The sequence below is a fragment of the Oncorhynchus nerka genome, linkage group LG6 (genome assembly GCF_034236695.1).
Source record: "Oncorhynchus nerka isolate Pitt River linkage group LG6, Oner_Uvic_2.0, whole genome shotgun sequence".
Classification (NCBI taxonomy): Eukaryota; Metazoa; Chordata; class Actinopteri; order Salmoniformes; family Salmonidae; genus Oncorhynchus; species Oncorhynchus nerka.
In genome coordinates this window covers 50442764-50514852 of record NC_088401.1, presented here as the reverse complement: position 1 = coordinate 50514852, position 72089 = coordinate 50442764, and the positions used below count along the sequence as shown (strand labels likewise).

At 43.1% G+C, this 72089-nt stretch overlaps 3 protein-coding genes and 1 long non-coding RNA gene across 4 annotated transcripts; 3 read left to right on the top strand and 1 right to left on the bottom strand.

Annotated features, from left to right (window-relative positions):
- The first annotated feature begins 11544 nt into the window (after positions 1-11544).
- LOC115131148 (histamine H2 receptor-like) lies at positions 11545-20342 on the top strand. Its single transcript, XM_029662741.2, has 4 exons — positions 11545-12551; positions 15713-15881; positions 15991-16108; positions 16294-20342. The coding sequence occupies exons 1-3, from the start codon at positions 11567-11569 to the stop codon at positions 15998-16000; spliced, it is 1164 nt and encodes a 387-aa protein (XP_029518601.1). The 5' UTR covers positions 11545-11566; the 3' UTR covers positions 16001-16108; positions 16294-20342.
- A 12238-nt stretch (positions 20343-32580) lies between these two features.
- Positions 32581-36863, top strand: LOC115130560 (T-cell leukemia homeobox protein 3-like). The gene is made up of 3 exons (XM_029661826.2): positions 32581-33190; positions 34444-34678; positions 35971-36863. Exons 1-3 carry the CDS (start codon positions 32773-32775, stop codon positions 36152-36154), a joined length of 837 nt encoding a protein of 278 aa, XP_029517686.1. The 5' UTR covers positions 32581-32772; the 3' UTR covers positions 36155-36863.
- Positions 36792-69375, bottom strand: LOC115130561 (Kv channel-interacting protein 1-like). The gene is made up of 7 exons (XM_029661827.2): positions 68920-69375; positions 44951-45075; positions 44749-44818; positions 44557-44627; positions 44307-44414; positions 42560-42727; positions 36792-39115 (listed from the first exon to the last, which is right to left on the bottom strand). Exons 1-7 carry the CDS (start codon positions 68981-68983, stop codon positions 39068-39070), a joined length of 654 nt encoding a protein of 217 aa, XP_029517687.1. The 5' UTR covers positions 68984-69375; the 3' UTR covers positions 36792-39067.
- LOC115130562 (uncharacterized) lies at positions 46598-47675 on the top strand. The gene is made up of 3 exons (XR_003863812.2): positions 46598-46737; positions 47122-47200; positions 47460-47675. It is a non-coding gene; the product is annotated as an uncharacterized LOC115130562 (long non-coding RNA).
- Positions 69376-72089: the final 2714 nt, after the last annotated feature.

Genomic DNA, 72089 nt, shown 5'->3' with positions numbered 1-72089 from the left:
TCAGCTGTCAGAGCAGCTCACAGATCACTACACCTGTGCATAGCCCATCCAACTACCTCATCCCCCATACTGTATTTATTGATTTATCTTTCTCCTTTGCACCCCAGTAACTCTACTTTTTCTACTGTATTATTGACTATGTTTTGTTTATTCCATGTGTAACTCTGTGTTGTTGTATGTGTCGAACTGCTTTGCTTTATCTTGGCCAGGTCGCAGTTGCAAATGAGAACTTGTTCTCAACTAGCCTACCTGGTTAAATAAAGGTGAAATAAAATAAATAAATAAAAACACTTCAAAAAAGTTTCCACTTTTTAGCTGAGTGAGCAGCTGATTTATCATGTGGTTTATCTGGGGCACAGGAAGTGGCTGTGTTGACTAATGAAAAATCTTCAAATGTTCTTTGACAAAGAGAAGTTGGAGGCTGACATTTTTTTGCTAAAAAAGTTTATGTGGAAAGCCAGGTTTATTTCTAGGGGGTTTAGGGTTAATGTTAGAATTTGTGTTAGGGTTAGAATTGTGTTAAGCATTAGGGCTAGGAGCTCAGGTTAGTTTTAGCGTTAGGATTAGGAGCTAGGGTTAGGTTTAGGGTTAGGGTTAGGAGCTAGGGCTAGGTTTAGGGTTAGGCTTAAGGTTAGGTTTTAGATTAAGGTTTGGGTTAGGGTTAGGGTTAGGTAAAAGTTGAGGGATTAGGAAAAATAGGATTTTGAAAGGGACTGAATTGTGTGTCCACACAAGGTTAGCTGTACAAGACTGTGTGTGTGTGTGTGTGTGTGTGTGTGTCTGTGTGCACTGTGATACGTTATCACCTTGACCTGATAACAGGAGGGAGGTAGACACCTTGCGACTCACAAGGAGAAAACAGGGTGGAGCTGACAGGTGTGTGGGGTCTGGTGGGGCTGGAGAGAGGTCGTCAGGGACAGAGATTAAGGGACAGAGATGTGTGTTTGTAGGTGAACCCTTATGTAAGCAGGAGAAATGAGGCATCGACACTCGGATAGAAAATAAGTTGTGGGGGAGAGAGAGCAACAGCCACAGACAGATAGAGCAAACGAGAGGAGGGGAAAAAGGTCAATAAACGATTGATAGGGAATGCAAGACAGAGAAAAAGAGACCCACATGAAAAGATTTAACACCATATCAGCAAAAAGTGATTCCAGAGAGAACAACTCTGCCAAATCTGAAATCGGCGTGTTCTCGACTAAAAATACCATTCTAATACCAGTAAAAAACACACAACAGCTGTCTGAGACTCCTTAAAATGACCCATTAAAGAACATTCCAGTCCTCTCAAAAGTCCCGGGGGCAAATCTCAAATAAGGACACTCTATGATGAGCTCTTGTGAAAAGTAGTGTAATGCTGTATATGAGGAAGACAGAAAAGAGACGTAGAAGGAGAGCATGAGAGCTAGCATTGAATTCACTTGCTAAGCATGGGGGGGCGAGTTGTACAAAAGTCCGTGGCTAATTCAGATCTGTATGCTAACTGGCATCTTGTTTTGAAAGGTTTCCCTAATTGGAGGACAGCTTGTTTACCATGCATTGTGAACAGGTATGAAACTAAGTTAGAAATTGTATTTATTATGCAAGTGGAAGACTATTAAAGTTATTGTCAAAGTATATTTAACCACGGTAGAGAGAAAGAGAACAGGGGGGCAAGAGAAAATGAGTCATACACACATGCGCGCACCCGCATCACGAACGAGTCTTTGGTTCCCATACAGTCTTAACGGAGTCGAGTAACGTTAGAGCAGAGAGGAGGAAAGAAGAGAGAGATGACACAGTACAGGAGTTGGAGTACCACTGAGACTGCGGTGAGTTTTACACGTTCTCTTATTCCAATGTCAGTGACAAGTGAGTACATTTGTACCAGGTGACATCAGATCTATACTTAATGCCGGTAACAAAAACGCTAACCTATTAAACGGTCAAATTCTACCACATAACCTCCTCAGGAGATGAATACATAAATGCCTTTACTATCAAGACCTGTTTTTGACCAAGTTCAAAAACCCATTTAATAGGTGATCTGTTCTGAAGCTTATTAACAAGCTACCAAAAAGGACTTTTCAACTCACTCAGCCAGTCACATGCTCTGTTGTTACACAGTGTACACGTAACCTGCACGTAACTGGGAACACAATGGCAAACACAGAGGTCACCAATTCTCTGGACCTGAGAATGAGGGAGTGTGAGTGGATGATCTGTCTATGGAGTGAAACCCCACGGATCTGTTTGTGTCTCTATTCCAGTAGAAATAGAGGGGATTTGGCTGAAACAGAAACAGGAACAACTACATCTGGTTATCATTTTTTTATTTTTTTTATCCAGTTGGATAAACACTCCAAACAGCTTACCTGACCGCTCGGTTCTCAGGCAAATCTCTTGTTAAGACACAGGTGTTTGATCACATTAACAAAATTGTTCAATTGGTATTGAAAGCATCTCACCAATCATACTGTCTTGGCACTTTGGGGTGGCAGGTCACCTAGTGGTTAGAGCATTGGGCTAGTAACCAAAAGGTTGCTAGATCAAATCCCTGAGCTGACTAGGTACAAATCTGTTGTTCTGCCCCTGAACAAGGCAGTTAACCTGCTGTTCCTAGGCTGCCATTGTAAATAAAAACTTGTTCTTAACTGAATCGCCTAGATAAATAAAGGTCAAAAAATGAAAAAGTCTCATTAGTCATTCCAGGCCCAGCTCTAGAGAAAAAAACACAGCTGAAACTCTTTGGCTGGATTCCAACTATCTATGCAAGGATGGCTTCCTTTAGCAGGATGGTTAGGTAGATAAATTGTTCCTTTGCTTCCCTTAAAACTACTGATTCAAACCCATCCAGTCCTTTCACCTTTCAATGGTCCTGAAATAACACTAGTAGACTCAGGTCAAGAGAATTGGAATGTAGATCATCTAAAAGGTCATGTGAGGTCACTTCCACTTCCAGCATAAATCCTTGTCCTGTCACTGTGTCGTGACACAATGTATACAAATACCCCCCCCCCAAAAAAACAAATACTAAACACTAATTATACTGTCTCATTATACTGTCTAAGTCCCAAATGGCACCCTATTCCATATATAGTACACCACTTTTGACTAGGTCCCATAGGGTTCCTAAAGGGCTCTGGTCAAAAGTAGTGCACTGTGTAGGGAATAGGGTGTAATTTGGGACAATAACCAAGTCTATCTAACAATAACAGGTCAACTCATCTCTGTATGACACAACAACAATTGGTATTCGAACATAAAGTTGAAGTCGGAAGTTTACATTTATTGGAGTCATTAAAACTAGTTTTTCAACAACTCCACAAATTTCTTGTTAACAAACTATAGATTTGGCAAGTCGGTTAGGACATCTACTTTGTTCATGACACAAGTCATTTTTCCAACAATTGTTTACAGACAGATTATTTCACTTATAATCCACAGTATCACAATTCCAGTGGCTCAGAAGTTTACATACACTAAGTTGACTGTGCCTTTAAACAGCTTGGAAAATTCCAGAATGTGATGTCATGGCATTAGAAGCTTCTGATAGGCTAATTGACATAATTTGGGTCAATTGGAGGTGTAACTGTGGATGTATTTCAAGGTCTACCTTCAAACTCAGTACCTCTTTGCTTGACATCATGGGAAAATCAAAAGAAATCAGCCAAGACCTCAGAAAAAAATTGTAGACCTCCACAACTGGTTCATCTGTACAAACAATAATACACAAGTATAAACACCATGGAACCACACAGCCGTCATACCGCTCAGGAAGGAGACGCGTTCTGTCTCCTAGATGAATGTACTTTGGTGCGAAAAGTGCAAATCAATCCCAGAACAACAGCAAAGGACCTTGTGAAGATGCTGAAGGAAACCGGTACAAAAGTATCTATATCCACAGTTAAATGAGTCCTATATATCGACATAACCTGAAAGGCCGCTCAGCAAGGAAGAAGCCGCTGCTCCAAAACCGACATAAAAAAAGCCAGACAACAGTTTGCAACTGCACATGGGGACAAAGATCGTACTTTTTGGAGAAATGTCCTCTGGTCTGATAAAACAAAAATAGAACTGTTTGGCCATAATAACGATAGTTATGTTTGGAGGAAAAAGGGGGAGGCTAGCAAGCCGAAGAACACCATCCCAACCGTGAAGCATGGGGGTGGCAGCATCATGTTGTGGGGGTGCTTTGCTGCAGGAGGGACTGATGCACTTCGCAAAATAGATGGTATCATGAGGGAGTAAAATTATGTGGATTTATTGAAGCAACATCTCAAGACATCAGCTTGTGGAAGCCTACCTGAAACATTTGACCCAAGTTAAACAATTTAAAGGCAATGCTACCAAATACGAATTGATTGCATGTAAACTTCTGACCTACTGGAAATGTGATGAAGAAAATAAAAGCTGAAATAAATCATTCTCTCTACTATTATTACATTTCACATTCTTAAAAAATGATCCTAACTGACCTAAGACAGGCAATTTTTACTAGGATTGAATGTCAGGAATTGTGAAAAACTGAGTTTAAATGTATTTGGCTAAGGTGTATGTAAACTTCCGACTTCAATTGTAAATACAAGTCAGACATTCTCCTCAAAGTTGCAATCCGCCACAGACAGGATGTACACTAACGCAGGTGTGACTGATCCAATGTGTATCACAGAGAGTAGGCATTTTGTGTCTTACTACTATAGGTCTGACTAACAATATGTGTCAATGACGTCAGCCATTGTGGGTCAACTTACATGAGCGCAACCATTGTGTGTCCGACTGGCCGTATCACATTCTTTTTTTAAAATTGATTTCACCTTTATTTAACCAGGTAGGCCAGTTGAGAACAAGTTCTCATTTACAACTGCGACCTGGCCAAGCAGTGCAAAGCAGAGCGACACAAACAACAACACAGAGTTACACTTGGAATAAACAAACATACAGTCAATAACACAATAGAAAGGTCTATACACAGTGTGTTCAAATGAGGTAAGATAAGTGAGGTAAGGCAATAAATAGGCCATAGTGGCGAAATAATTACAATTTAGCAATTAAACACTGGAGTGATCGATGTGCAGAAGATGAACATGCAAGTAGAGATACTGGGGTGCAAAGGAGAATAAAAAAAATAACAGTATGGGGATGAGGTGGTTGGATGGGCTATTTACAGATGGGCTATGTACAGGTGCAGTGACCTGTGAGCTGCTCTGACAGCTGGTGCTTAAATTTAGAGAGGGAGATATGAGTCTCCAGCTTCAGTGATTTTTGCAATTCGTTCCAGTCATTGGCAGCAGATAACTGGAAGGAAAGGCGGCCAAAGGGGGAATTGGCTTTGGGGGTGACCAGTGAAATATACCTGCTGGAGCGCTTGCTATGGGTGGGTGCTGCTATGGTGACAAGTGAGCTGAGATAAGGCGGGGCTTTACCTAGCAAAGACCTATAGATGACCTGGAGCCAGTGGGTTTGGTGATGAGTATGAAGCGAGGGCCAGCCAACGAGAGCATACAGGTTGCAGTGGTGGGTAGTATATGGGGCTTTGGTGACAAAACGGATGGCACTGTGATAGACTGCATAGAATTTGCTGAGTAGAGTGTTGGAGGCTATTTTGTAAATGGATCAGTAGGATAGTCAGATTTACGAAGGTATGTTTGGCAGCATGAGTGAAGGATGCTTTGTTGCGAAATAGGAAGCCAATTCTAGATTTAATTTTGGATTGAAGATGCTTAATGTGAGTCTGGAAGGAGAGTTTCCAGTCTAACCAGACACCTAGGTATTTGAAATTGTCCACATATTCTAAGTCAGAACCGTCTAGAGTAGTGATGCTGGATGGGTGGGAAGGTGCGGGAAGCGATCGGTTGAAGAGCATGCATTTAGTTTTACTTGCATTGAAGAGCAGTTGGAGGACACGGAAGGAGAGTTGTATGGCATTGAAGCTCGTCTGGAGGTTAGTTAGCACAGTGCCCAAAGAAGGGCCAGAAGTATGCAGAATGGTGGCCTCTGCTTAGAGGTGGATCAGAGAATCACCAGCAGGCCCTCCAATTTGACACACTGAACTCTGTCTGAGAAATCGTTGGTGAACCAGGCGAGGAAGTAATTCGAGAAACCAAGGCTGTTGTGTCTGCCGATAAGAATGTGCTGATTGACAGAGTCAAAAGCCTTGGCCAGGTCGATGAATACAGCTGCACAGTATTGTCTCTTATGATATCATTTAGGACCTTGAGCGTGGCTGAGGTGCACCCATGACCAGCTCGAAAACCAGATTGCATAGCGGAGAAGGTACAGTGGGATTCGAAATGGTAGGTGATCTGTTTGTTAACTTGGCTTTCGAAGACCTTAGATAGGCAGGGTAGGATAGATATAGGTCTGTAACAGTTTGGGTCTAGAGTGTCTCCCCCTTTGAAGAGGGGGATGACCGCGGCAGCTTTTCAATCTTTGGGGATCTCAGACGATGCGAAAGAGAGGTTGAACAGGCTAGTAATAGGGGTTGCAACAATTGCAACGGATCAATTTAGAAAGAGAGGGTCCAGATTGTCTAGCCCGGCTGATTTGTAGGGGTCCAGATTTTGCAGCTCTTTCAGAACATCAGCTATCTGGATTTGGGTGAAGGAGAAATGGAAGAGGCTTGGGCAAGTTTCTGTGGGGGTTGCAGGGCTGTTGACCAGGGTAGGGGTAGCCAGGTGGAAAGCATGGCCAGCCGTAGAAAAATGCTTATTGAAATTCTCAATTATAGTGTATTTATCGGTGGTGACAGTGTTTCCTAGCCTCAGTGCAGTGGGCAGCTGGGAGGAGATGCTCATATTCTCCATGGACTTTACAGTGTCCCAGAACATTTTAGAGTTTGTGCTACAGGATGCAAATTTCTGTTTGAAAAAGCTAGCCTTTGCTTTCCTAACTGCCTGTGTATATTGGTTCCCAACTTCCCTGAAAAGTTGTATATCGCGGGGGCTATTCAACGCTAATGCAGTACGCCACAGGATGTTTTGTGCTGGTCAAGGGCAGTCAGGTCGGGAGTGAACCAAGGGCTATTTCTGTTCCTGGTTCTACATTGTATTGAGGTGTTGTGTTCATATTTTAGACAATCATATCATACACTTTCTCTCTCAAATTCCAACACACACCGATAAGATACCGAAGTCAAATCAATTCAGAAATACACATAGAGAAACGTGAACACAATAGTTCTTTGAACACACAGATGTACTGAATATGTATTTGTATTGATTTATTTTAATGACGCTTTATTTAACTAGGCAAGTCAGTTAAGAACAAATTCGTATTTACAATGACAGCCTACCAAATGGCAAAAGGCCTCCTGCGCGGACGGGGGCTGTGATTAAAAATAAAAATATAGAACTAAACACACATCACGACAAGAGAGACACCATAACACTACATTATGAGAGACCTAAGACAACAACATATAGTAAGGCAGAAACACATGACAACAACATGGTAGCAACACAACATGGCAGCAGCACAACATGGTAGCAGCACAAATCATGATACAAAAATGACTGGGCACAGACAACAGCACAAAGGCAAGAAGTTAGAGACAACAATATATCACGTGAAGCAGCCAAAACTGCCAGTAAGAATGTCCATTATTGAGTCTTTGAAGAAAAAGATGAAGATAAAACTGCCCAGTTTGAGTGTTTGTTGCAGCTCGTTCCAGTCGCTAGCTGCAGCGAACTGAAAAGAGGAGCGACAGAGACGTGTGTTCTTTGGGGACCTTCAACAGAATGTGACTGGCAGAACGAGGGTTGTACTGTATGTGGAGGATGAGGAATACAGTAGGTACAGTATCTCAGATATACAGTGACTACGGAAAGTATTCAGACCACTTGACTTTTTCCACATTTTCTGAGGTTACAGCCTTATTCTAAAATGCATGAAATGTTGTTTTTTTCATCAATCTACACACAATACACACAATACCCTATAATGACAAAGCAAAAACTGCTTTTTATTATTAATAATATGTTATTTTATTATGTATTGTTAATTTATTACAAGTAAAAAACTGAAATATCACTTTTACATAAGTATTCAGACCCTTACCCATACTTTGTTGAAGCACCTTTGGTAGCGATTACAGCCTCAAGTCTTCTTGCATATGATGCTACAAGCTTGGCACAGCTGTATTTGGGGTGTTTCTCCCATTCTTCTCTGCAGATCCTCTCAAGCTCTGTCAGGTTGGATGGGGAGATTTGCTGCACAGATATTTTCAGGCCTCTCCAGAGATGTTTGATCGTGTTCAAGTCCGGATTCTGGCTGGGCAACTCAAGGACATTCAAAGACTTGTCCCAAAGCCACTCCTGCATTGTCTTGGCTGTGTGCTTAGGGTTGTTGTCCTGTTGAAAGGTGAAACTTCACCCCAGTCTGAGGTCCTGAGTGCTCTGGAGCAGGTTTTCATTAACGATCTCTCTGTACTTTGCTCCATTCATCTTTGCCTCGATCCTGGCTAGTCTCCGAGTCCCTGCCGCTGAAAAACATCCCCACAGCATGATGCTGCCACCACCATGATTTCACGTAGCGATGGTGCCAGGTTTCCTCCAATCTTGGTTTCATCAGATCAGAGAATCTTGTTCTCATGGTCTGATAGTCTTTATGTGCCTTTTGGCAAACTCAAAGCGGGCTGTCATGTGCCTTTTACTGAGGAGTGGCTTCCATCCGGCCACTCTACAATAAAGGCCTGATTTGTGAAGTGCTGCAGAGATGGTTGTCCTTCTGGAAGGTTCTCCCATCTCCACAGAGGAACTCTAGAGCTCTGTGAGAGTGACCATCGGTTTCTTGGTCACCTCCCTGATCAAGGTCCTTCTCCTCAGATTGCTCAGTTTGGCCGGGCGGCCAGCTCTAGGAAGAGTCTTGGTGGTTCCAAACTTCTTCCATTTAAGAATGACGGAGACCACTGTGTTCTTGGGGACCTTCAATGCTGCAGAATTATTTTGGGCACCCTTCCCCAGATCTGTGCCTCAACACAATCCTGTCTTAGAGCTCTAATGACAATTAATTCTACCTCATGGCTTGGTGTTTGCTCTGACATGCACTGACAACTGTAGGACCTTATATAGACAAGTGTGTGCCATTCCAAATCAAGTCCAATCAATTGAATTTCCCCCAGGTGGGACTCCAATCAAGTTGTAGAAACATCTCAAGGATGATCAATGGAAACAGGATGCACCTGAGCTCAATTCTGAGTCTCATAGCAAAGGGTCTGAATACTTATGTAAATATGGTATTTCTGTTTTAAAGTTGTAATAAATTTGCAAAATTCTTAAAGAAAACTGCCTTCGCTTTGTCATTATGAAGTATTGTGTGTAGATTGCTGAGGATTTTTATTTATTTAATCCATTTCAGAATAAGGCTGTAACGTAACAAAATGTGGAAAAATCCAAGGAGTCTGAATACTTTCTGAAGGCACTGTATGCTTTCTCACAGACTGTGAGTCAAACAGACATACAGACACACCCCTTTGTGCCTTGTCGGTGGGAAGGCAGTCTGCCGTGGGGGTATGTCAGGACAGCAATAGACATTGGGGGCTGCCCAGATATGGACATACACTATGGGAAAGAAGCTTTGCCAAGAGTCCTCCAGTAAAACATAGAATCTGAGAGAGAGCGAGAGCGTGTGTGTGCGTGTGTGTGTGCGTGCGTGCGTGTGTGTGTGTGTGTGTGATTGGTAGAGGTATATGTTATGGTGAGAATGCGTGTGTGTGTGTGTGTGTGTGTGCGTGCGTGCGTGCGTGCGTGCGTGCGTGCGTGCGTGCGTGCGTGTGTGTGTGTGATTGGTAGAGGTATATGTTATGGTGAGAATGCGTGTGTGTGTGTGTGTGTGTGATTGGTAGAGGTATATGTTATGGTGAGAATGCGTGTGTGTGTGTGTGTGTGTGTGTGTGTGTGTGATTGGTAGAGGTATATGTTATGGTGAGAATGCGTGTGTGTGTGTGTGTGTGTGTGTGTGATTGGTAGAGGTATATGTTATGGTGAGAATGCGTGTGTGTGTGTGTGTGTGTGTGTGATTGGTAGAGGTATATGTTATGGTGAGAATGCGTGTGTGTGTGTGTGTGATTGGTAGAGGTATATGTTATGGTGAGAATGCGTGTGTGTGTGTGTGTGTGTGTGTGTGTGTGTGTGTGTGTGATTGGTAGAGGTATATGTTATGGTGAGAATGCGTGTGTGTGTGTGTGTGTGTGATTGGTAGAGGTATATGTTATGGTGAGAATGCGTGTGTGTGTGTGTGTGTGTGATTGGTAGAGGTACATGTTATGGTGAGAATGCGTGTGTGTGTGTGTGTGTGTGTGTGTGTGTGTGATTGGTAGAGGTATATGTTATGGTGAGAATGCGTGTGTGTCTGGGGGATCTGAGAAATAAGTCTGTCTGAAGAGATGAGTCTTCAATTTAGTGCCTTCCCATATGTGCTCAGAGTCAAGGCAAACATAATCTCTTCATATCTTTTTGTCTTTCTACCTATTTCTTCCTATTTTCTTATCTCTCCCCTTTCTCTCTCGCTCCATCCTCCTCTCCACCACCCTTGCCCCCTCCCCCCCCATTTCTATCCCTCCCCCATACCCTCTACCACTCTAGCCATGTGGTGGTAAATGATATACTGTTTGAGTGATTAGACTTCTACATTCCGAACCTGGAGCTTGTCCCAAATGTCCATTTAAGCAGAAGAGGGAGGGAGAGCAAACACCCCTTGCGACTTACTGACGCACATTCACAGACACACGCACACACACACACACACACACACAGGTTATCTTATCAGTCTCTCTTATTGAATATTCCACCACTAGACATGCGTAACTGCTGCCCTCATTTTCCATCTCACTAATCTTGATAGCTTAGTAAGTGAGCAATATTCGTCTGCTGCCATTTGCTTAAATTTGCTTCCTATTTTCTGATAGTGGAAGTACTTGCACTTGTAAGTAGCTCGGTAAAGTATCTCCTTGCAGTATAGCGGCCATGTTACTTTGTTTTTGGGGCTGTCTGACTTTCTGTTGCTCTGTGTTTTTAGATGAAGTTGTGACCTGAATGCGAAAGAAAGCTGAGCGATATGGATAACATGGAGCAGTGTGGACCAGTCACCAACAGAGGGCGGTGTTCTACAGCCCATCGTCACATACTGGACCAACCATCGGACTCCTCATCGCCCCTTCACTCAGAGGACCTGTGATACACTGACCTCTCCATCCAGAAACCAATGCAATTGGACATATACATATATATCAAATATACACAAACATACCAAGGAAAATAGCTCAAACACACAGATGAATCTCCATCCACGCACATCAGTATGGATACAGCCACACCCAGATGAAGCTTCTCTAAAGGATTTATCCACTAGTCCGGACTGAGTTGTTGTAGGGCAGGGGTTAGGGTTGGGACTGGGTGTAAGGGAGGGGTTAGGGTTGGGACTGGGTGTAAGGGAGGGGTTAGGGTTGGGACTGGGTGTAAGGGAGGGGTTAGGGTTGGGACTGGGTGTAAGGGAGGGGTTAGGGTTGGGACTGGGTGTAAGGGAGGGGTTAGGGTTGGGACTGGGTGTATAGGGAGGGGTTAGGGTTGGGACTGGGACTCCAGTGAGGATGCTGTCTATGGTGATACTCGGTGTTTTCCTGTCCCTGCTCATCCTGCTGACAGTGTGTGGTAACGTCCTGGTTTGTCTGGCCGTCTGCGCCACACGACGTCTCCGCTGCCTCACCAACTGTTTCATCGTCTCCCTCGCCATCACTGACCTGCTGCTTGGCATGCTTGTCCTGCCTTTCTCCGCCCTCCTCCAGCTCAGCGATTGGCCTCTGGGGCCGACCATCTGCAACATCTACATCTCATTGGATGTTATGTTGTGCACCGCCTCCATCCTCACGCTATTGGCCATTAGCCTGGACCGCTACCTGGCCGTGACTGCGCCCCTTAGATACTCCTCAATAGTGTTGCCGAGGCGAGTTGCCTTTGCTATGGCGTTGGTGTGGGCGGTGTCGCTAGCAGTGTCATTCCTGCCAATCCACCTGGGATGGAACACGGTGGACGGCAACGTGCAGAATCGCGGCCAGGGGGACAACATGACAGAGTGTAACTTTGAGCTGAACCCATCGTATGCTGTCGTGGACTCCTCCTTAACCTTCTACCTCCCCCTGCTGATCATGTGCTGGACCTACCACCGTATTCTTCGCATTGCTCGGGCGCAGGCCAGGCGCATCATCCACGCGCGCCCCAGACTTAACAACAACAACAGCTCCTCGTCAGCCCCTCGTCAACTCACCTCAGTAACAGCGGTGGCTCTACGGGAACACAAAGCCACAGTGACTCTAGCAGCAGTGATCGGGGTCTTCGTGGTGTGCTGGCTGCCCTACTTCACCCTGTTTACCATTATGGGTTTGAAGAAGCAGAACTACCCAGCAGCCTACCCAGTGGTGCAGTGGCTGGGGTACATCAACTCAGCTCTGAACCCTTTGCTCTACGCTGCCCTCAACAGAGACTTTAGGTCCGCCTACGCCCGCCTGCTGCGCTGTGGTTACTACGGCTACAGCAGGGGGAGGGGCCGGCCACCATGCCCCAACACATTCATGACAGGTAAAAGGAACAAGGGAAAAGACAACATACACTGGGAAGGAACATACACAATAACTCAGAACTCCAAAAGCCTTTTTTTTCTGGTGCCTAATCAAATCAAATCACATCAAACTTTATTTGTCACATGCGCCAAATACAAGTGCAGACCTTACCGTGAAATGCTTACTTACAAGCCCTTAACCAACAGTGCAGTTCAAGAAGAGTTAAGAAAATATTTACTAAATAAACTTAAGTAAAAAATAATAATAAAAAGTAACCCAATAAAATAACAATAACAAGGCTATATACAGTGGGTACCGGTACCGAGTCAGTGTGCAGAGGTACAAGTTAGTTGAGGTAATTTGTATATGTAGGTAGGGGTGAAGTAGATAATAAACACTGAATAGCAGCAGTGTACAAAACAAATGGGGGGGGTTCAGGTCAATGTAAATAGTCCGGTGGCCATTTGATTAATTGTTCAGTAGTCTTATGTCTTGGGTTTAGAAGCTGTTTGGTCCTAGACTTGGAACTCCAATTCCGCTTGCAGTGTGGTAGCAGAGAGAACAGTATATGACTTAGGAGACTGGAGTCTCTGACAATTTTATGGGCTTTCCTCTGACATCGCCTATTATATAGGTCCTGGATGGCAGGAAGCTTGCCCCAGTGATGTACTGGGCAGTACGCACTACCCTCTTTAGCACCTTATGGTCAGATGCCGAGCAGTTGCCAGACCAGGCGGTGAAACAACCGGTCAGAATGCTCTCGATGCAGCTGTAGAGGATCTGGGGACCCATACCAAATCTTTTCAGCGTCCTGAGGGGGAAACGGTTTTGTCGTGCCCTCTTCACGACTGTCTTGGTGTGTTTGGACCATGATAGTTCGTTGGTGATGTGGACACCAAGGAGTTCGAAACTCTCTACCCGCTCCACCACAGCCCCGTCGATGTTAATGGGGGCCTGTTCGGCCCACCTTTTCCTGTCATCCACGATCAGCTCCTTTGTCTTGCTCACATTTGGGAGAGGTTGTTGTCCTGGAACTATACTGCCAGTTCTCTGACCTCCTCCCTATAGGCTATCTCATCGTTGTCAGTGATCAGGCCTACCACTCTGTTGTCGTAAGCAAACTTAATGATGGTGTTGGAGTCTTGTTTGGCAATGCAGTTATGGGTGAACAGGGAGTACAGGAGGAGACTAATTACACACCCCTGAGGGACCCCAGTGTTGAGGATCAGCATGGCAGATGTGTTGTTGCCTACCCTTACCACCTGGGGGTGGTCCGCCAGGAAGTCCAGGATACAGTTGCAGAGGGGGTGTTTAGTCCCAGTTTAGTGATGAGCTTCGTGGGCACTATGGTGTTGAACGATGAGCTGTAGTCAATGAACAGCATTCTCACATAGGTGTACCTTTTGTCCAGTTGGGATAGGGCGGTGTGGAGTGTATTTCAGATTGCGTCATCTGTGGATCTGTTGGGGCGGTACATGAATTGGAGTGGGTCTAGGGTTTCCGGGATGATGGTGTTGATGTGAGCCATGACCAGCCTTTCAAATAAGTCCATGGCTACCGACGAGAGTGCTACAGTGGCTTGCAAAAGTATTCATCCCCTTGGCATTTTTCCTATTTTGTTGCCTTACAACCTGAAATTAAAATTAATTTGGGGGGGGGGGGTTTGTATCATTTGATTTATACAATATGCCTACCACTTTGAAGATGCAAAATATTTTTTATTGTGACATAAACAAGAACAGAAAACTTGAGCGTGCATAACTATTCACCCACCCAAAGTCAATACTTTGTAGAGACACCTTTTGCAGCAATTCCAGCTGCAAGTTTCTTGACGTGTGTCTCTATAAGCTTGGCACATCTAGCCACTGGGATTTTTGCCCATTCCTCAAGGCAAAACTTCTCCAGCTCCTTCCAGTTGGATGGGTTCCGCTGGTGTACAGCAATCTTTAAGTCATACCACAGATTTTCAATTGGATTGAGGTCTCAGCTTTGACTAGGCCATTACAAGACATTTAAATGTTTCCCCTTAAACCACTTGAGTGTTGCTTTAGCAGTATGCTTAGGGTCATTGTCCTGCTGGAAGGTGAACCTCCGTCCCAGTCTCAAATCTCTGGAAGACTGAAACAGGTTTCCCTCAAGAATTTCCCTGTATTTAGCACCATCCATCATTCCTTCAATTCTGACCAATTTCACAGTCCCTGCCGATGAAAAACATCCCCACAGCATGATGCTGCCACCACCAATCTTCACTGTGGGCATGGTGTTCTCGGGTTGATGAAACATGTTGGGTTTGCACCAGACATAGCGTTTTCCTTGATGGCCATAAAGCTCAATTTTAGTCTCATCTGACCAGAGTACCTTCTTCCATATGTTTGGGGAGTCTCCCACATGCCTTTTGGTGAACACCAAATGTGTTAGCTTATTATTTTCTTTAAGCAATGGCATTATTCTGGCCACTCTTCCGTAAAGCCCAGCTCTGTGGAGTGTATGGCTTAAAGTGGTCTTATGGACAGAGACTCCAATCTCCGCTGTGGAGGTTTGCAGCTCCATCAGGGTTATCTTTGGTCTCTTTCTTGCCTCTCTGATTAATGCCCTCCTTGCCTGGTTTGTGAGTTTTGGTGGGCAGCTGTCTCTTGGCAGGTTTGTTGTGGTGCCATGTTCTTTCCATTTTTTAATAATGGATTGAATTGTGCTCTGTGGGATGTTCAAAGTTTACAATATTTTTATATAACCCAATCCTGATCTGTACCTCTCCACAACTTTGTCCCTGACCTGTTTGGAGAGATCCTTGGTCTTCATGGTGCCACTTGCTTGTTGTTGACCCTTGCTTAGTGGTGTTGCAGACTCTGGGGCCTTTCAGAACAGGTGTATATATACTGAGATCATGTGACACTTAGATTGCACACAGGTGGACTTTATTTAACTAATTATGTGACTTCTGAAGGTAATTGGTTGCACCAGATCTTATTTAGGGGCTTCATAGCAAAGGGGATGAATACATATGCATGCACCACTTTTCCATTTTTATTTTTTTCACTTCACCAATTTGGACTATTTTGTGTATGTCCATTACATGAAATCCAAATAAAAATCAATTTAATTTATTACAGACTCGGTAAATGGTGAGACTGTGTGGACAGAATATACAATTCTTGTCTTCTGGTCTTATATCCCTCTCAGGTGGGGGGAAAGTATGTGGAGGGGAGGTGGATCTGCTGTGTGGACACACCTCCTCCTGCAGGGCGGGGCCAAGTGAGACAGGTATGATGCTACAGGAAGTCAGCAGAGGAACGGCCACGCTGTCTCCTCAGCACAGCAACGGGGCCGCTGTCGCCAACGGCAACGACAGGTAATGGGAGATCACTACTGAGCTAAAAAAAAAGCACAAAACTCTCTGTATAATAATTTGTATTATTAAACAGTTGATACCTTATACCATTCTGTGTCCTGTGTGTCAGATCCTGCTGACCCTGCATCTAACTGTGAGGAGGACTCAGTGTCCCACCAGTCATGTACGCTGAGCCCAGCCAGCCTGACCCACACACCTAGCCCAGGGGTCAATCACATCACTGACAAGTAAGACACACCCTGAAGTTATTCATGAGTTCGTAAGAAGGCCATGGATGGAAGCCAAAACTTAAATCTTGTAATAGTTACACAAATAACATACGTTTTTTTTTTACGGTGAGAAAACGTTGCGCCTTTTTCCTTTCCAATAAAATGTTCATAAAAGTGAACCACTACTCTATGTTCTCCTCCAGGACACAGGGACTATTTGGCCATCTCCAGAAAGGAGAGCAGGCTACGAATGTGAAGGAACTCATCCAAAATATCACAGGCAATCCAGAACAAGGATACAGAGGACTTCCAACCAAAAATGTTTTATCATAGTCTATTTCTATCCCTTCAACCAATGAGCAGTGACTGGGGAAAGCCACGAGTCACTTTGTTCTTGAACACTGATACCTGGAAAGAAATATCACGGGATGGACAGAGAGACAGAAAGACTAAAACTCTCTTCCCAGCTTGGTAGTGGACTCTAACCACTGCTGTTAGTCGTATGTAGCAGATACTTTGCCCCCAATCAATGGAATATGATACCACAACCTGACAAGGAGACTAGACGCTTAGCAATTATTTAATTTATATCAAAATAATCAGTCTTCTGAGAGAAAGAAAAATAAAAAAACATTCTTTGACAGTGTTTCATCTTTATGAGGAATTTTATGATTGTGCAGCTACTGTATATGTGTCCTCTATGATGTTGAAATACATGTATGTGTGTGTGTACATGTACTCGACTAAAACATGTCCCAGAAAGTCTTGGAATCCAATATTTGTCATTTCTAACCAGGATGCCATCTCTGTTCTTGTAAGGTTGTGAAGGTATGCCCCCTACATCCAGGGATGGTACTGAATGGCGGGGGTGGAGTGGTGCAATAAATTGTATTTACCACAGTAGTCAAGGATTCTAATAATAGTATAGCATTTATTTGCTTTGTGAGCTCTCTCATGGTAGCCTAATCAGAACCTTGTACAAAAAGGATGAAAAATAAAAGTAAAGTTCTTGAAAAAAAAGGAACATAACTTGTTTTTTAGGACAAATTAACAGAGGTTTTTAGTTTGTAAAGAAATGTGGCGTATTGCTGGTCTGCACACATCAACAGCCAGTCGCTTAGGCCCAACCTGCCGGTGTGCTGGTACTAATAGTTTCTCACAACTGATGGCTTATACGATTGTGGCTAGATGGAAGTGACTTGACGCAGCAGGTTATGAGAACTAACGCGGCAGGTTAGGAACATTAAAATAGCAGGTTAGGAGAATTTCAATAAGGTTAGGAAAAGCTCAAATGCTACAGTTGTCCCCGACGCGACAACTCGAGTTGTACTCCATCTACAGACAACCATAAAAGCCATCAGTTCCAACAAACCATCCGTGGCCTACCGCCACACCGGTCTGCACACCGACCTCCTGTCGCTTACAGAAGCAGCATTGAGCTGGCACTGAAATACCTTTGAGAAATACACTGTTTAAGAATTAGCAGGAATGCTAGTAGGCTAGTGCTAACCTCATAGCTAGGTCTACAGAGACAGCTATACAGTAAGGATACATTTACATAGCAAACATCTACCCAAAATAAAATAGACCATTCTTGATTAGAATAAACTAAGTTATATTGAAAATTCAACCCAGTCTGTAGAAATATACGATATTTGAAACTAAAATCAATGTCAGGCCTACAAAACTCAAGGACAGAAACTGGGCGCTCAATCAACCTTAATGACTGTCCCAAGGAGGAGACTTGTGAGTGAGATGTGTCTACAAACGTTCTGATGAGGCAGAAACGGTCTTGGAATCTGATATTTGTCATCTCATTTCTAACCACAGCAGGCTACAATCAGTGTTCTCCATTTCCACAATCCATCCGTCGAGTCGACAAAGCACATGAATCATGTCTAAAGAATGCCTACTGATATAGAGGTACGTGAGGGGAATGGGCAGATACGAGTGCCTGTTCTCAACTACAATATGGAGGTCAGTTTGTGTCTTAGGGCTTTATTCAATCAGATCCGCTTTAGCTAACATCCGCATAGCCGTTGTTTTGGTGTGTCAAAGGTGGAACTGCTTTTGAGCTGTCAAATCCACAAGTGGCTCCCGGCATTACACCTAAAGTGAACATTGCCAATGTTCATGGAGTTGCATTAACAGAAATCCCATGCAGCCTTGTTTACAAGTTTCAACACCGGAACTTGAGTTGTAAGGTACACCTCATTAGGATTTGAGTAAGAGATGGATTGAAGCCTGGATTCAAACCAGGGACCGCTGCGCCACTCAGAAGTCTTAAAGAGGAGGGTATAGTATTTTTACATCTAGTCCAGGGGAGGGTCATGTCATTTGTAATTGATGAAATGTTAATATGTCTCAGTGTTTTAGAAGGAGTTGCTGATAAAGCTATATATCGATGTGTGTTTCTTGCCCATGATGTAGGATTATTTATCAGTGTTATTGACCTCACAATAGAGTTTAACCGATTAATCGGAATTGCCGATTAATTAGGGCCGATTTCAAGTTTTCATAACAATCGGTAATCGGCATTTTTGGACACCGATCATGGCCGATTACATTGCACTCTACGAGGAAACTGCGTGGCAGGCTGACTACCTGTTATGCGAGTGCAGCAAGGAGCCAAGGTAAGGTGCTAGCTAGCATTAAACGTATCTTATAAAAAACAATCAATCTTAACATAATCACGAGTTAACTACACATGGTTGATGATATTACTAGTTCATCTAGCTGTCCTGCGTTGCATATAATCGATGCGGTGCCTGTTAATCATTGAATCACAGCCTACTTCGCCAAACGGGTGATTTAACAAGCGCATTCGCGAAACAAGCACTGTCGTTGCACCAATGTGCACCTAGCCATAAACATCAACGCCTTTCTTAAAATCAATACACAAGTATATATATTTTAAACCTGCATATTTAGTTAATATTGCCTGCTAACAGGAATTTCTTTTAACTAGGTAAATTGTGTCACTTCTCTTGCGTTCTGTGCAACAGAGTCAGGGTATATGCAGCAGTTTGGGCCGCCTGGTTCATTGCGAACTGTGAAGACTATTTCTTCCTAACAAAGACAGCCAACTTCGCCAAACGAGGGATGATTTAACAAAAGCGCATTTGCGAAAAAAGCATAATCGTTGCACGAATCAATGCCTTTCTTAAAATCAATACACAGAAGTATATATGTTTAAATCAGCATATTTAGTTAAAAGAAATTCATGTTAGCAGGAAATATTAAACTAGGGAAATTGTGTCACTTCTCTTGCGTTCATTGCACACAGAGTTAGGGTATATGCAACAGTTTGGGCTGCCTGGCTCGTTGCGAACTAATTTGCCAGAATTTTACGTAATTATGACATAACATTGAAGGTTGTGCAATGTAACAGGAATATTTAGACGTATGGATGCCACCCGTTAGATAAAATACGGAACGGTTCCGTATTTCACTCAAATAATAAATATTTTATTTTCGAAATGATAGTTTCCGGATTTGACCATATTAATGACCTAAGGCTCGTATTTCTGTGTGTTATTATGTTATAATTAAGTCTATGATTTGATATTTGATAGAGCAGTCTGACTGAGCGGTGGTAGGCACCAGCAGGCTCGTAAGCATTCATTCAAACAGCACTTTTGTGCGTTTTGCCAGCAGCTCTTCGCAATGCTTCAAGCATTGAGCTGTTTATGACTTCAAGCCTATCAACTCCCGAGATTAGGCTTGTGTAACCGATGTGAAATGGCTAGCTAGTTAGCGGGGTGCGCGCTAATAGCGTTACAAACGTCACTCGCTCTGAGACTTGGAGTAGTTGTTCCCCTTGCTCTGCATGGGTAATGCTGCTTCGAGGGTGGCTGTTGTCGATGTGTTCCTGGTTTGAGCCCAGGTAAGGGTGAGGGAAGGGACGGAAGCTATACTGTTACACTGGCAATACTAAAGTGCCTATAAGAACATCCAATAGTCAAAGGTATATGAAATACAAATGGTATAGAGAGAAATAGTCCTATAATTCCTATAACAACCTCAACCTAAAACTTCTTACCTGGGAATATTGAAGACTCATGTTAAAAGGAACCACCAGCTTTCATATGTTCTCATGTTCTGAGCGAGGAACTTAAACGTAAGCTTTTTTATATGGCACATATTGTACTTTTACTTTCTTCTCCAACACTTTGTTTTTGAATTATTTAAACCAAACCACATGTTTCATTATTTATTTGAGGCTAAATTGATTTGATTGATGTATTATATTATGTTAAAATAAAAGTGTTCATTCAGTATTGTTGTAATTGTCATTATTACAAATAAATAAATAGAAATAGGCCGGTTAATCGTATCGGTATCGGCGTTGAAAAATCATAATCGGTCGACCTCTACCTCACAAAAAGGCAGATTTGAGTAACTTACATTGTGGTGCTGAAACTTGAAGAAGCATTTGTGGTGCTGAGAAGGCATTTCAACCGTCTTTATTTTAGACTTCACAAACAACAGGAGGGCTTTGTGTTGGAGCCTATTTCTTCCTATTTAAGCACATAAGGTAGGCCTACCTGTTTGACAGACGAAATTAGGCTATAGGCTTCTACATCTATAGATTTTTGTCGGTCAATTCCTCTACCCACCATGCACTCTTTATATAGCCTACCTCCGTGAAGGTAAGTGAAAACCAAGACTGGAATTGTGGGAGTATGAGAGGGTATGCCATAGACCTGCACAGACCTAAATACTCCTTGTTAGCTTAAGCTTTTTAAGAAAATAAAATGGATCCGAAAATATAAAGTGATTCATAACAGCGCTTCGGTCCGCAATGCTTTATGCTAAAAACAAGCTGTTGTGACTCCAGTGCATATGAGAATATCACTGTTTCATTTCTTTGGCGTTCAGAGGCTGAGCTACAATGTTCTATAGCCGAGGAGACAAAAACATGACTTGGCTTGGGAAGTAATCTAATTCTCTCACTGTCAATAGATTAAGCTATTCACTTTCTGCACAATAGAAGATGTTTAAACCCAGACAGCTTTTAGGGAAACACTTGTGACCTCCTCTCGTTGGGTTAAGCCACAGAAGAAGAGTAGCCAGTAGTTAATTAAAGCGTACGTTTTTTCTGCGTTGGTAGGCTTACTCTGTCTGAGGTGGAAAGGTAGGCCTAACTTTTGAAATGACCATTGCTCAGATTCCTAATGATGTCTCAGATTTTGTTATTTGCAAACAGGGACCGTTTCGTTGCAAACAAGACACACCGATTTGACATTGGAGAAATAGGAATAGATGGGCACATAGGCCTATCGCTCTGTGATTTCAGTCATTTGTGTGGTATTAAAAAAGATTCCTCTACTCCGTAAAATGACATAGAATGTTAATGAAAAGCCATTTTTTTCTCGGACCTGCAAATACAATGATAGATTAATTTACTATGAAGGAGATATTTCCACCCCTCCTCTTGTCCACGGTGGTCTGCAAACCCACAGCCTTAAGGTCCGCAGCCACGTGTGCTATAAAAAATTCCTGAATTACCATGAAACGCTTACAGGACGAAGAACCGTTTCTAAAATGGCATATCTTAGGCCCTGGTCTGTCCAAGAAGTGAGGGTAAACAGTAGACATGTTCTCTGCTTTCCACTTTGTGTTTTAATGATTATTTTGGGTAACGGGAGGGTCATCCATTTTCATTTCAGAGAGGTCCGATATTCTCCATGTAACCCTTATAATACTGTAAATAACATTCACTCCCTATTCATTTCTATATAGCCTGCACTTCCTTGTTCTGATCTTCTAACGAGAGTGAGGCGGGTGTGGCTTCTGTGACAATGATCTCCAGAGGAGGGATGTCACTAGTTACCACAGCCACAAAGTCAAAATGGACTATAATCGTAAAAATGCATGGTTCCTTTTTTTTTTAAAGATTAGGGTTAAGCATAAGATTAGCAGTGTGGTTAACGTTAGGGTTAAGGTTAGGGATAGGTTTAAAATCAGATTTTAAAAGAGCGTCTGACCCTAAAAACCAACTAATCCCTTTAAAAACAGCCTATGTGGGTTAGGGTTAGGGTTAGCATCGATATGAGTCAGAAACATTTTTTAAATGCCAAAATTGACTACAAAGTGTAAATAGGATAATTTTTGGTCATTAAGTCAGTCTCGTCTAAAGTTTGGAGTAATGAGTAAATTAAGGTTGGGTTTGGATTACAATTATGTCAACAATTCATGCACCCTTTTGCCAACCTCCATGTGCAAATCGCACCTCGGCCCCTTTTGCTTCGCTTCATGATTGGGGCTCCTTTGTTTCATCTGCCCCCAAAGGATCACGGCCGCTTGAGACTGAAAATCTCTATAGGGCTTGACCACAGCCAACTCGGGTTTGCATGCCCTGCGAAAGGACCCTAGTACCCTGCCATGCGGACGGAATAGGTGGTTGGAATCCATTGGTCCCTAATGGTGGTGAGTATACTGGTAGCTAGACCATAGACTGCTGATTAAGTATCTGGTTTTGTACATTTTCATAATCATTATCACAATCATTGCTAGCATAGCTGATGTTACCTAACTAGCTGGCTAACTACCTAACTAGCTAGTTACCTAGCTGGGAATATCAATGAAATGGGAAAGGTGCACATTAGTTATATTAGCACAACACTGCTTCTATGGTATTATGTAAAGGGTTGTTTATCCCACATGGACCTGTTACTACATTTGAAAACTATCGAATCACGTAGCTTAGAATACCTACATAAATTCAGCAACTGCATTCTTCTCGTGTTACTCTGTAGGATACTGACCCGTTGAAAGCTTCCGCCAGCACATCACCATACATCTGCCTGTAGTTATTGAACTAGTTAGTTTTGATTGTTTGTTTTGATTGAGTGGGGGGAGGGGGGGGGGGGGGGGCAGCTGAGGGCAACGTTCTAACAGATGGGTGCCTCTTGGCTGTACCAACTCTAGTTTGGCTTCTGACATGGCCGTCAGCAATCCATGAGGAGAAACACTAAAGAAAAAAGGCAAAAATAGTGGGTGCAGTTCCCCTTTAAAAAGAGAAATTGTGGGAATAGGCGGGGTTTATGACTTTGCGGCTGTGGTAACTGGTGATGGCCCAAGAGCAACTGCTCACCGATTTGACGACTCCAGCGCAATTCCACCTCTGACACCGCCAAAAACATCCACAAAACGGGTGTCTGCTATCGCCGGTTTAATGCTTGATCTGATTGAATCTAGGCCTTAGAGGAAGAAGCAGATGAGACCAGGAGAAGAGTGGGAAGAGGGGAGGAGAGCAGGAGAAGAGTGGGACGAGAGGAGGAGAGCAGTAGAAGTGAAAGACAGTGAAAGAGGAAGGATACGGCGCCCCAGAGAGGCTGGAGTCATAACTCATCTTTTATTAAAAATAATGAAAAAAGTTAATGAGTTAATAAGATCTGGAGAGAGGAGGGGTGGAGAGCACGGGGGGAAGGAGGGAGAGAGAGAACGAAAGGAGACCAGACAAAAAGACAGATTGGGACATAGGCAGAGATCAGATAGTGGAGTTATGTAGCACAATTCACACTTGCCACCATCATTTGTTGAACATTTACAAACACCAAGATATCTTCCAAAACATTTAGGATGGATTCCCTTGAAAGATTAAGAAGGATGGATTGTTTGGTTGAACTCCAATCAACTTCAAGAAGCTATTTTTTTCTGATGAGCCAACTCCCACAGTCATAGCCGTGTAATTAAATGTAGTTAGTAAGCAATTAAGAGTGAAGCAGCTTCACATTGTCTCCTTCCACTAGGGTTCTGCATTAACACTGGATTAAGGGACAGATACTGTTTGGAGAAGAACTCTCTATGGTCCATATTTGCATATGGACAAATGATGGATTAATTACTATTAAAACATCAGCATCTTAATGAGTTAGAAAGCAATTAAGAGGTTGTTAGCAATAACACAGAACAGCGAGGAACACACATAGCTGTTTAGAGAGAACACAAAACACACATACCGGTATGTACAAGATGTACAAAGAAAGAAAGTTACAGACAGAATATTTTCTCCCCTCACTCTCCCACTCTGTGCTTCTCCATCTCAGTCTCTCTTCCTTTCTTTTTCCTCTCTTTTTTCCTAAATCAGCCTTTTTTTCTCTCTCTCCCCCTCTCTTTCCACTATCTATTATCTGTCTCTCTTTCCTTTTTCCCTGAAACATGCTTACAGGGTGCAGTCCTGTGAAGGAATTTAATATGCAACTTTATATGAGAAACCTATTGTATGTGTCTCTGCCCATTCGGACTGCAATCTATCGGTTAGCCGGGCTAATGCAATAGAGAGAGCCTGGGCTATTTATCACAGCAAAGCCAAGCCTATATCTTCCTCTCTCCCATTCTCTCTCTCTCACACTCTATCTCTCTACTTATCCATCTTTCTGTTGTTCTCTCTTCTTCCCTCCCTTTCTCCCTCTCTCACAACTATCTCTCTACACATTCCTCTCTCTCTCTCGTTTTCTCTCTCTCTTGTTCTCTCTCTCTCTCTCTCTTTCTCTTTCTCTCTATTCTACTCATACATTCCAGCATGTGATTAAATCACTGGAACGATGAGCTATCACTGTCCAGAGGGCTTCTCTGTGTTAGAGATTGGGATTCTGCATTATCCAACAACACTGGTCATTTCAACCATGTTTAAAGTCAAGACTTTAAAAAACAAAGAAAACAAGTTTAGTGTCTTTATGCTTGTTCTTTAATGTCCCCTTCCTCTCACACACGTAGGCTACACACACGCACACATACAAACAAACATAAACACACACACACACAGACTAGGCTTGGGTAGTACCCAGATTGTCATACTGACCTTGTGCCATCCCGGGATTTTCAGTAATACAGACCCTGAACACAAGGGGCACTATTTTCAAACCCCACTGAGCCTCTGTAATCCAAAGGTTAGCAATGCTAAAAAGTACATGTAAAATCCCATAGAGAATGCTAACTAAATGCTATCAAGTGCATTGTGAACATTTTATACTGTCTCTGACCTAAACTATTTGCAGGACAGACATCCCAGTTCATAATGTTATACAATTTACTCAAAAATGCTGCTAACAACAAAAAACAAATATTAGACAGCAAAGCTCTTAATCCAGGAGGGGATTCTCTGCTGATACCAAGCGAAGCTTGATTTTGGAAGAAGCTAAGCACTAGCTAGATAGCTAACTAGCTGCTAAATTAGCAGACCAAATGCACAACTGCAGAACATTTAGCACATTTTAAAAAGTTATAAAAGATTTAGCTGGCAAAAGATTTAGCTGTAAATTCCATACTGTAACTCAATCACCTGGCTCGTGCTGCACAACAGTGAGTGACTCACAAGACTCTGGTCTCTCGTCGTTGTGTGCTTGTAAACAAACACCACATGACTGGGGACAACTAGTAAGTTTCATAATTTAAAAATGATGTGACAGGTGAAATGAGGAATACAGCATTGCACAAGTTGACTGCAGGTATTTAATTAAAAAGTGGCTACAAATATTCACATTTATTTAAAAAATATATAAAAAATTGTTTCAGCGGTATTGACGTTATTGAAAAACCATCCCGTGCCTATTTCCAAATACCCCGGTATATGGTATATACAGTATACTGCCCAGGCCTAACGGACACACACACAGACACACAAACACACACACAAAGACAAAACTTTTGCATTAGCATACAGACTGATGAGCCACCTGCAGCGATTAAAAAATGCACATTGCTAAATTCATTACACAAATCAGCCGGATATATGGCCATTGTGTAATAGCTGATGGCAATTAATAAGAGATTAGTGGTAATCAGACTTATAATAACATCTCACCCAGAGGGCACTGCTGGAAATTAATAACCACACATTCATCTTCACAAACACACACACACACACACAAACACACAGGCACACACACAGGTGAGAGCACACACATCTCTGGTAAGTTATTCATGAAGAACCTGAATGGTCCAATACAATCTCTCTCTCTCTCTCTCTCTCTCTCTCTCTCTCTCTCTCTCTCTCTCTCTCTCTCTCTCTCTCTCTCTCTCGGTTTGTAGCACAATCTGCTGAACTGTGTCAGCCAACCTCCTTTTCACTGCAGTGGGAGATCCCCATTGAAGACTGTGTTTCAGTGTGTGTACAGTATCAATGGTTGAGGGTGTGTGGTGTGTGTGTGTGTGTGGGGGGGGGGGGGGTCACAGAGATGGGGAGGGGGCAGCTGGATACTCTCCCCACCCCTAGGGGTCCTCACACCAATCAGCAGAGTGCACTGAGAATCAATTAACACCAGTGGGAGGGGGCAGAGGGTACGGACACACACACACACACAGACTCCCCGTCCACACACACACTCTGTCCACACACATGGTCCTGTCCGAGAAAATATCCATCAGAACGCACACATGTGTTGTATGCCAAAAACCACACACACACAGAATTACACATGCTCATAAGCTTGTGTGTGTGTGTGTGTGTGTGTGTGTGTGTGTGTGTGTGTGTGTGTGTGTGTGTGTGTGTGTGTGTGTGTGTGTGTGTGTGTGTGTATATCTCACTCTCCTGGTGTGCCCCGGTCTCTGGTGGTGAGAGGTTGGGGAACAGATTGGGGGTCAGCAGGGGAGGCAGGCCTGGGTCACCCCCATCGTGTGTGTGTGTGTGTGTGTGTGTGTGTGTGTGTGTGTGTGTGTGTGTGTGTGTGTGTGTGTGTGTGTGTGTAGAGAGAGGGGGTACTATAATCACATGGGTGTAAAATGAATATGATAAATGATGTTCACTCCAAATTCACTTATACAGCCATCCTTTTGAATCCACAGGGAGGGAGAGGGAAAATCCCACCGGTCCAGGTGAGACTAGGAAACCTACTTACCTTTCCCTTTCTCTATCCCTCTTTCTCTCTCTCTATCCCTCTTTCTCTCTCTCTCTCCCTCTTTCTCTCTTTTTCTCTCCCTTTCTCTCTCCCTCTTTCTCTCTCTCTCTTTTTCCTTCTCTCTCTCTCTCCCTTTTTCTCTCTCTCTCTCTCCCTTTTTCTCTCTTTCTCTCTCTCTCTCTCTCCCTATCTCTCTCCCTTGTTCTCTCTCTCTCCCTTTTTCTCTCTCTTATCTCTCTCTTTTTCTCTATCTCTCCCTTTTTCTCTCTCCCTCTCTCTCTCTCTTTACATGGTTAAAAAGGCAGACGGCAAAGAACTAGAATGGAATGGGAAGTAAAAAGAGGAGAAAAGTGTGTGGGTTCAACAGGAAAATGATTCTCTCCACTGCTCCACTACCAACAGTATCCAGACCCATCTGTTAACCCATACCACATAGACACGAACGCACACACACACTCTCCTCCTCCCTGCCCTGAGGGAGGGTAAGCTGATAGCCCTGTGCTGGTGTGAGTGACTGGTATTAGTTTCTCCTTCTCTCTCTGATACACACTAATGACGCACCAGGGACTACCTCTGATAAATAATGGGAAATCAATAGAGAAATAGAGCTCCATGATCACTAACATACTATCTCTCTCATTAACATACTACCTCTCACTCACTTACATACTACCTCTCTCTCACTCACTAACATACTATCTCTCTCATTAACAAACTACCTCTCTCTCTCTCACTCACTAACATACTATCTCTCTCATTAACATACTACCTCTCTCTCACTCAGTCACACCTCAGACCAACACGTGTGTGCAGGGAAATATATGAAAGTTTGTGTGTTGTGCGTGTGTGTGTGTGTGTGTGTGTGTGTGTGTGTGTGTGTGTGTGTGTGTGTGTGTGTGTGTGTGTGTGTGTGTGTGTGTGTGTCAGACTGCAGCCTGGGGCAGGACAGGTGGGATTGGTGGCAGTGCAGGCCAGGCGAAGCAGGGGACTGGAGTATCTCCTCTATCAGGGAGGGGAGCACTACGTCTGGTGGCAGCTGGTCCCTCTCCCCCCCCTTCTCCCCTCCACCAGCACCCCGCGGGTAGGCAACAGGAGGGGTGAGGAGGTCAAAAGGCAGAAGAATGGGCAGAACGGCGACACGCAGGATAATCGGCTTTTATGAAGCGCAAAGAACAGAGAGGGCTGGTAAGCGCTGCTCTGACACAATGATACTGAGATGAACACTAATGAATTAACACATTAACACAGGACCAAGGGGCCTGCAGGTCGCCTCAGCTGCTCACACATAAACACACACACACACACACAAATCAAGTCTGACACATCTACACACTCGCTAACGTGCTCACTAATTAATTTCATTAGTCATTTGTCAAGGACAGCCAAATGCATTTTGAAATGTGATGCTTTTTGAAATATTGGGATGTCTGGGTCTAAAAACTATTACAGACAGACAGACAGACAGACAGACAGACAGACAGACAGACAGACAGACAGGCAGGCAGGCAGACAGACAGGCAACAGACAGACAGACAGACAGACAGGCAGGCAGACAGACAGACACTAACCAAAGCCATGTGATACTCATTAATGTGTTAATGCCGATTCTCTTACATCTCAATCTGGTCCATCCTTTTCCTCTCCATCCATCCCTTTAATTCAAGATCGTGTGGTTACCTTCCTGCCCCCCTCCTCCTCTCCCCCTCCCCTTTCTCTTTCTTTCTCGCTGTCTCTGTCTAACCAGCATGAAGAGGCAGACGTGCATTCAACCATCAGACAAATGTTCCACGCACAAACACACACACTCACACACTTGATCTCAGCCAAACCCCATCCTTCCCTTTGTTTTTACAAACCAAGAGCACAACACTCAACAAATATCTCAAAATAAATGCTCAAAATATATACAATAAAACAATCATTTTCATTTTCGGCTTTGTCTTCCAAACCTATTTTAGCCAATAGTAGCCTGCCTACTAAGGACTTTGTGCATGCCCTGTACCCACAAGGGCAAAGCCCTACCACCCCATAGTCCTGTGTTTCATGCTCTAACACAGGCAGGGTTATCCTCGTCCCCAAAGGGACTGGAGATCCCGTTCCACCATCTCCGACCTATTGAATCATCCCACTGAGCATGTCAGCGTGCAACACAATTCCCACACTGGGAACACAATACACTGAGCATGGAAAAGAGCAAACATTCTCTTTCTCTTTCATTGTAAACAGAGATTTATTCTGTCAAGCAGTGTAGGCTAATGTGAAATAGCCCCAATAAATGTTGTATGACTCAAGCTTCATTGATTGCTATAGCTGCCTGTTGCCCAGTAGCCAGCGCCAATGTCTTGGAGCTTAATATGTATATTAAACACTTTAAATATTTCATGAGGACGGCAGGAAAAGAATCGTTAGGAGCGGTAAAGTTTCATTAGCAACTCCATTTGGCTGCGAGGCAATCTCGTCCTCTACCACTGTCGCTTCTATTGCAATAAAACACATCTCTCTAGTCCCCTCTCTCCTTCCTATCCCACACTCATCTCCCCGTTTTCCCTCTCTTTCTACATATCATAATAAAACATTTGTAGATCCTCTTTAAATGCACTATTACTTACGGCTGCCTTTTCATATTCTAACATCACGGGCACTTTAGTGACGACAGAAAAACGCGTCATTCATTATTCAAAAGAAGACGATCACGTCCCTAAGAGAGACAGAAGCCCGCTCGTGAAATTGATAACAGTGGAGACTCGTGCAATAAAAATGGAGCCCGCGGGTGCCACGAGCCCGAACCTCGATTATGCAGATCAAGTGGTAATTTCTCAAACAAATCGCACGCTTTCAGTCTTTTGTTCCCTTTTCTTTGGACTGGAGCAAATCTCTCCAGAGAACCAGAATGCCAGCTGAATAAATTGGCTTTGCAATTTTGCAGGAGAATTGACGTTCTAGCAGAGGGTCATTTAGATGAAGAGAGCTCGCCAAAGTCAAGTGTTACGCCAATTACTCGACTAATAATTATAAGTGTTACAATTATTTTAGCATACTATAGTATTGGCAGAGTTGGTTTTTTGTAACCACTATTATATAATTGTTGTTAAAGGCTTTAACATTTTTGTTCGAAAGTAGGTATATCTACACGGAGTCTTGTTCCCTGATCTGTCTGTGCTCTTGCCAACTCCATTGGTGTCATTGTCAATCAAGCACACTCTTTTTTTATAAAGTTAATATGTATTGTATCCATTTGCGTATTTATTTATTTCTAGTATTTTTATGATTTACTACGGCTATTGTTATTTTATAAACCTAATTGTGATTATAGAATCCATACAGTGAGCCTATGATGCTTATATGTAGTTGCTTGCATGTAGTTTTGTCCTTGAGCTGTTCTTGTCTATTGATGTTCTGTATTATGTCATTCTGTATTATGTTTCATGTTTTGTGTTGGACCCCAGGAAGAGAAGCTGCTGCTTTTCAACAGCTAATTGGGATCCTAATAAAATACCAAAAGCTTTCTCCGCAATTAGTGACATCATGGGTGGTTTTCCGGGGTACATCGGGGCTAATGTGACATAATCTCGGAAAATCTGAGGATTACACAAACTCATTTACACCCACGACCCCTGGACCAACGCTTCCCGGTCCCAGTCCGCTCATTCCATTTCCAGTGGCGCCTAGCCTATGGCACGGTTTCCGCCGCGTTCCAGAATCCACAGTGTAGCAAAAAATACGAAAAATATATAGAAAAAAGCAATGGTATATGCGTACAGATTGTCATATAAATCTAAATCGAATGTATGCAATCTAAAAAATAAATATATATCAAACATATAATTTTATAAACCTATGAACAACATACACAAGGAAAAGTGTTTATGATTTTAATATGACATAGCCTGATAACTATATAGACAGAAGCCTAAATGTGTACGGTCAAATGAGAGTTACTAGAGTCCAATTCTTCCCCATGGAAATATGGCCACCAGCGGGGTCACATATGGCGGGGGAAACTAGCCAATTCTGCCAGTCCGTACTGCTAAATAACCACCTCAAGTTTGAGTTTTTTGATACCTCGTTTATTCGTTTACAGATAACATATGTATTGTAAACTACTTCAAAAGAATTACTACGAAATCATTATTATTCATAGAGAAATTTCCACAGGATGAATCTGAAATCCTTAACGCACGTTTGATAAGAAGAAAAAAACGTTTAATGTTGCGATGGAACAGAATAACCTAATGTGCATTGGTCAAGAAACAAACAACAAGATAACCTCCATTTATTCGTGGAACAAATTTTATCGAGTTGAAATTAATAATGAAAACAGTCTTATTCATTATAGTTACAGTTATCTATGCGTGTCAAAATGTAAACGTATTGCAACTCAAAATATAGGGTTCAATTATAAGCTAATTAATAATAAAATAAAAAAAGTGAAACCTGTGTTGAAAACCTTGGCTATTGTAAATAAGTTAGGTGAAAATGTTAAATAGGTGAAAGACTAGGCCTATACCAGCACTAGAGATGGGGACAGAAACCCATTTCAGCAAGGCTCTAGCCAGGGTTCGAGAAACAGTTCATTGTGTCCGTCTTTTCATTGCGTCTGATGGGCAGCAGGTTCAAGCGACCATGCCGACCCACCACTTCATCTGTACTAGCCCGTGGCCTCGTCACACAATTCCCTTTTATTAACATTTGATGTGGCACAGCGGTGGTATAGTTTAGGCCTTCTAAGGATTTAGAGCATTATTCCTATTATAATTATTAATCCTGGCGTGTGTATGACATAACCCACTGGTTTACTTACAGAGGAGGAGTAAACTGTAGCTGTGAACAGATGCTCGTAATCATAACTGAGAGGTGATGCCTCGCTTATTCTATACCTTAAACCAATGGCCCTAACCAAGGACCACTTCAATCCATGACGAATAGAGAGAAACTCTTGTGTTAATAAAGGCCCTCTCGTGTTTCTCATAGAAAAAAATCTATAATACGACTGAACTGCCTACATTAATCTCCACTACTCCATACTGGTCCGGAGAGAGACGCACAGCCCACAACACACGAAGCGTTATGAACTGTTTTGCCGATCACATATATACCACAGAGAGAGAGAAAAAGGCATACACAATAAAGAGACAAGAGCTATTGAGATAATCAAGGATAAAAAACGGAATATTATACAAATAGGAAAGGCAATAGGAAATATAAATATAGGTAGGCCTAAGTGTTGCAACACTTGTCTATTATTTCAGTTCAATGGAAATATTATATTACAGCATACTGCATTTCCATGGAGACCGGGACAATGGTTACAAAATAGAGATTAGAAAACATGGACTCGGATCACCCTTTGAAAACCTGTAAACCCACAATGTCAAGTGAAGGATTGTCCAAACAGGTCAAATTAAAAGGTTTGGAAATCGATGATCTGATATGGCACTAAATTGACCAACTCTGAGAGCTAGGAAGGAGTATGGTGCCAAGTGATACCCACCATGCTTCAATCAGTCATTAAAATGACAACCAATGAACAGTCAAGGCGTTGACAGCATCAACCAATAGAATCACGGGAATGGGGCTTTTGGGGGGAAACAGCAAGACCAAGATGTTTTGACGCAGGGAGTAGAGCGTCATAGACGTCTCCAAACGCACATCAAACTTCCACTGGCGCTCCCGAGGATGATCTGAAGGAGGCCTTTCCGAAGTTGCAGACGGTCGGATTTTGAAAGGAAGATGACATTGGAGCCAACGGCATCTTCTCTTTGGCACAAACCGGCCGTTTAACCTCGTAATTTAATTTCCATCCAGTCCAGCCATCCCACAGTCTATTGAAAGGTGAGGATGGAGCGCGCACCCAGCGCCCCAAGTCCTCCTCCCAAAGCGGCCCAGCACGAACCCATCAGCTTCGGTATCGACCAGATACTCAGTAGCGGTGCTGACTCAGAGACCGGACGGACCAGCAGCAGATACGGTTCGGATACAAGCAGTGGAGACGGTTACCGTTTGGGAAGCCCAACTGGAGGGAGCGCTGCCTCCTACACTGCGCTGTCCATCTCCCTCTCCGGCATGGTACCACAGTTAGAGGACCCTGGTTTGTACGGAGTGAACTGTAGCCTGGGTAGCAGAGGAGTGATCCGGGTGCCTGCTCACAGACCGTTGACTACCTCCGGGCCGCCGCACTTGATGAGCGCTGTACCCGGGTATGGAGGCCTGTGTTACCCGTGGGTCGGGAATAGGTTCGCCAAGGAAAGGTTATCAGGTAACTTTCCGATAGAACCCTTAGCATCAAATAATGTTATTGAAAAAAAAAATACACAATTTCATGCGCAGTGATTTCGGTTATCTATGTTCCCCGTAATGGCAATTTTACTTTCAATGTGTTCAAAACAGCTTAGCTTACAATAAGCGTGCAATAAGCTTAGAAAACGTGAAAAGACTAATAACAACGAGAAAAATACAGCAATAAACATTGAAATAATAAAGATGATGTGATCAATAAAATAACAAGGCACATTAATTCAATCTTCAACCTTTTATGCATACCAAAAAAATAATGTAGACTTACATTTTTATTAATGTAGTCATTTAGCAGACTCGGCCCAGGCAATATTACTGAAATGGTAGCCTGTTTCATTATTTCTCTTAATCATTTAGCCAATGTGAATATTACAATACTTAGCCTATACAATAGCAACGAAAATCACACAAATATTGAATTGGTCTATCAAATTGGCCTTTCGAAACGAAATGAGTGAGAAAAATCTCAAACAAATAATTTGGTGCTAGAAGACCCTAAGCCCTAACTGGAGGTCAATGAAAATGGAGGCATTTAAAGAGAGATAAAATCAAATATAAACATGCTATTTTGGTGGATTCTTACAATGCAATTTCAATCAATTATATGCTACAAATTAAAAAGCTATTAATTAACATACCACGTGAAATAGGAAAACATAATAAACAATAACATTGTAGCAATTATGTTGGGAGTCATTATTTTCCACAACGATTTTTTTTCGCCATAATTCACACCCAACAGTTTAGACAAAGATATATGAAAAACTCGAAAACATTCTCGCCAAGAGTGGTCTCACATAGTTTGAATTCTAGGCCATAATACTATTGATTTATTTACATTTGTTATGTTCCAATTCGGCACCCAGAACTGAAGCCAAAATTATTCACTCCCTGTATTTACTAGGCTATTTCATGTGATTGTTTGTTCACGCTAGAGGAGGCAAGCCTAACTTCAATAGCCAGACAGCAATAATATCTTTATCCACAGAAAATAACCGGATAAAACAGAACTGCTCGGTTTTATTCAGACGCCAAATTAACCTATATAATAAATATTCAAGACATTTATAGGCGAACCTTTGTTTTCGGGTGAGGATTATGTAGGCCTACTACCAAACCTTATCAACTGTACAACAATGTTGGAGGCAATTTACGCACTTTTCCACTGCGTAAACTCAACCTCCAGTCTGTCTGTCTTTCTGCTCTCTCCATCAGCTCTCGTGCCATTTACGGTGACCAGGCGAATAGGTCATCCATACCAGAACCGCACGCCGCCCAAACGGAAAAAGCCTCGGACATCGTTCTCCCGTGTGCAGATTTGTGAGTTGGAGAAGCGCTTCCACCGGCAGAAGTACCTCGCGAGCGCCGAGCGGGCCACCCTTGCCAAGAGCCTGAAGATGACGGACGCGCAAGTCAAGACCTGGTTCCAGAACCGACGGACAAAATGGAGGTCAGTTGATCCATGAGCTTAACTGTTTACTCAAACCTTGTGTTGACCTCATATAGAGGGACAGAGGCGCAACTTTGGTTTCAGAAGTGGGGGGGACATAATTATAATTATTATATATTTTTTTAATTCAGTTGGATAAACACTCCAAACAGCCTACCCGACCACTCGGAGGCATCCGCATGGTCCTAAAACACACCGTTGCCTCGTTTTGTATCACACATAAAATTGGGGGGACCAAAAATGCAATGTCCCCCTTCACCAGTGAAGTTGCGCCCATGGAGATGGATACAGGGCTCTAGTGCCCAAAAGCCTGTTTTAGCATGGGCAGGCCATTGATGACTTTCCCCGTTTTGAAGTAGTCAACTGGCTTCCTATGGGTTCAGGAATGATCACATGATTGATTCCATCCGGGTCATCAGGAGGGATCAGCCAATGAATTACACTAGTGAGCAAACATTCCACAACTGCAGGTGGCACTAAATCGTCAAACTTGACTTTACACCTTTTCAAACAGCACACTACAGCTGACAGTATGCACCTTTTCAAACAGCACACTACAGCTGACAGTATGCACCTTTTCAAACAGCACACTACAGCTGACAGTATGCACCTTTTCAGTTTCTTTGCCAAGTCATAGAAGTAGTAGAAGATGAAAAGTGACTACTTCAAAATAGACATGGCCTCAATGGCGCTGCCCATGCTCTCACAGACACCATAAATACGATGTGATGTATATCTAAATCTATGGTTTACCTCTTCGTTTGACATGTTTTCAAATCTCATTCACCAGTCACTTCCGCTCATGTGCAATTAGTCTGGGGAGGAGGTTAGTTTTAGCTAGGCCTTAATGGGGGACTAATCATTTTTTGGGTTGTGTGAATGTGTAATTGCAGAGGATTTTAAACTAAAGGCAAACAGACGCAGGATGTTCTTACCATCATGTTTTTTCCTGGCACTGATTTCTATTCCTGGTTCTGCTGGTGGTAGGCCTACAGGATATTCCCATCGTTTTTTGGGAAGAAACATTTGGGATCTACCAGCTGGTTCCAGTTGCCTAGTGTGCTTATTATGGGCTTGTTCAGGAGAGTCGCTATGATCTATGTACTGTGAAGCCAATTTTTTACACTTGTGTTATAAGACAAAATAAGCTGTAGATGCATATGGAAAGTTGAGGGGATTTATAAATGTCCACTATAGGCTACCTAAGTTTGACCATTGCTGAATGTCAACATATAAGTATGCTTTGTTCATAATTCAATTTTATGCAATTAATCTCTCTCTCTCTCTCTCAGGAGACAGACAGCGGAGGAAAGGGAGGCTGAGCGTCAACAGGCCAATCGGCTGATCCTGCAACTGCAGGCCGACGCCCTCCACAAGTCCCTCGGCGAATCAGCAGGCTCCGACCCACTGTGCTCACATAACTCCTCCCTGTACGCCCTGCAGAACATGCAGCCCTGGGCCGAGGAGAGGGAGTAGGAGGAAGTCTACCCCCAACCGCTGTTCCAGGGTCACACATTTGTTCATCCGTCCAATTGGGGTGATCTGATCTGATCCTAGATGATTTGTTGGTGCCAAAATGGAGGGTATGGACAGTGTGATGCCCCTTTGAGATTGTGTAGAGACTAGGGGTCTGATAGGACCACACCCTCAACCTGAATGAATGACTGCACTGTCGACATTACACAAGCACCGTTACCAGTTTCCGCAAGTGTTTTTACCCCTATCTGGCCTTATGTCACATTCCACACTGTGTCTCTATGGCTAAAGACTGAGGTTGTAGACTAAAATTGACAGGGAAGGATAGGAGGAGGAGTGTGTGTAAGGTAGGGGGGTATATAGAGGGAGGAATTGGACAGGGGGGGCAGAAGGATGCATGTCATGTTGGTAATGAAACTAAAACATCCTCTAAAGTTTCATTTGTGACACATTTCCTAATAGGATGTAAATGTTTCATAATTTGTACTTAGGATGTATACATATGTAAATAACGATATAAACTCTTCACTTGAGATCATTTTGTTCATGTTTTTTTGTGACATAGAGACATGAATGGAAAGCTTTAATTGCTCACAGCCTCTCCCCCTTGCTAAAGAAGACACTTCAAAAAGGTCACTACTTTCTTTGAAAAGTTTATTGTTAAATATCATTTTGTACAACATTTCAATATACACTGATGTGATTTTTTTCCTTCCCCTTTCTGTCTGTCATCCTCTCTGTGCTTTGCTGATCATGAAATTAATCTTGATATTGTATAAAAGTATAGGTGAAGGTAAGGTAATAGGGGACTGTGAAATAAGGGATTCTGTGTTTTGTTGTCAGTAAGTCTTCACATTGATTAGGCTATTGTCATCACCACCCATGTCATGGCTTTCATTCCTGTATTCTCAGTGACAAGCTCTCTCTCTCTCTCTCTCTCTCTCTCTCTCTCTCTCTCTCTCTCTCTCTCTCAGAGTTGTTACTGCACAGGATACCATGCACACACCCATATTGGCACAAAACAAGCATAAGAATACACTTCAAAATAGTGCTGAGCGAATAGCGCTTTTTGAGGTCGGTTCAGTTTTGGTTTTTGAAAAATAATCGCGGTTTTCTTATTTTTTTACAATAAATGCATTGTTCAATGTTCAATGTTCAATGCTGTAACAACAATGAATAAAATAATTGATGGTAATGAGTGACAGCCTATTACTATCAGTTATTAGGCTCTAAACCATAATTTATTCACATAACTTTACTTACAGTAAATTAAATATTTTGGTTATGTATATTACATATTTGTTTTTAGTATGATGACACTAAGATATGCAATTACTGCATATCACTTATTAACAAACCATCCCTTGTTCACATTACTTTAATAAAATATTTCAGTTGTTGTGTATATTTTTTAAAATTTCATTTGATGACTTAATATTTTATTACAAGTCATCATCTCATCTCTGCTTAGGCTGTAGCTGCCAGCCAGCCATCCATCTCTGTTCTCCCAGAGTCATCCTTCCAGATAGGAGGCTTACATAGCTGGTTAGCTGCCTGCTGTCTGATGAAATCACATTTGAAGTAGTTCTATAAAGTAGACAAAGGCATAATTTTAACACTGCTAAATAACAACTATCAATCAATTAGATGCATTGTCGGGTAGAGATACATAAGCAACCGGATTCTAGCCCTCTCCTATCTCTCTGTGTCTGTCTGTCGGGCCACACAGGCTTGCCCGGCAAAGAACCAATGAGAACAGGAGGCAGCTAGCTGTAGGCAATGGATTCTGGTCAATGTAGTTCATTACCACGTTTTCGGCGCTTAACTCTGATGAGCTGGACAACATGTCCCAGAGAGAAATCTCTCTAGAGAAATGGCACAAATGGTGCACAACTAAATGGAATTCAAATAATGGAACCGATGTCCGTCAATTAGTTATTTACAAACTGAAAATAAACCAACATTTCGGTTATTCGCTCAGCACTACTTCAAAATTGCCATAGGCCACAGAACATTCACTCCAGGCTCTGTGGGTGGGAATATCATCTGGCCAGATTGACAGACAAAGAGGCAGATGAACGGAGCTCAGTGCAGACAGAAAGATAGAAGCCAAAAACACAATGACACAAGGCACCACAACACAAAAAACATTGACTAACCCGAACACACATACAGTAGGAGTGCTGCATTTAGCGGGGTTAGGACCGACTTTAAATGTATATTTCTTAAATATGTTGCGGTCAAATACAGATCACATGAATTCTACAAATGAAAATGTACAGGAAATGTCCTCAATTTGCATCTGTAAACTGTATTTGTGGTGAAATTGAGGCCAGGATTCAATCCAAGGAGTTTTATAGAGCAGCGCACTGACTGTCGACAGTGCAACTTTTTAGGGCAACTTCCCCGACGTTCAAAGAGCTCGCTCTATAGTGCACCTCGGATTGAATCCCGGCCTGACACCGTGTAGGTATGTGTGTATGTCTCTATAATGTCAGTACGTCAATTAACAGGTGTTATATACACTCTCTGGGAGAACAGTAACCATAACAACGACGACAACATCAACAGAACAAGACTGAGAGAGTTCGGACCAAGGGTGAAAGATTACAGGGTCACAGGAAGATCAAAAACAGGTACAAGGGGTCAGAGGTCAGTGGGAGGGGTTATAACCCAGCCCGTTGATTGGTCACTGCCATTGTAACGTGACGGTGAGACACTGTGCCACACGGCAGATGCATATAGCTGTTGCTGGGCGGCCAGTGTTGAGTACCTCTCATAACCATGCTGACAGCAAAGTTTATGTGTGTCCCTTTTTGCCATTAAATGGTGGGCTGCTCTTTCTTCTCACAGTTCAAAGGTCTTTCCTATCTCTCTTTCATTTCCCCTCTGTGTCTCTTTTGTCTGTTTCATTTATATGACGTTTTCGAAAAGCTGCAGGGACCTCATGATGTTTTCATCCTGGGGAAGAAAGTATGAAAAAAAAGGAGAAAGCTGATCATGAGGGAAAAAACAGTAACACCTCTGAACTTGCACATACACAGTGGTGGAACAAGTACCCAACTCTTCTACTTGAGTAAAATTAAAAAATATCTTCATAGAAAATGACTCAAGTAAAAGTAAAAGTCACCCAGTAAAATTTTACACGAGTAAAAGTCTAAAAATATTTGTTTTAAAATATACTTAAGTATCAAAAGTAAAAGTATAAATCATTTCAAATTCCTTATATTAAACAAACCTGATGGCACCATTTTCTTGTTTTTTAATTTATGGAAAGCCTGACATAATTTACAAACGAAGCATGTGTGTTTAGTGAGTCCACCAGATCAGAGTTAGTAGGGATGACCAGGGATGTTCAGTAACTGAACAACTGTTGATAAGTGCTTGAATTTGACTATTTTTCTGTCCTGCTAAGCATTCAAAATGTAACGAGTACTTTCGTGTGTCAAGGAAAATGTATCGAGTAAAAAGTACAATATTTTCTTAAGGCATGTAAGTGAAGTAAAAGTATTCAAAAATATAAATAGTTAAGTAAAGTACAGATAGCACAAAAAAACAACTTAACTAGTACTTTAAAATATCTTTACACTACTGCACATACTGTACAGTGCTCAGTGTAGTACTCTGACTGTATCACATAAGTACCACTAGGTGGCAACGAAGACTGAGAAGAGGTTATAAATGAAAATGTCTTACTCAGGCAGTTTAAAATAGAGTACCACTTTATGAGTCATAATACCCCAAAAGCCTAGCGGTCAAACAAGGAAATGGTTCCAATAATATTTCCACCATTCATTTTTCCCATGCGCGATTTTAGAAACACTTAAAATAAGGGCTGTGTTTCGTGTAGGCTTACCCGGGTGTGACGTTTACATTTCGTGTACATTTCGTGTACATTTCTCTAGGACAAGGTAACTTCTATCAACACATTTGCCCGTATTTACCCCCCGAAAATCAAACACTAATTAGCTGTTAATGTGACAATCATAAAAAACTACAAATGATGAGCTGTGGGGGCCCAATGCGCCTGACATCAATGTCCACATTTTCATTGAATAAATCATTTTGACAGTAACCTTCCAAAAATTCATTCATAAACCTTGTTTTAACTGACATATGTACTCGGAAGCTAAATGTTTGTTTCTTGGGCTTCGGGTATGTGACTGAAAAAGTGCCCTAGGTCTTGAAAAATAGTGCAATGAGTGGCGCTTACTCAGGTCTTCAAAGGAGCATATCAGACCGAGAGCCTAATGCTTCTTGGGTAGTTCTTTATGAGTTTTATTTTACAAAATAATCTCTCCGCAGAAGCAACAAAACTGCTTGAAAAGCATAACAACATCAGGAAAACTGGGTTGAAGGGAGTGGTGCTTCAAATACAGCAGTTTCGCAATCGTCCCTTATCACTGGTATATCTTGGCGTGCATTATTCAAGAATACGTTTACATTGTGTGCAGCGCCATGAACATACAATGCACAATGTCTCAATGTCCGGCCCTGCAACCTGGACCTACAGGCCATGGTGAATACATTTGCTCACAAAAATGCAAGGCAACGCAGTCACATGCTGTAGCTACTATAGGCCTCTACGTGAAAAAGAGAGACAAGCACAGACACAAATAGACTTTATTCTAAGAGAAACAAAGAGAAAAAGAAAGACACAGAGAGAGAGAGAAAGCAAGGAGGACTTCAGCGGACCAGGGGAGTCTCTCAAATTGGCTTTAATTTCATCGAATTTGATTCAATTTAATTTACCTTGAATACCGCAGCCCATTTGTGTAGGCTATTAGCCAGACAGAACCCACTGAGCTCAACAACAAACAATGGCTGAATTTATCCTCAAGCCAAGTACTTTTTTCTTAATTGTAAGGCTGTTTGATGTGTAATTTTGATTTTAAAACGTGTATATAAATAGCAACTAAATGCGGTATCTAGCTATAGACAGTACACTGCATAATGAAAGCGTCCCTAGTAAGCTAGTGTTTTGAAGGTGGACTGACTGTATTATTTGGAATGAATAGACTGGCTTCAAGCATAACAACTTTCTATCCAAGCTGGGAGAGAGCCCGAGGATGGCTCATGTCATGCAGGTTCCGGCAGGCTATACAGGACAATTGATTTTTTTTTTAATCAATTGGTAGCTGTCGCATCAAACATTTATTTTACAATCTGCCCTGTTAAAATGTCCAACTTTAATTACTGAACAAGCAATTACATTATTGCCACCAGCCAGCAGTCTACTGTAAACGGCAGCATTTCGACACCATGTACAGCTTTAATGAAATGTTAGGCTTAACATGAGAAAATTACAACCAAATAGGCCTACCAATAAACATTTATCCATTAGCTAAAGCACAGCTATAGGCTCATATGCCCTGGGTCCAGAGAAAGCATGTCATCGATCCAATAGGCAGCCGCATAGACATGTAGCTATTTCAGCACCATGGACAGTGATCGGTAGTCTATAGTTTGTGAGTTCCTGTCCGGCTGATGCGGTAAAAAAAAAATTGTGTGGGGGGGGGGGGGGATCCAACCTTGCATGGATCCAGAGAAAACTGCATTATGGCAGTGGTGTGAGACCAATGGCTCTGGTCTACTTACTGTCCCCTCCCTGCTCTCTCCATCCGCCCCACCCGAGCTGAACAAATGAGGGAATGGGGTGTCTCGCTTTCTCTGCGGTCTCTGGTAAAGAGTAAAGACCAACAGCAGGGAGAAATGATAGTGTAGGATTATTATAGAAGTTATATTATTTTCTAAGTCACTGTTGTGTAGTTCTAAAATAACTAACTACACAAAAGTGTTTGGAATTGTAATGATAATTGATTATCGACTACCTTACTCTATTCTGATTGGTCAGATGTTTGTTGATGGTTAGAAGGGTACAGGAAATAGTTGAGTTGAAGAGTGCTGGCCGCGAAAAAGGTCAGTTGATCATCACATTTGCATAAGAGTAGTCAGTCTCCATCCAGGGTTCGTTTACATAGAGAGTGATCAACCCACCATCTAAAACCCTCAAACTACAATACTATTATACAGGATTAAGTGGGAGGGATGTTTAATGATCAAATCAAATTTTATTTGGTAAAAGTGACTAGGCAATCAGGATAGATAATAAACAGAGTAGCAGCAGCATATGTGTGTGTGTGTGTGTGTGTGTGTGTGTGTGTGTGTGTGTGTGTGTGTGTGTGTGTGTGTGTGTGTGTGTGTGTGTGTGTGTGTGTGTGTGTGTGTGTGTGTGTGTGTGTGTGTGTGTGTGTCAATATGCATGTGTGTGTGTATTTTGTGTGTGAGCATATGCAGTGTGTGTGTGTGTGTGTGTGTGTGTGTGTTGGAGTGTCCATGGCAGTGTGTGTGAGTGTGTGTATAGAGCCAGTGATAATCATAGAAGTCCAGAGAACTCCAGTTTACCTCCTGGCAGGACAGAATGAACTCATCCAGAGTGACTACTCCATCTCTGTTCTTGTCCATCTTCTGGAAGAAAGCATCCACATGTTGTTTGGGAGTGTCTGTCTTCAGGGCAGGGTAGGTGTACTTCCCCATCATGTCATATATCGCTCTGACGATGTCTGTCATCTCCTGTAACACACACAAAAGCACAGTTTGTCTGTCAGTGGATGTCGAATGTGAAACAAACACACTTTTATTTAGAAATGTACTACACATGTATTTATTTTATTTGATTGAACCTTTATTTAACTAGGCAAGTCAGCTAAGAACAAATTCTTATTTACAATGAAGGTCAAAAGGCCTTCTGCGGGGACGGGGCTGGGATTTAAAATTAAAATTAAAATATTTAAATATAGGACAAAACACACGTCATTACAAGAGAGACAACACAACATTACATAATGTGAGACCTAAGACAACAACATAGCAAGGCAGCAACACATGACAACACAGCGTGGGAGCAATACAACATGACAACAACATGGTAGCAACACAACATGGTAGCCGCACAAAACATAGTACAAACATTATTGGACACAGACAACAGCACCAAGGGCAAGAAGGTAGAGACAACAATACATCACGCAAAGCAGTCTCAACTGTCAGTAAGAGTGTCCATGATTGAGTCTTTGAATGAAGAGATTGAGATAAAACTGTCCAGTTTGAGTGTTTGTTGCAGCTCGTTCCAGTTGCTAGCTGCAGCAAACTGAAAATATGGGCGACCCAGGGATGTGTGTGCTTTGGGGACCTTTAACAGAATGTGACTGGCAGAACGGGTGTTGTATGTGGAGAATGAGGGCTGCAGTAGATATCTCAGATAGGGGTGAGTGAGGCCGAAGAGGATTTTATAAATAAGCATCAACCAGTGGGTCTTGCGACGGGTATACAGAGATGACCAGTTTACAGAGGAGTATAGAGTACAGTGATGTGTCCTATAAGGAGCATTGGTGGCAAATCTGATGGCCGAATGGTAAAGAACATCTAGCCGCTCGAGAGCACCCTTACCTGCCGATCTATAAATTACGTCTCCGTAATCTAGCATGGGTAGGATGGTCATCTGAATCGGAGTTAGTTTGCCAGCTGGGGTGAAAGAGGAGCGATTACTATAGCGGAAACCATGTCTAGATTTAACTTTAGCCTGCAGCTTTGATATGTGCTGAGAGAAGGACAGTGTACTGTCTAGCCATACTCCCAAGTACTTGTATGAGTACTTGTATGAGGTGACTACCTCCAGCTGAGTATAACACTGTATCATCTACATACAAATGGATGAGAGAGCTTCTTACTGCCTGAGCTATGTACTCCCTTGGTGACAAGCAATGGCTGAGACAGCAGATTTTCTGACTTTGTACACCGCACTCTTTAAGAAAGGTAGTTAGCGAACCAGGCCAAAGATCCCTCAGAGACACCAATACTCCTTAGCCAGCCCACAAGAATGGAATGGTCTACCGTATCAAAAGCTTTGGTCAAGTCAATAAAAATAGCAGCACAACATTGCTTAGAATCAAGAACAATGGTGACATCACTGAGGACCTTCAAGGTTGCAGTGACACATAACCTGAGCGGAAACCAGATTGCATACCAGAGAGAATACTGTAGACATCAAGAAAGCCAGTCATAAACTGTATGCTGTACCCACTTGCATGTGCACCTCACACACACACACACACACACACACACACACACATACACACACACACACAAACACCTCCTTGTTGATGTAGCCATCTCTGTTTATGTCATACAGGTTGAAAGTCCACGTCAACTTCTCCCTCACTGATCCCCTCAGTAAGATGGACAGAGCCATGACAAAGTCCTGGAGGAGGGAGAGAACGAGACACGGTCACAGGGAGAACAAGAGGAAGAGTGATCCAGCATGGAATGCACGATGGTTAACAGATCAGAGGATCGTGAGGGAGGGGGAGGGGGGATTTGAGACACGGTAGAGGAATGTTAACCTCAAACTTGATGGATCCGCTGTGTGCTGAGTCAAAGGCGTCGAACAGGTAGTGTGCGTAGGAACTGGCATCTGAAGAGCATTGGAGAGAAGAGAGATTCATGTCACTCTTTATGGGCTTACAGAACACAACCACTACACAACTCAACACCTTTACAAGTTATGGAGACACGTAAACAAACTCATTTCTTACCTCCATGGGGAAAGAACTGGGCGTATATCTGTTTGAAGGTGTCCTCGTTCACCACCCCACTAGGGCACTCCTACGGTGGAAATAGAAAGAAAGACGGAGAGACAAAAAGAGAGAGAGAGAGATCAGCCACAGAGAGACATTGGTGATGGACAGTGATGACGTGATGGAGAAATGGAATGATAAGTACAAACTGACTACATACGTTTTTGAAGCCACGGTAAAGGACTTGTAGCTCTCTCTTGCTGAAGTTGCTCTGAGCCTCCAGTTTATCCAGCCCTTCTGGCCGATGACACACAATGCTCATCTCAAAATCATCATCAATTTTATCTGGAGAGAGAGACGTACATACCGTAGATATGAGATTTTCGCAAAAGGTTGCATTTTCATCAGCCATGGAAAATAGAAATAGGAAGGGAGAGAGAGAGAGAGAGAGGGGGGAAGTATAGAGTGGTTCAGGTAAGAGAGGGCACAATAGGACAGTGGGAGAGATGGAGCAGAGAGAAAAAGAGAGACAGGAGGGTAGAGAGAGTGACCTCAGTGACCTGATCATTAACAATTCATTACTGCCTCTGCCAGAGGGGAGGGGACCAGAGGACGGACAGACGGGCACAGGCGCACACACACTCCTCCAGGCCATTTGGTTTCATCCTGGTGGCAGAGCTGTCTCTGTCAGTGTCTCATTAGTGAGGGGGTAGAGAGTGCTGACTCCAGCCCGAGGTGAGGTAATTCAGACACAACTCACCTGGGAAGCCAAGTGACACTTACGTTACAGGCGTTCTGACAGATGCACTGTTCAATGGTACCGTACTGTCACACATGCACTGACACACAAAACCAGCCTCACACAGAGCTAGGGTTGCAAAGCTACTGGTATTTTACCAAAGTTACTGGAATCTGCAGTAATTTGGGTAATTAACAGCAAATCTATGGCAATCTATCGTAACTTTGATAATGTATACTAACTATACTACTTTTGTTAACCTAAAACATTTATTCATGTGCAGTATTCCTTTTTTGGGCCTGCTTTAAATTATGTACGGCTTATAACGGCTTCAAAAAGCCTTCATAAACACTACTTAAATGTGTGACAAATCATCTATAACCATATGTCATGCTTTATAAAGGGTTCATAAATGTGGCATAACTGTGGGACATGATTCCCAATGTCAAATGTGACATAACCCACTATGTCAAATGTGACATAAACCTGTGCTTTATAAAGGGTGACATAACCGCCACTTAATAAAGGCCTTATAAATCATATTCAATAGAGGCTTCACAAAGCATTTCTAACCCTGTCATGTATCTTGGTAGAGCATTGCAACGCCAGGATATTGGGTTCAATTCTCGGGACCACCCATAAGTAAAAATGTATTCACGCATGGCTGTAGGTCACTTTGGATAAAAGTGTCTGCAAAATGTTATATTATATTTCACTAAGACATTTTTAGGATGGCTCAACCTCTTTCCCTCTTCGGTGCATAGTCAATATTGGACCTGACCTCAACTTCCCCCAAAATGCTGTGCTGTAAGATGACACACACTCTAAAGTGCAGTCTCTCGCATCAAACATCATCGTTAGGGCATCCATTAGATTTTTTTTTGCCTACTTCTTTTTTTGCCTAAATTCTGTTTTCTTAGTTTTGTTTTCCCAGGTTTCGGATTTCCGGATTTCCCAGGTTTTTTTCAATAGAAAAACTAAAACTTTTGATTTTCTGTCTTCACAACAATGCTTAAACCACATCAGGGGGGGATTTTTGAGTTATGGAGGAAATGAATGAAACGTAGATTTGTAATTGAGTGTAATTGCCCTTTAATTCAGTGAGCATGCCCTACATTGTTGTTCGATTAGCGGGTTTTCTGTAGTGCGTTATGCGCACTTGTGATATGATTCGGATGACACCGGAATGGGCATACTCTACTTACTGGAGCTTCACGTGAAGGAAAGAGTAGGGGAGGATGGAGTTCGCTTCTGCTGCAGTGTTCATGGTAAAATATTAGCATTGTGGCTGTGCTTCGAGTAAAAGGATAGGAACACTACGTATTATTCAGAGCCCCACGAAAGGACACAATATACAGTATACATCCTAGAGATCCTACTGAGCATTCTCTAACATACTTTTACTGCGGCACCCAGGATAGTTATTGCTGTAAGCCAATATGTATTCCATATACAGCGATTCGCATTGGCGGCATTTATTTATTTAAAACCCAAATGTAATGCAAATGTCAGTTAAATATGAATCATTTTAATGTTTCAACAATAATTGTTTAAATATCATGAATGGTTATCGAATATTTTATACTATTACGTGGGATACTTTTATTTAGAACGTTTCGTAAATTCCGTGACCCGGAAGTACTTTTTTTTAGTGTTGCTGACGAGACGCTGAACATGTGACGAGTTTGAACAGCAAATGCCAACTTGTGCTGCCACCGGACAGTAAAAAAAGTAAATTAAGCTTTATGAATTATAATATAAATTATTTTGTTGTAGTTAAGTGTTGAGTTAGATTACATACAGTAGCTACCTCAATTGTTATTTTAAATAATTTCGGTGACTTCACCTAAATGTAGCTTGCTAGCAGGCTCAGCTTAAATGCAATTCACCTTAGACACAGCAATGTCTCATAGTCACGTTATGACATTTGTAAATTAAAGATAAATATAATAATAGGAATTTAATGGAGTTTCCCCTTCTTCCCATTTAGAGTTTCTGGCGCAGCACAGCAATGATCTTATCCAGATGGTGGGACAAAGGCATTTCCTAACAAACATGCGATCTTTCTTGGTTGTTACCTTTAAGGTTGGAACCAACATGCAGTAACTCCAGCAGGAAGAAAGACAATACGTTTTAGCTGTTGGTGATCATTTCCTAAGTGTTGATACATTGGTGTTTACGCCATTAAACCTTTATGTGTATGTTATTAATGACCAAAGGTGTCTGACTTTATAGTAAGTACAGCGTCATATGATAAGACATTTATGTGTATGTTAGTAATGACCAAAGGTGTCTGACTTTATAGTAAGTACAGCGTCATATGATAAGACATTTATGTGTATGTTAGTAATGACCAAACGGGTCTGACTTTATAGTAAGTACAGCACCATATGATATAAGGCATTTATGTACAGTACCAGTCAAAAGTGTGGACACAGCTACTATAACACATATGGAATCATGTAGTAACCAAAAAAGTGTTCTCTCTTTCTCTCTCTTTCATACACACACACACACACACAATTACTCCATTGTCCAACTATTAGCCCATAACAATACAGCAATAGTCATAGACATCAATAGTCATAGCAATCTTCCATTCATAAGGAAGTTTTGCACAGTACAGATTTAGAACCTTTTAACTCTATTTGCTCAGCAGGCGAACACGGTCAAGAGACACATACTATCCGGGTTGATATTCAGCATAGTAGTGGTGCCAGTGGTAACTACTCACCCTCAACATGGATGACCCCCACAAGGTGCAGTAGTTTAACTGCCCCGCAGATCAGAAGCATAATAGCTATGATATGGAGACTGCTCGCCTCATGTTCTCCCTCATTATCCATCTCCTTTATCTCTACATCTATCAGGTCTACCGCTGGTTTTCCCTTTTCTTCCTGTTCTCCTATCTTCCCCTGCTCTGGCGGTACGTATGTAAACTTTCTACAGGACGTATCCCACCCCTCTATCCCCTTCCTCTCTCTACTTCTGTCTCCTCTCACTGACTGCAACCACTATCATTCTACCTGCCTCGCTCTCTCTCCACCTCTTCCCTCCTTATCCCCCTCGCCCATCTCTTTCTCTCCCTCTTACCTTCGCACCATGCCTGTGACCCTCACTAGCCCTATCCCCAGTTTCCCACTCTCACACTCATTCCCTCCCCATTTCTCTCTGTTTAGTAATAGAATGTCCTTCACTCTCAGGATGGACACCACCTCCAGGGCGAGAGATGAATCACTGAACCTACCAGAACAATGATACACTCACCTTCAACCTGCCAGCTGTGTGTGTGTGTGTGTACTGTACATCACAGAGATGTGCTTAACTTGCTTGAAGGTAACTTTGCTAAATTGACGTTATATCCTTTAAATGACACACAATTACAATAGGCACAAGTTATTGTCCCCCATGTAAACCAACCAGTGACGCCAAGAGCTTTTATTTTTACCTAGAAAATACATTCCACTGTATGTGTAGGCCGTCATTGTAAATAATAATTTGTTCTTAACTGACTTGCCTAGTTAAATAAAGGTTAAATAAAAATCTAAAATACAAATTAATAAAGTAAAATCAACTTGCAGTAATTCAAATTTACCAGTAGAGGGAGGCAGACTCTCTTGCAAGATTAGATCCCTGACTGTGATTGTCCACTTCCTCCTTTCATATTGGTCTAATGGTATTATTCCAGAACCTGTTCAGCACTTTGAACATGTCTTGTCAGGGTTTCCTTACAATGGAATGGGCGGCAGGTAGCCTAGCAGTTAAGAAAGTTGGGCCATTAACCAAAAGGTCTCTGATTTGAATCCCCAAACTGACTAGGTGATTTTATTTTTGTCAATGTGCCCTTGAGCTAGGTACTTAATCCTAATTGCTTCTGTAAATCTCGCTGGATAAGCGTGCGATGTAAATAAGTGTATGCATCCCTATTCTTCTCCTCTGTCGTCCTATTCAAACTGATCCCGGTAATCCTTCTCTGTACGAGACGCTCGTTTGCATAATCTGAATCAGGCAAGGGCTACAGCTGCTTCTCATTGGCTGTTTAACAGCGAGGAGCACTCGCTAAGAAGCATAACCACCACTCTGACATCACAACACTGAGCAGGTACAGTGCCTTCAGAATGAATTCGCACCCCTTTTCCACATTTTGTCGTGTTACAGCCTGAATTTGGAATGGATTACATTGAGATGTTGTGTCACTGATCCACACACAATACCCCGTTATGTCAAAGTGGAATTATGTTCTTAGAGATGATCAACAGCCAATTTGACAGAGTTTGGAAGACTTTTTGAAAGAATAATGGGCAAATATTGTTCAATCCAGGTGTGCAAAGCTCCTAGGCCCCAATTCCGACTCGAGTTAAGAGTGTCTAAGGGGAACGTAGCATTAGAAGAGCATGCTATTCACCCACTATTCGTTTTGGGTGGAGATGGAATAAATGAAGGCGTGGCGGAGGCGTGTCTACAGCTACACCGTATTCTGACCTTGACTTCATTCCCTCATAATTCCAACACCTTTACACGTGAGGAAACCATGAGTAAGGTCAAGCGAACCTGCCATTTCCAAGTGGAAAAAGCATCTACTTTCTTTTTCCTTGCGGAAATAACAGAATTTCCCGTGCACATTTATACATTTTATTTATAAATTGGTAAATGCTATTGATAAGAGCTGGGTAAATGAGTAATCTGTTTGTAGAAGGGGATTACAAATAGTAATTGTTTTAGATGATTTTTCCTTATGATCCCTGGGGATTAATGTGATCTAGCCATACGGAAGCAAACTGAAAGTCATATCAACATGACATCTATTGCTGCCCCTTTTCCATGGTCAAATTGGAAATAAACCGTTTTACCGTTATTCTAAATTTGAATTGTGTGCCCTCGTAATTTGCACGGATGAAATGTGGAGACTAATGCTACAGACATCAGTAGGGCTGATGAGTAGATCTATGCACTTTGTTTTGATTCTGTGCCCAGGCTTTTCTCCATTTTATTTGTCCGTTTGTAACATGTTAAATATTAGCCACTATCGGGAGCCACCTTTAGTAATACCCACGCGCATGTATTTTTGCATCATTCCATTCTGTTTATCTCTCTTCCCTCTGTCACATCCTTGTAGTTGTTGCTGAGGGTCGCTGGCATTAGTGGATCACATTAGGCTAACGTACAATCGTTTGAGACATGTAGCCTATTTGAAGACATGTAGCCTCATTATGGAACCCAGACCACGCGTAGCAGGTTAAACCTGGAGCCTGGCGCACAGTTCATAACGACTGGATCGTAGTCGTATGATCAGTGAGGATCAGGGTAGATTTATAGGACTGTTGTTCAACCCCTATCGTGCGCCTTTTCCCCCCACCTTCCGATATTTTGTGGATTGAACTTGAATATGGCAACTTTCAGGGTGAATCAAACCACTGTACTTTTTAGTCACCGTTATATTTTGTGTGCAAATGTTCATTTTTGTACTTTCCTAACCCTAAAACGTGACTGAATAATCTACATGAATTGTATCTACCAGTTGGTGCTGAAACAGAGACGAATATGCATAGATGGCTTTCTTTCTTGGCAGCCTATATTCTGACCCTGTTCTCTCAATGTGTTCTAATGAGTCTGTCGACCAAATTCTAATTAAAAGTACACCTTATTTAAACGGATGGCTGAAGACAAATGTACTTTTAAACCCCATTGAATGAAAACTCCATGAGAATATCTGTTGGCAACTCAATAAGGCAAGTCTGAATCGCCAAATACTGAGAAGTGTGTAGGAAAGGCGTGTATAGGAAGGGCATACATTCCTAAGTCAGGATCGGGGCCTTAGACTTGCCCAGGATGATGGAGTTTTTCTTCCACTTTGACACGACAGAGTATTTTGTGTAGGTCGTTGACAGAAAAATAACAACAAATCCATTGTAATCCAACTTTGTAACAAAAAAAAATGTGAGCAAAAGTCAAGGGGCGTGAATACTTTCTGAACACACTATATATGGATCCCTATCATAGACATATTACACACACAAATGTATTACCACAGCCTTACCTCATACACTCACAGCCAGTGGAAATAAGATACTCATTTTTAAATCCCATTTGACTAAAGCAACTTTATCGACTTCAGGGTGGCAAATTGGCATACCTCCAACATACACACGCCAATACATCACTGTCAAATTTGAGGCAGCCCTACTGCCAATGTATGTAATCACCAGCCTTTTGAATGGCTCACTATGTCCAAAACGGACACACAGAGAGTGGCATCTCCACACATTCTTAGAGAGTGCAAAAGCAACACACTCATTAAAAAACAGGCAGAAACTGACCGACAAAGATTCAGCAAACACACACACACACCACTGCACTAATTATTACGCTAACGCCACGAGACAGTCAGTGTGAAAGGCATTAGAGTTCATCCGTCCGCTCATCCCCATGGACAAGAAGAGAGGCTTCAACATATATGGTGTCCGCAGATGAAGACACACATACACTACTAGATAGTCAACTGAGGGCGTTGTCACAGGATGTCTTGGTTAATAAGCACTCTCACACCCTGCAATACAAAGTCTACACCACGGTGTGGGTGAGAGAAGGAACGGGAGGGAGGGAAAGGGGATTGAATGGGAGAGGTGGATGAGAGAGAAAAAAAGAGGGATGTTGGGATGAGAGCGAGGAGAAAGATGCAGATGATACAGTCTGAAGTGTGTGGGAGAGAAAGACGGAAGGAAAGAGAAAAAGAAGAGTGGAATGAGCAAGAGAGATACGAGAGCACAACTGAAGAGGGAGGAAGGAGACAGATTGGGGGCAAAAAAAGACGAGGTTGACAGAGAGAGCAAGGGAGGAAGAGATGTGGAGAGAGAGAGAGATGACGAGGAAAGACACAAAGGGACAGAAAGTATGAGAGAGCGAGAGAGGAGATGAAGACGACATTGCTTCAGGGGGCCAGGTGAGGGAGGGAACGATGGAGGCAGAAGAGAAGGAATGAACAATTCACCAGAGAGAAAAAGCCATCAAAAAGCCTCTGTTGAGACTCAGTCAGACTGACTGTCCCAGAAGACACACAAACAGACACTGTCACAGAGACAACAAGCAGCAGAGAACATCAGGGAGATAGAAAGACCCAGAAACAACAGGATAACACACGTCCAGAGCACAGCGTTGTTATGATAAAGCGATGACATGACAATGCATTGCCAGAATAGGACTATAATCACCTTAAACATATCACATTATCTGCAACATGTCACAAGGGATATCTGACGTTCTCACGGCCTTGTATTGAACACAGAGTAGGCCTAGCACACACCATTGATATGTCAAGACACAAAAACTATATTTAATCATGTACGTGTTCATGTACAGTATGTCAGTATTTCATAATATAAAACGTGATATGTTAGCCAATGGGATTTACACTAAACAAAAATAAGAAACCCAACATGCAACAATTAACAGTTAATATATTGAAATCAGTCAATGGAAATCAATTCTTTAGGTTTCACAGGACTGTGAATACAGATATGCATCTGTTGGTCACAGATACGTTTTACAAAAAAGGTAGGGGTGTGGATCAGAAAGCCAGTCAGTATCTGGTGTGATCACCATTTGCCTCATGACATTTTGGAATCTTGTCCCACTCCTCTTCAATAGCTGTGTGAAGTTGCTGGATATTGGCGGGAACTGGAACACGCTTTCATACACGTCGGTCCAGAGCATCCCAAACATGCTCAATAGGTGAAACATGAGGTAATGGCGGCGGACAAAGGGCACGACAATGGCCCCCGGATCGCGTCACGTTTTCTCTGTATATTCAAATCGCCATCGACAAAATGCAATTGTGTTCGTTGTTCATAGCTTATGCCGGCCCATACTTGAAGCCCACCGCCACCATGGGGCACTCTGTTTTCAAAGTTGACATCAGAAAACTGCTCGCCCACACGACTCCATACACGCTGTCTGCCATCTGCCAGGTACAGTTGAAACCAGGATTAAACCGTGAAGAGAACACTTCTCCAGCCTGCCAGTGGCCATCGAAGGTGAGTATTTGCCCACTGAAGTCAGTAATGATGCCGAACTGCAGTCAGGTCAAGACCCTGGTGAGGACGAAGAGCACACACATGAGCTTCCCTGAGACGGTTTCTGACAGTTTGTGGAGAAATACGTCAGTTTCATCAGCTGTCTGGGTGGCTGGCCTCATACGATCCTGCAGGTGAAGAAGCCGGATGTGGTTACACATGATCTGCGTTTGTGAGGCCGGTTGGACGTACTGCCAAATTCTCCAAAACATTGGTTGTCTAGGCAAAGGAGAAATGCTCACTAACAGGGATGTAAACAAATTTGTGCACAACATTTGAAAGAAATAAGCATTTTCTGCGCATGGAACATTTCTGTGAGCTTTTATTATTATTTATTTTTTACCCCTTTTTTCATGATATCCAATTGGTAATAGTTGCAGTCTTGTCTCATTGCTTCAACTCCCGTATGGACTTGGGAGAGGCTAATGTCGAGACCCATGCGTCCTCCGAAACACAACCCAACCAAGCTGCACTGCTTCTTGCCTTAGACCACTCTGCCACCCGGGAGGCCCCTGGGATCTTTTATTTCAGCTTGTGAAAATGGGACCAACACTTTACATATTTATATTTTTGTTCAGTTTAATGTTATAATGTTACAATATGGCAATAGTCCATATGGAAATATCCTAGAATGACAGAGTAATATGTAAAAGTATGCAAATTAGCAATAAGTAATATGCAAAAGAATGAGCAATAAGCACATTTTCTTCTGGCTAAAAATGGAGAGCAACAGGTCCTCAACCCCCCTCTCTCCCCTCAACCCTTTCCACAACCCCCCCCACCCCTCTCTACTTCTTTCTCTCTCTGTCTCTCTCTTAACTTGTGAGTACATGCCCTAAATGGCCTTGGTTAACTTTGGACCCACATGTCTTAGAATACTGCGCTGACCTGTCCCTCCCGAAAACGGACATCTTTTGTTGCCATGACGACCGTGCTTCCAAGGTAACAGGCAAGAAATGAGTGTGTGAGCAGAGTGATAAACACCTTGTGCATGTGTGTGTGTCGCCCCTCCACTGCTGTGCGCACGCACGCACACACAATGTCACTTCCTTCCACCTCCAACACATGGATATGCAAACACACAGACACCACCTGGGCATGCACCTAGACATGAACACTAGCTATACATTATCTCTTTCCTGATGAAACTCTCTCTCGCTCTTTAGTTTTTACACACCTGTTACCTCAGTCTCTCTCTCACACAAACATTCAACAGATGCTTCCATGGTGTAGTGACAAAGTTACCTGATTATTAGTGTGTGTGTGTTTGACTTTATATTGGTTGCGTGTGTTTTTGCTAGGTGTAGGTTGTGTTGTTTTCATAAATGTGTGTATGTGAGTGCTAACATCCTTTTTTAAGTTGTGTGTGTGTGCACGTACATGCCCATGTGTCTCTCCTCTGGACGGCCTCCCCTCCTCTCCCCCTTGGTTCTCTCCCCCATGGTTAACGTGCCACCACTGCGCCCATGTTGTCGTCATGGTAACAGCCTTGTCTACGCTCTGTCTGAAGAGGTTTCATCACGTCTGACAGTTTTCACTCCCACTGCCCCCCCCACTCCTTCCCTCTCTCCACTCATCCCTCTCATGAACCGACCCACTCTTCCTTTCTTCTACCCTCTCAATCTCTGTGGAGGCGCTTAGCTCCTCTCCATCTCTCTCTCACCTGTTACACATTAGTAGTTGCTGCTGTGCTCCTACCCCCAAAATACTCTAGAGCAGGCCTGGGCAACTCCAGTCCTCGGGGGCTTGATTGGTGTCACACTTTTCCCCCATCCCCTGGCAAACAATCCGTGAATCAGTGAATCATTGAATCGGTAAATCAGTAAGAGGTTGATTCATTGAATCATAGATCATGATTTGGATTTCACTACTGTTATACCATTCCATCCCCCCTAAGTATAAATATGACACTCAAACACACAGATAGAATCACACACAAACTAATTATTTAAGTTAACGAAATTGATTTCATACATAATCATACTGTCACACAAACACCTTCACAGACACACACACAAATCATTCTCAAGTGAACAGAGACCTGTGTGTCACATCTTCTCCTGCCTCTTTCTCCCCCACCCCACACACACACAGCCCTCATAGCTTGTACATGAAGCACACACAGCCCTCCAATCCATCAACCATCTCACTTATCACCCAGTTCATGCATCATCACATCCCCCAGTACATACATTAATCTATAAAACGCACACTAGGAGAGAGAAGAGGGAGACAGAAAGGAGGAGAGCGGGAGGAAGGGAGGTGGAGGGGGAGAAGGAGTGTGAGGAATGGGTGGGAGAGGAAAAGGAGGAGGATGAGGAGGTGATGGACTTAAATTAAAGGGAAGAGAAGGGGAGAGAGTGGATGTAGAGAGAGAAAAGTGTAATAGACAGGCGTTAGGGAGCAAGGTGGAGAGAAGGGGGGGGGGGGGGGGGTCATGATATGTTACCGTTTTTTTTATAATTGCTAGGACCCATTTCTCAATACTTACTGTAGGTCACTTTTTCCAAACTCTTCACACAGTTCTCCTAATCAACTTTCAGCTTGGCACAGCAGTTAAATTCACATCCCAAATGCACTAAAACACTTCATACATGTCTCAAATCAACTCATTCTTCCGTCACCCAACGTGCACACCTTGACACTCACAAAACAATGGCCTAAAAAAACACTAACAACAGTTAGGATTGCTCAACGTTTTCTTTTGTAAAAATGTCTTTACAAAACAAGAATGACACCTCACTACTGTTTAGAATTCACTGCAGTACATGTTACAGGAATGAATCAGACATGATGCAATATGCTTCAATATGTTTTATGGCATTTTTTGGCATTGAGTGATTCCAAAATACAATAATTTGTATATACACCATCTACCAATACAGATACAGTAGCAGTGCTGGTCAACCCTGTCTTCTGCATTTGGCCACAGGTTCTCATCCACATCACATCTTATGTCATCTTGGGCAACACACCTAGGAACTAATCTATTGGCCTGGTCTACCCCTGGCAGTCTTCTGCAGATATGTCCAGGCATCCAGCATTCATTGCGTCCAGGAGGGACATTTGATCATGTGGATGGTGGTCATAAACCTTCCACCTCCATGAGGAAAATAATTCCTTTATGGGTTTGAGGAATGGAGAGTAAGGTGGGAGGAAAAGTGACACCATCCTGCGATGGGCTGCAAACCACTCTGTGACTGCATGGGAGTGGTGAAATGCCACGTTGTCCCATACAATTACAAACGTTGGCCGATTTCGCCTCACTGCAACCCTTTCCTCACCTGGTACAACCCTTCCATAGAGGTCATCCGAATGTAATGAGACGCTCGGTGTCGTACGGCACAACCCTTCCATAGAGGTCATCCGAATGTAATGAGACGCTCGGTGTCGTACGGCCCAACCCTTCCACAGAGGTCATCCAGGAATGTAATGAGACGCTCGGTGTCGTACGGCCCAACCCTTCCATAGAGGTCATCCAGGAATGTAATGAGACGCTCGGTGTCATACGGCCCAATTAGCGGTTTGTGTGACAGCCATCCATCAGAGCATATTGCTGCACACATTGTGATGTTGGCACCCCTCTGGCCCGGGACATCCACTGTGGCTCTTTTCCCAATCACATTTCTTCCGCGTCGCCGTGTTTTGGCCAAGTTGAAACCAGCCTCATCCACAAAGATGAATATGTGGGGTGTTTGCCTGGCTTCAATCTCCATGAGTCTCTAAAATAAATCCACATGGCAACATAAGAGTTAGGCTATTACGGTAGTTTACATTATACCTAAAAACATGCCATTGTGTGCCTCTGCCCTGTTTGGTTTTGTTCAAAACCAGTTCTGTATTTTATAGTCATCTTACCTGGACATATTGGTTCCTGAGTTGCTTGACTCGTTCAGAGTTCCCCTCAAAGGGGACAGTGTACAGCTGCTTCATCCTGACTTGATGTTGTTTCAGGACTCTAGAAATAGTTCTGCTTACATTGTGAATATTTCCATATGTATCGTTGTCTGCCAACACTCTGTCCCGGATCTCTCTGAGTTCTATGCCATTGTTTCTGACGACCATATCAATGATTGCAGTTTCCTGCACAGCAGTGAAAATCCTACCTCTCCCACCTGTGGGACGCAACCGTTGGGTCCTAAGCAGAAATACAAAAACAATTACACACAAGTGGGTTTGGAGGCTTTGCTCAATTGACATCTGTAATGTGTAGTTCAGTCAGATGCCCTTGCAGAATAATGCACATCTTACTTGTTGTTTTGCCATCTAGATCTCACAATAGATGCCACTGTTGAGCGTTGCAGATTTGGCTGCACTCTCAGACCAGCCTCTCTCATTGATGGACCATCATTTATTACATGATCAATTATAGTAGCCCTAATCTCATCTGAGACTACAGCTCTTGATCTTCCTCTCAAGTCCTCTTCCACCACGCGTACGTACTCCTCTCCCTCTCCCAGCCACTCTTCTTCCTCTGTCATCCACTTCTCTATCGCTGGCTGGTTCCATGTTTACATTACAGTTCAGCATATTCCTAAGATGTCCCCTTTTGTATAGATGTAATGAAATTGAAAGACTAACACCTGGGTGTTCAGCTACAATGGGAATCAGCTGTGGTTGGTAATTGTTTTGATAGCATTTCATTTTTTAGATGTGGAATATATTTCAATACAGTATTACTGTAGAAATGTAGCACATTTCTGTCTTAATCAGTTTTGTTTCATCTTAGATTTTGAACTTAAGTTTTACAGTTTTGAAAAGAGTATGTAAACATGTGCAAATTGGCCTGTAGGTACATAGAGTTTGTGGTGGTGGTGTGAAATTTGAAAGATGTAGCCACTGAATGCATTTTGTACCAAAGCAATGAAAAAATGTTTAGCCCACATAGACTGCTGTTGTGCACACTGTGAGAAGAGTTTTGAAACAGTGACCTAAGTACTGAGAAATGGGTCCTATGGGTTGCAAAAAAACTGTAACGTGTGACTTATTGTGTGATATCCTGTGCAGTGTCACACACGTGTGCGTGCGCTCTATGCCTCCTGTACTGTATGTTCTGTCCACTGGTGTGAACAGAAAGGAATGTATGATCCCAGTGCAGCCAGGTCTCTGAGGAGTACAGCAGCATGTGTCCTCTGCGACCACGTACGGTATGCATCATGACCCATGTCCACTACCACTCATCATGTTCAGAAAATAGAAAGAGGTTCAGCGCCAGGTTTGTGATGCCGATAAAACACAAATACTTTAGTGGGCTCTGCTCTTCTCTTTCAAGTCTGTCTTTCTCTCTACCGTTCTCTCGCTCTTCATCCCTCCAAGGAAACCGTCCCCACCTCTATCTTTCATTATATTCCTTTATCTAGAAATCTCTCTCTCTCTCTCTCTACAGTAGCTCCCACTCCACACTACTTCCTCAAGGTGTAGCCTAACTTAACACTCCTGGGCAAGCTGATATCTCCTGCTCCATCTCTATAACTCAACAATGACAGGGAAAGTCATTTCTCCGAGGTACACATAATAGTTTTTCTTGCTAGTAACCATTTTACTGAAAGGAGGAGGAAGACCCATAAAAAGTGTGTGTGTCGTATTGTGTGCGCGTGCCATATTGTGTGCGTGTGTGTTGTAATGTGGGTGTGTGTCGTAATGTGTGTGTGTGTGTGTGTGTCTGTCGTAATGGGAGTGTGTGTGTGTTATTGTATGTGCCTCTGAAAAGCTTGTTGAATCCCTGCGGGCAGATTGAGAAACAGCTACACTGTTTATTAAGGTCCCTGTCGAGATGAAAGAAAAAGACTGAGGAAGAAGAAAGAGCAAGAGAGAGAGAGCGAAAGAGAGTGAGAGCGAGGAAGAAGAATCAGGTAGAACAGGAGATGAGAAAGAACGGAGAAGACAGAGAGACAGAGGAGGTATGGAAACACGTGACTTAGGAGAGAGAAACTGGAAATGGCAAGAAAAGGGGGACAGTAGGGGACAAACATACTGATCTCAATAAAGATGAAGTCAGTCCAACCAGAGGCTTTGAAAAGCAACTCAAACTCATCCCTCAAACTCCAGAAACACTCATTTCCCCTTAAGACCAATGATTTCACATCTACGTGCATCTCTTCCCTTTATCAAGATAGATTTTGTGAGCCTTGAGACTTCTCTTCACAAAAAAAAACACATTTCAAATGAATCCATTCCATTCCTTTCGGGTAGATATCAGTCCTCAGATATGTATCTCCATCTGGGTAGATATCAGTCCTCAGATATGTATCTCCACCTGGGTAGATATCAGTCCTCAGATATGTATCTCCACCTGGGTAGATATCAGTCCTCAGATATGCATCTCCATCTGGGTAGATATCAGTCCTCAGATATGTATCTCCGTCTGGGTAGATATCAGTCCTCAGATATGGATCTCCACCTGGGTAGATATCAGTCCTCAGATATGTATCTCCACCTGGGTAGATATCAGTCCTCAGATATGTATCTCCACCTGGGTAGATATCAGTCCTCAGATATGCATCTCCGTCTGGGTAGATATCAGTCCTCAGATATGTATCTCCGTCTGGGTAGATATCAGTCCTCAGATATGTATCTCCATCTGGGTAGATATCAGTCCTCAGATATGTATCTCCGTCTGGGTAGATATCAGTCCTCAGATATGGATCTCCACCTGGGTAGATATCAGTCCTCAGATATGTATCTCCACCTGGGTAGATATCAGTCCTCAGATATGTATCTCCATCTGGGTAGATATCAGTCCTCAGATATGTATCTCCATCTGGGTAGATATCAGTCCTCAGATATGTATCTCCGTCTGGGTAGATATCAGTCCTCAGATATGCATCTCCATCTGGGTAGATATCAGTCCTCAGATATGTATCTCCATCTGGGTAGATATCAGTCCTCAGATATGTATATCCACCTGGGTAGATATCAGTCCTCAGATATGCATCTCCGTCTGGGTAGATATCAGTCCTCAGATATGTATCTCCGTCTGGGTAGATATCAGTCCTCAGATATGCATCTCCGTCTGGGTAGATATCAGTCCTCAGATATGCATCTCCGTCTGGGTAGATATCAGTCCTCAGATATGTATCTCCGTCTGGGTAGATATCAGTCCTCAGATATGTATCTCCATCTGGGTAGATATCAGTCCTCAGATATGTATCTCCACCTGGGTAGATATCAGTCCTCAGATATGCATCTCAATCTGGGTAGATATCAGTCCTCAGATATGTATCTCAATCTGGGTAGATATCAGTCCTCAGATATGTATCTCAATCTGGGTAGATATCAGTCCTCAGATATGTATCTCAATCTGGGTAGATATCAGTCCTCAGATATGTATCTCAATCTGGGTAGATATCGTACATTATATCCTCAGAAAATTTAGCAGGATATACTTCACAAGCATTCAGTCATGAACACATCTCTTCAGACTATCAATTTCATGTTATGCATTCCTTTCCAACCCTCTTTGTTTTTTTAATCTCTCCCAGCACAGACGTCATGAGCGTCATGAGCCCTCAACATTATCTTCAGAATACCAATTTCACATCAATATCTCTTCCTTTGACTCACAGTCCAAAAGACGAATCTTGCTGCTCAGACAGAGATAGCTGTATCTCTCAGAGTCTCAGACCTGGCTTTATCTCTACCAGCATAGAGATGATCAACCTTCCTTCCGTCTCAAATCTCATTCAGTCAATCAATCAAATGTATTTTACAAAACCCCTTTTCACATCCGTAGTTGCTTGACAGATACGCAGCCTGAAACCCCGACGAGCAAGCAATGCAGAGATAGCTGAACACAGGTTGATTAAGAATCCCAGTCCCATTTATCTGTCACCAACTCCCTGAGAAAGACAGAGAGGGAGACAGAGAGAAATGGAGCCTCCATATTTTGACACGCTTTGCTTTTATTCTCGTCTAACTGGGGCTGATGTGATTTCTCTGCTCCTGGTGCTGTGACAGACTGGGGACTCGGTTTCAGAACAGCATCTCCTCCCATTCTGATTTGCTCTCGCATTTGTTTGTGGGGTTGGGAGTGGGAGCAGGGAGGAAAGCAATTCTGACAGTCAATCTATGGGTCTGTTGGGGATAAGGGCACATATGAAGAGATAACACACACATAACTTAGAGATGACAGCGCACACACACACACACACACACACACACACACAGTTCAGTTGACGGGCAAAACCCAGTTTGAGCTACACCATGACTCATTGACCTCCTGCTGTTTAGGGCAGTCACATAAGCCTCTCTTCACATCATAATCGTCATGGCCACAGCCATTTACAGTGACACGTCATATAACGTCATATAACGTCATATACCACCCCCCCCCCCCCCCCCCCCCACCCCCACCCCAGCTACTAAAACACACAGCTATAATCACTCAAGCATACAGAAACACATACAAGATAAACGTATAGCGTCACAACGGGGGGGAAAACCACCACAGGCATGTTTTAAATCACTATTAATATGTGTCTAATGGTATGTGTCAGAACCATACAGTGCAGCTATGTCATGTATCACTTCTGTCATTTCAATGAAGCCATCTATCAATCATCACACCTATGTTATAGCACACAGCTCATTACAATAACCCCGGGCTGGGGACGTCGCTCTTAGAAGTTCCGTCTTGAAATTTAGGGTGTTTGAATAATTCAGGATGTCCCTAATCTGTTATTATTAAAGCAAATCAGCGTCATTTTTCGAAATCTGAAATGTCTGCCGGTCATCCTCCCCCGGGCGTGTCAGAGATGCTGTGTTTAGCCACTCTCCCCGGGGACCGCCGAATCAAATCGAGCTTTCTTTACGTCGCACATTTCAGCCATGAATGCAACGCGATGCGCTTCACAGGGGGAAAAAACTGAAATGAAAAACGATGAAAATAAAAACATAAAACAGAAGAAGAAAAATTGAAAGACTAAAAAAGTACCCAGAGGAAAAGCAAAGCTAAAAAGGTGTGTTTTTAAGAATGATTTTAAACATGTCCACAGTTTTGTCTCCCCTCAGATTCTCTGGCAGGCTATTCCAGAGGCAGGGGGCATAATAACTAAAGGCTGCCTCTCCATGCCTCTTGGTCCTGGGCTTTGGAATAGTTAAAAGGCCAGTACCAGAGGACCTGAGGGACCTTCTGGGTACATAAGTCTGCTAAATGACTTAAATGTAAATGTAAATAACTTAAAGCATATCTGATATGTATTAGGGTGCACAATCAAGCATTGATTTTAAAACCAATCAAAGAATCTTAAAACTCACAGGCAGCCAGTGCAGAGACCTTAAAACCAGTGTACTGTGTGCTCTCCATCGGGTCTTGGTCAGTACCCGTGCTGCAGCATTCTGTATGTTTTACAGTGCAGAGACCTTAAAACCAGTGTACTGTGTGCTCTCCATCGGGTCTTGGTCAGTACCCGTGCTGCAGCATTCTGTATGTTTTACAGTGCAGAGACCTTAAAACCAGTGTACTGTGTGCTCTCCATCGGGTCTTGGTCAGTACCCGTGCTGCAGCATTCTGTATGTTTTACAGTGCAGAGACCTTAAAACCAGTGTACTGTGTGCTCTCCATCGGGTCTTGGTCAATACCCGTGCTGCAGCATTCTGTATGTTTTACAGTGCAGAGACCTTAAAACCAGTGTACTGTGTGCTCTCCATCGGGTCTTGGTCAGTACCCGTGCTGCAGCATTCTGTATGTTTTACAGTGCAGAGACCTTAAAACCAGTGTACTGTGTGCTCTCCATCGGGTCTTGGTCAGTACCCGTGCTGCAGCATTCTGTATGTTTTGCAGTTGACCAATGGATTTCTTGGGTAGACCAGACAGGAGAGCATTACAGTAGTCAGGCCTGCTTGTAATAAAAGCATGGATGAGTCTCTCTGTATCAGCCTGAGAGAGAAACGGCCTGAGAGAGAAACTCAGGTGGTAAAAAGCTATTTTGGTCACATTCCTGATGTGTGAATCGAAATAGAGTTCAGAATCTAAAATGACACCTAGGTTTTTTTTACCTGGTGTTTTATCGTTATTATCGTTAAAATGTGCGGCCAGATTCTCTCTCTGTGCTTTGGCTCCAATAATAATTACTTCGGTCTTGTCTTGATTTAACTGGAGGAAGTTGTGAGCCATCCAAGTATATAAATGACTAATACAGTCTAATAATTTATCCATGGAGATAAAAATCCTCTGGTGACACAGAAATTGGAAGGTGTATATCGTCGACGTAGCAGTGAAAATCAATGCCGTGCTTTCCGATAACAGCCCAAGGGGTAACATATATAAACTGAACCGTACCGGACCCAAAATCAAACCTTGTGGAACACCACAAGTGATATCTATAATGACATTTTAATAGAAAGTGTTTCTTTATCATTAAACCCCAACACGTTTCAGCACACCAGCTTTAATCAGGGTGCTTCTTACATCATTGAACAAGCCTGGCTCTATGTCAGACTCTGGGCACTCAGCCTCCTCTGGGATTGGATATGAAAGGAAAGGAAACTGAAAACGTAAACCGTGGCAAATATCGTGGAAGAGAGTGAATTTAAACTTGGCAACCACTCAAACAATCGCACATCAAGCTAATTAAATACTAAAAACTGAATTAAGCACAGACACCGGCAAATACACATACTCGCACACACAAAGACACACACACAGGCACAGTGCTGTGGGCAATGGATGATCACCCCTGGATAGAGCCATGTGTCTAGTAAAGCTATTTGGCAGTTCTAATTGCTCCTTTTGGTGGGTGTCTTTTGATGTGTGTGTGTGTGGGGGGGGGGGGGGGGGGGGGGGGGGGTGCTGCTCCTCTAATGCTGCTGCTGTAGCCTCTTCATTCTGTGTCTGAGGGGGATATTAACCCAAAGACACACCCACAAACTCTACCCTAGATAGACCCACATTCACTCTACCTGATTAGCCCAAACGCTTCAAAGCCTGAGATCAGCTTTAGGGAAGCACGCAGTGTGGACGTCCCTATCAGACCTCAAAGACAGAGCGAGGCAGAGAGAAGGGGCGGAGAGAGAGAGAGAGAGAGAGAGAGAGATTGAATACAGAGTAATATGGGGTGAGAGAAAGAGAGAAGGGGGATGAGGACATTTTTGATAGAGTAAGAGAGGGGTGGACGGGTGGAATATTTTCTTTATAGCTCGGTTTCCATCTAATTTGGGGAAAAATGTTCATGCGAATATTCTATAAGCCGCATAAATATAATATACACATGTTTTTCCACCAGAGATGTGTTTCCATCAAGTTGACTTGCAGATGAAAGACTGTGCGTGACGATGGAGCGCCCGTAAAAAACACATGAATTCCCATGTGTCGAATAAAAAATACAAGTTCATTTAAAATGGGTTTCCATCGTATTTTCAACTCTACTGATGGTTTTCCCACAAGAAATATAGTGTGCCCACTCCGGTATTTTTGAATATTCGCATGGAAATCTGTCACCGACTGGATGGAAACCTAGCTGATGTTATGGATTTTTGTTATTATCTTCTCTGGGGAAATCATTCTTATTGGAAGTAGTGTGTTGTGAGGTGACAGAAGATAAAGGATCATCGTTCCCGGAGGCTCCACAGAAGCAACGGCAGAGCTATGATCTCCTGCTGTACTGAATAATGTCTCTTCATCTCTCAGCCTGACCTTTGCTAATCTCCCTCCCTCCCTCCCTCCCTCCCTCCCTACCTTCCTTAAAGGTTCAATGCAGCCGTTTTTATCTCATTATCACTTTCAACAACAAAAAAATCCCCCCCCCCCCACACACGCACACAAACACACCAAAGAAATTGCTTCTTAGCAAAGAGCAATTTCTCAAGATAGAATTTTGCTACGACTGCCTGGAAGTCGTCTTAATGGGGAGGGGAAAACTGAAATCTAGATTAGATCTAAATGATTGGCGGAGAGGTTTAGAACTCTCTTTCTTATTGGTCTATCGCAGGCCAAATCTCCATCCCACCAAAACAGTCTGAAACTTCAGGCAGTCTTTTCAAACAGCTCTTACATTTTCACAATTTCACAGTATTGACCCATGTTGACTCCAATTCCTCCCACAGTTGTGTCAAGTTGGTTGGTAGTGGATCTCTACTCTGAATAGTTTGTTCCGTCTCATCCTACAAATGCTCAATTGGATTGACATCTCTCTTTCTCCACCTCTCTGTCCGTCTACCCATGTTAACCTCCTCTCTTTCTCCAGCTCTCTGTCCGTCTACCCATGTTAACCTCCTCTCTTTCTCCAGCTCTCTGTCCGTCTACCCATGTTAACCTCCTCTCTTTCTCCACCTCTCTGTCCGTCTACCCATGTTAACCTCCTCTCTTTCTCCACCTCTCTGTCCGTCTACCCATGTTAACCTCCTCTCTTTCTCCACCTCTCTGTCCGTCTCCTCATGTTAACCTCTTCTCTTTCTCCACCTCTCTGTCTGTCTCCTCATGTTAACCTCCTCTCTTTCTCCACCTCTCTGTCCGTCTACCCATGTTAACCACCTCTCTTTCTCCACCTCTCTGTCCGTCTACCCATGTTAACCTCCTCTCTTTCTCCACCTCTCTGTCCGTCTACCCATGTTACCCTCCTCTCTTTCTCCACCTCTCTGTCCGTCTACCCATGTTACCCTCCTCTCTTTCTCCACCTCTCTGTCCGTCTACTCATGTTAACCTCCTCTCTTTCTCCACCTCTCTGTCCATCTACCCATGTTAACCTCCTCTCTTTCTCCACCTCTCTGTCCGTCTACCCATGTTAACCTCCTCTCTTTCTCCACCTCTCTGTCCGTCTACCCATGTTAACCTCGTCTATCTACCCATGTTAACCTCCTCTCTTTCTCCACCTCTCTGTCCGTCTACCCATGTTAACCTCCTCTCTTTCTCCACCTCTCTGTCCGTCTACCCATGTTAACCACCTCTCTTTCTCCACCTCTCTGTCCGTCTACTCATGTTAACCTCCTCTCTTTCTCCACCTCTCTGTCCATCTACCCATGTTAACCTCCTCTCTTTCTCCACCTCTCTGTCCGTCTACCCATGTTCTCTTTCTCCACCCTCCTCTCTACTCATGTTAACCTTCTCCACCTCTCTGTCCGTCTACCCATGTTAACCTCCTTTCTTTCTCCACCTCTCTGTCCGTCTACCCATGTTAACCACCTCTCTTTCTCCACCTCTCTGTCCGTCTACTCATGTTAACCTCCTCTCTTTCTCCACCTCTCTGTCAGTCTACCCATATTACCCTCCTATATCTACCCATGTTAACCTCCTCTCTTTCTCCACCTCTATGTCCGTCTACTCATGTTAACCTCCTCTCTTTCTCCACCTCTCTGTCAGTCTACCCATGTTACCCTCCTATATCTACCCATGTTAACCTCTCTTTCTCCACCTCTCTGTCCGTCTACCCATGTTAACCACCTCTCTTTCTCCACCTCTCTGTCCGTCTACCCATGTTAACCTCCTCTCTTTCTCCACCTCTCTGTCCGTCTACTCATGTTAACCTCCTCTCTTTCTCCACCTCTCTGTCCGTCTACCCATGTTACTCTCCTATATCTACCCATGTTAACCTCCTCTCTTTCTCCACCTCTCTGTCCGTCTCCTCATGTTAACCTCCTCTCTTTCTCCACCTCTCTGTCCGTCTACCCATGTTAATCTTTCTTTCTCCACTTCTCTGTCCGTCAACCCATGTTAACCTCCTCTCTTTCTCCACCTCTCTGTCCGTCTACCCATGTTAACCATCTCTCTTTCTCCACCTCTCGGTCCGTCTACCCATGTTAACCTCCTCTCTTTCTCCACCTCTCTATCCGTCTACCCATGTTAACCACCTCTCTTTCTCCACCTCTATCTACCCATGTTAACCACCTCTTTCTCCATCTCTATCTACCTCTGTTAACCTCTCCTTAATCACTCTTTTCCCTCCTTTTATATTCTGTCACCTCCTCACTCTACCTCTGTTAACCACCTCTATCTACCCATGTTAACCGCCTCTTTCTCCATCTCTCACCTCCTGTTAACCACCTCTATCTACCTCTGTTAACCACCTCTATCTACCCATGTTAACCACCTCTTTCTCCATCTCTACCTACCTCTGTTAACCACCTCTATCTACCTCTGTTAACCACCTCTATCTACCCATGTTAACCACCTCTTACTCCATCTCTACCTACCTCTGTTAACCACCTCTATCTACCTCTGTTAACCACCTCTATCTACCCATGTTAACCACCTCTTTCTCCACCTCTATCTACCCATGTTAACCACCTCTTTCTACCCATGTTAACCACCTCTTTCTCCATCTCTATCTACCTCTGTTAACCTCTCCTTTCTTTACCTCTCCATCTTAATCACTCTTCTTCCCCCTTTTACCTAAACTCTGTCACCTCCTCTTACTCTACCTCTCTTTCTATCCCCCTCTCATTACAAGCCTCTGTTCACCTCTATCTCTCCTGCCTTTTGGGACTCCCACTCTGACGCGACGTCTTGGAAGTTGAAGCGGAGGTTCTGTAAGCATGTTATGACATGTTCTGTTTCTCAGGAGCTTGTAGCTCTGTACTGCTAGTCCAACTCTGTAGAAACTGTACCGTTTCAGCTGTGTTGATTAAATAGAGGAATAGATCACGGACAGTGTCTTTATTGTAATGGATAATGCCCTTGTAGACCTAGTTCCTGTAGACCTAGTTCCTGTTGCTCTAGTGTTTTATAGCTCTACGTCTGGGAGTTCTATGCTCTTTAGTTCTGGGTCCACTGGTGTGTGACAGAGTCAGTCTGGACATCAGTAGACACACCACAGGCAATGGCTGACCGATTACAGTGATTTCCTCAACACAGCATCTCAAAGGATTCTTCTTGTCCGGCTCCCCTCTGAGGACTAGAAAGGCGCCCCTATAACCTAAAGACAAACAGACAGACTAATACGCACTCAAGCACACACAGACAGACACACAGACAGACAGACAGGCGTGTGCTCGCACAAACACAGTTTCCTGTCCTTGTCAGACAGTACACAGGTGCTGCTTCAATGAACAGAAGGAGAGACGTTGAGGCTAGTGAATACCATCACCTTTTATAGACATTGGGAACCTCTATTTACCTTAGCAGAGTGCTGTGTACACACACACACACACACACACACACGTGCTAGCACTTGAGAACTAAGTTGGTTTTCCTCACTAACTTTGCTCTCCTCCGGTATCCAATGTTTATTCACTCGCACAATGTACATGTAACGCCATACGCATAAACAACCCATCACGAATGGATACAGACACTAATGGATACCGGTACATATGCAGGCAATCTCACGTGCATAATGTAGCCCACACACACTCGCGTAAGTGGAGTACCTACACCTACGACCAAGCCTCTCACACCCACAGTGAACTGGATCAGCTTACAACTCTGAGAATAAACAACGGAGGTCTTACCTTTCCGATAGGTCCGATCCTGCTTATTGGATTGCATGGAAAAGGTCCCCATGACGAGACCCATGTTCACGGCCGCACACGGGGTTTGTGTGTGCGATTGATTGAGTGTGTGAGTGTGGTACAACTGATTCCGTTAAGATATGAACATGAGGCTACTCTGTGTGCAAGCCAGTGTCATTCCTCTTCCGTCTGACACCTACGCAGTTGTAATGCCTGTGTGTGTAAGTGTGTGTGTGTGTGAATGAGAGAGAGAGAGAGAAAGAGCGAGAGAGAGCAAATGCACTACGGAGCTACCTTTGTCTGTATAGCAACACTGACACCCCTGGGTTTACAGCCATCTGTCGCTCTCTCTTTCTCGCTCTCTCTCTTTCTCTCACACACTATCCCTCTCTTACTCTCTCTTACTCTCTCTCTCTGTCACTGGCTTCCTGTCATTCTATCAATTCCTTTCACACTCTCCCCATTTTCTCTTTACATACGCCTGATACTCCCCCTCTTTTCCCCTCTCCGTCTCTCCCTCTCTTTGTCTGCCTCGTGGGGAGATGATGAACACACTGTTGCTTGCAGAGGAACAAGAAGCCAGACACAATCTCCCTCTACCTCACAGGGGAAAGCTGAAAGCCCGGGAGGAGAGAGGGAAGAAACCCTCGAGGAGAGAGGGAAGAGGGGTGCAGAAGGAAGGGAGGAGAGAAATATATATATTCAGTTTGATGAAAAGATAATTTGAGAATTTGACTCTAGGTAAATGCAAGAAGCAGCTGAGTGAGAAACGAAGAGAGAGAAAGAGATATGAAGTGAGAAAGGGGAGGGGGCTCTTCTCAGCCCCTCTTGCTATTCCGCAGACACGCCGTCTGCCTGTTGTGAGTGGTTTTGGGATTATCTCACACATGACTGGCTTGGCGCGCGCTCGTGTGTGTGTGTGTTGCTCGTGTGTGTGCGTATGCAGTGTGCGTATACATGTGCATAGTGTCTGTGTACTCGTATTTCAAGTGGGTATGTGCTATTGTGTGTGTGCAGAGTGCTGATACATGTACAGATACACTGAGCCATACATGTCTGGAGTGGTGCTCATCGTTCTGTCACCACTGACCTGATACACAAGGGACTGCCTGGGACCACAATAAACCTTCTGTGTTATCACACACACACAAAACCACATGGGACCACCAGGGAGTGCTCTCAAACACAGAAATGGATATTAGACCAGGAGTGCTTTCACACACATGCAACCACATTAGAACACTAGCATTCTGATTTACAGGAGACCCCATGGGATCACTAGTAACCCACACACCCATGCCACTACTTTGGCATTGTAATAATATAATCCAAATAGATTTTATTTAGCATCCGCCTCTGATTTAAAGCGACTCAGTGATACCTGTATACATTTATGTACAGGTGTTCCCAGGGATCACACACACTATCCTGGCATTGCAAGCACCATGCATGCCCTACCAAATGAGCGACAGAAATGAGGAAGTGAAACCACACAAAATGACCTGAAATCACAAAGGACCATTAGCGTCATAGCATACACACCTCTGTGATCCCTATTAGACTTCCTGTCCTGTACTGGCAGGACTGCTACGGTATGGAGCCCTGTGTATCGACTAGAGCTTATTGAAATTCCCAGCATGACTTTACTAAAGAAAACTATTTACAGCAGCGAGGACTTCTCTAAGGCCAAGCATAAATGCCAATAACAGTCATTAGGGCAGCACTCTCATTAAACACACTGCTCCCTCAGCAACGGTAATCAATCAGAACAGGAGAGAGAGAGCGAGAGAGGGGGGGGATGGAGGAAGAGGCAGAGGAGCTGGGAGGGGAGGTAGGAGGTGAAGATAGAAACAGGAAGGTAATTATATTTTTGGGATATGCAAGAGTCACCCCCCTGTCGTTCCTTCCCATTCCCTCTGCCCCCTGTCTCTCTGGCTCAGTGAAAGTGATATGACAGCACTTTAGATCCACCCTCACATAGAGGAGAAGCACACACTCTTTCTCTCTCACTTCTCTCTTTCTCTCTCTCCATCTCTCTGGAATGCACAGGAGGTTTGCAAGGAATACAAAACAGTGTTTGTCTGACCAGACATGTCAGGCAGGGCAGCAACATTCAGGCGGCCATGCAGCACCAGCTACTCTAGCACACGACAACAGGGCCACAACACTGAGCTTGTAACATACTGAAGTGGAAAGATAAAGCAGTGCTAGCCAGCTGGTGTTGGTTTTGTTGATCTCTTTGTTGCTTCCTAAAATAGACAGAATAGACAGCCAGACACATGAAAACGATCTTTTCCCCTGCTATTCGGTGTACACTCTTAGAAAAAAGGGTTCCAAAAGTGTTCTCCGGCTGTCCGCATATGAAAACCCTTTTTGGTTCCAGGTAAAAACCCTCTGTGGATAGGGTTCTACATGGTTCTATATTTTTTACCAGAAACCAAAAAGGGTTCTTCAAATGGTTCTCCTATGAGCACAGCCAAAGAACCCTTTTAAGTTTTAGATGGCACATCATTTTTCTAAGTGTGTATATGAAAATGTTGAAAGCCTTGTATCCGTGTTTGTATTCGTACTTGGGGAGAAATAAAGTACAATTAAATTCAGTACGAAAGCGGTTTAGCACAGTGAAACGCTAAGCCACTCTAGGCACGTTAAGTGGAGAGCCATTAGGTTAGTGTGGTGGGGCCTTACATATTCAGTGTTTCCACACCGTGGAATCATTCCCCCAAAAAATTCAAAACGTCCGTTCCTCTTCCTCATCGTAAAATGTGTCGAAGTCTCTAGGATGATACAAACAAGAACAGCAAAGGTTGACAAAGGACCAGAGCGTTAAAGGACATTGTGGGAGAGCGAGAGCAAGAGGGAGAAACGTGGAAGTTCAGAGAAGAAAGACTATGTAGGCACCGTGGGTCGGGTGAACGAGAGAATGAGCAGCACTTCCTACTCTATGGCTGACAAAACCGACTCAATCAGAGGTATTTCAGGCCAGTGTTCTAATGTGGCTGCGTGTGTAAAATTGAAATAAAGAATTGTAGGATAACTGCCTTGAGGAGAAAATCTGCATTTGGTTCACAGAAAACGTCAGGAACAGTAGATCTTGCTGCAGATTATGTCCTGGCATGTCACAATATAAGAGAGACAATATCTCCCACCATGTCATACACATGAGCCCT

What these genes read in the sequence shown, in the direction of transcription:
- LOC115130560 (XM_029661826.2), top strand. Translation starts at nt 32,773, where the DNA reads ATGGAGCGCGCACCCAGCGCCCCAAGTCCTCCTCCCAAAGCGGCCCAG. An exon ending in CGCCAAGGAAAGGTTATCAG is followed by an intron (nt 33,191 to 34,443) that starts GTAACTTTCCGA and finishes TCTCTCCATCAG; the next exon opens with CTCTCGTGCCATTTACGGTG. An exon ending in AACCGACGGACAAAATGGAG is followed by an intron (nt 34,679 to 35,970) that starts GTCAGTTGATCC and finishes TCTCTCTCTCAG; the next exon opens with GAGACAGACAGCGGAGGAAA.
- LOC115131148 (XM_029662741.2), top strand. Translation starts at nt 11,567, where the DNA reads ATGCTGTCTATGGTGATACTCGGTGTTTTCCTGTCCCTGCTCATCCTG. An exon ending in CCCCAACACATTCATGACAG is followed by an intron (nt 12,552 to 15,712) that starts GTAAAAGGAACA and finishes TATCCCTCTCAG; the next exon opens with GTGGGGGGAAAGTATGTGGA.
- LOC115130561 (XM_029661827.2), bottom strand. Translation starts at nt 68,983, where the DNA reads ATGGGTCTCGTCATGGGGACCTTTTCCATGCAATCCAATAAGCAGGAT. An exon ending in GCGGATCCATCAAGTTTGAG is followed by an intron (nt 44,415 to 44,556) that starts GTTAACATTCCT and finishes TCCCTCCTCCAG; the next exon opens with GACTTTGTCATGGCTCTGTC. An exon ending in TCATTCTGTCCTGCCAGGAG is followed by an intron (nt 39,116 to 42,559) that starts GTAAACTGGAGT and finishes TTTCTTCCCCAG; the next exon opens with GATGAAAACATCATGAGGTC.